Below are 72089 nucleotides of genomic sequence, written 5' to 3'. Positions count from 1 at the left end.
AGTGAAATGGGATCAGTATTAACTTGGAAATGTCGTGGTAAAAAACCAGACTTACACTCTGCTAGTTGGAATTGACTCGACAGTAATGGGTTTGAGCTTGTTTTTTTCCTTTAAGAAATAGAAACAGACTTTTATTGAAGGATAAAACATTTCACAAAACGGGCAAACACACAAGCACCCAGGCAAGAGTTTGTGGTGTGTTCCAAACTGCACAGAGAACGATGAAGTTTTATCAGGTCGATCGAACAAATGACTGCAAATGGTGGAGGTAGGGTATTACATGGCAAGAAATTACAAGGATTTTCTTAAGCTACAGGCTTTTGTAACATTAATTTCTAACCTTCCTAACGTGTTTAACCAAGACATTCTTCTTAACATCAGTAAGTCTATTTGTTACATTCTGTGATTGTTACATCCTGAGGTTTGTTTAACAAGGCACTCTGTGGGAATAATTTTAATTCCGGCTGTATGTCTGCCTTTTCCCTCATTTTAAGGTAACGGGCTTATGATTTTACCTAGTTACGGGTTTACAAAGCGTTGGCAGAAATGGAGCAGAAGATTCCAGTGAATGAAAGGGTAGTTTGATTAAGTCTTGGTTAATTGATGTTTACCTCATCTTGGTTACATAGTTATTAGAAAGTACTCAGTTATTAGAAGGTACTCAGTCAAGGCAAAACTAGGGTTATCAGGCTCATCTCAGCATAACCTGTTGTTGAAAATGAACACAGCTTTAAAGGTTTGGAAGTACAATAACCTTCACTTATGACACAGAATTGCTTTTGAAAAATCATATATGAGTAAATATTGAAAAAGATTTTCAGCAGGTTAAGATTTTTTTCATGTGAATCAATTTTTGTTTCTTAATCGTAAATTTAATTTAATTTCATTAGTTAACTCACTATTGTCTCTGACTTAGTGTCTGAAAATCCACCCCCATGTATACTATGAAGCCTCATGCTGTCTAACTATGTGTAGATATATTTTGCCCACAAGAACGAAGTTTCTTTTGATATTACTTTAATGGTATATTATTGCATCAAACCTTACAAAATAAGAGGTTTCGTTAAGAAAATATTTTTCTACCAAGCTGTCTCTTGAGATCAGCCTTCATCTCATTATTCCTGAGACTGTAGATGAGGGCGTTCAACGTGGGGATCACCACCATGTAGAGCACAGACACCACCTTGTTCTGGTCAGTAGAGTAGCTAGACTTGGGCATCACATAAATGAATGTAATGGTCCCATACTACAGAGTGACTGCAGTGAGGTGGGAGGTGCAGGTGGAGAAGTCCTTGTGGCAGCCCTGGGTGGAGGGCATCTTCAGGATGGTGATGAGGATATAGACATAGGAGGTGGCTATGATAAACTGTGTGACCACAATGATGGAAAATGAGGGGAGACCACTGCAGGGATACTGACATCAGAACAGGAAAGTTCAACTAAAGGAGCAAAATCACAGAAAATATGATTGACTTGATTTGGTCCACAGAAGTATAAAGAAAGGAAATAGTACAACAACAGGTATTGAGAAAACCACATACATAAGCCACAAAGAATAGCTGGACACAGACTTATGTGGACATTTTAGTTGAATAAAGCAGTGGGTTGCAGATTTCTACAAAGCGATCATAGGCCATGGCAGCCAGAAGACAGCACTCAGCTGACCCAAAGAAAACAAACTGAACCAAGCTGGGTGGCCCATCCAAGGTAGGAGATTGTGTATCTCTCCACGAAGAAGTTTACAAGCATATCGGGCATGACAGAAGATGAATAGCCTATGTCAGAAAAAGCCAAGTGGCTCAGCAAAACATACATAGGATGATGGAGCTGAGAAGAGATTCTGGTCAGAATGATTGTGCTGAGATTGCCAGATATGGTCACCAGATAGATGCACAGGATGAGCATGAAGAGGGTGACCCGAAGGGTAGGATCTTCTGTTAAGCCCAATAAAATGAACTCTGTCACTGCAGTGTGGTTCCCATCCACCAGTGAATCCATGAGACAATGTAGCTGCTTTATACACAAAGTTTTCATTCCAGCAGCCAAGTTTTGTTTTTAAAAATTTAGTGTTTACTTAAAGCCCCAGAAAAATGTATATATTTCTATGCAGTAATGAGTCCCTCTCTATGTTTAGATCACTTTTATTAAAAGCATCGGAAAACTTGGTTGAAATAATGTATTGTTTTCTGCCTAATATTATTTTTTACAATAGTGCACTCAAAGTGCCTCTAAATGTAAAGATTAGAAAACATAAGACTTATGCAAATAACAAAAGGATTGGTAAGTTTAAAAAAGAATGTATAAAAAAATTATGTACTTAAAATTAGCATAATCACTAATATTTATTTAATGCTTACTAAACAACAGACACGGGAGTAAGCATTTTATATACATACTTCTGTTTTAATTTCCATGAAATAATATTAAGTATTTTATTATTCCCATTTTACAGATAAGGAAACTGATAGCAGAAAAGTAACTTACCTATTGTTGCATAGGAAGTGGTGGAATCATGATATGAACCCCAGAGTTTGAATCCAGTCCACTTCTTTAGTAACTATAACATAAGTGACATTGAATAATTATATTGATGAAGTTGAGTATACCTGAAAATTAGTTAATAAGAGATTAGCCTTTCTGCTTTCTGATAGCTAATATACAAAAGAGATGTCTAGTTAGTTACATAGTTCACAAAGGCTATCAGTTAAACAAGAATATTTTTAAAGGAGAAATACAATTTTTCTTGATATTAGTACAACATAGGAATTTCAAATCAGGGAATAGTCACCTTTTGTAAATGTATTAAATATTTGTAGTTAAATATTATTGCTCTATGGAGGAGTGTGAAATATCAATCTAATCACCATACAAAGCACTATATGACTGATACGCAGGATGTAATTGAAGTACAGTTATCGAAACAAATCAAATCATCTTCTACTGTAATAATGTTTTCTAATTGGAGTATTGTAGAAAGAAATAATATTATTATTGACATAATATACAGCTGAATAAAGTATAGCCTCACAAGTTAAGAAGTTTAGACAGGATCACCCAGCTAGTTGCTAGGTCGACCCTCATCTGCAAATTTTCTGACTCCTTATCCTGGGCTTTGTCCATTGTGTCTTTGTGACTGTGATCCTAGAGCACTCAGACCCATAAATAAAGTCAATCTTTCTGCAAAGATGTTTAAAATAATATATCTCCAAAGAATCTAGAAGGTAATGAATTCATTAGCATTGCGGCTGAATGTCACGTATAGAGTTTCTGGACTTATGGGTGGATAAGTAAGGAGTCCTAATAATTTGAATTAAGCTCAGGTTTTTATACTAACCTGACTAGGATCTTAAGTGAATTCAAAGTTCCCTGCTAGCTGACTGCTTGATTACATCTGCCTGGTTACCCAACTATGACTTGTGAGCACAGACACGATCTGAGAGAGCAAAGTGTTCTCAGTGGTAAATTATGAACCAGTAGGTCAGTTTCACTCACAGATGCTGAAATCTTACCTCTTGAAATAATTTGTTCATCTTTCAGTGATAAATCCAAAGTCACTGTCTTTATACAGCAACCACTATCCTTCCGTTATTGTTTGCCTTTGGGGACAAACCTCTGAAGATTCAAATGTGAATTCAAAGCACCAAAGATCATTATCACATTCTCCAGTGGAAACTGAACAGTTCAAATCCCACATACACAACTAGTCTTAAGGGTTTTGTCAGTTCTCAAGTGGCCTATTTATTTATTAATTTTTGTTTCTATGTAGGTGTTGGTGCACTTTCATTTGACAATTATTGGGGTGTAATAAAATAAAATAAATTTCTTATAACTAAATGTTAGTTTTTAATTTACTTTGATATTTCATCTTAAGGAATGCTAAAGTTCATATATAAAAGGTAATTCTATCTTCATTCATCCAGCATGTTCATTTTATAAGTATTTGGTAGTTATTGGAAACCCTGGTGGCATAGTGGTTAAGTGCTATGACTGCTAATCGAGAGGTCAACAGTTCGAATCCACCAGATGCTCCTTGAAAACTCTATCGGGCTGTTCTACTCTGTCCTATAGGGTCGCTATGGGTTGGAATTGACTTGATAGCAGTGGATTTAGTTTGGTCTGAGTTTTGGTAGTTACTGAAAGAAACTCCATTCAATACCTTGGGGAATGTGAGGTGGATACCATACAAAGTTGAATTTTTAATAACAAAATTATTTAAGACATGTACATATTGTTCTAGCAAAAGTTATAAAATATCTTAAAAGTTGCATAGATTGAGAATTATGAAATAAAAAATGATTTCCAAATAAGACAGTCTTTCATGCTGCATGCCTCAAACGGATGACTACTGGTTTATGGCTTATGTGACTAGGGGGATAATGGTAGAAGGAAGTATCTTCAACCCAAAGAATATAATTCTGTTGCTAATCCTCAGTTTATAAAGTCCTCCGGATGCTCCCTTTGGTGGAAGTGGGGAAGTGGATCATAAGAAAAATGATGGCCCATGACCCCATCCTACACAAATACTAATAAGCAACTAGACAGCAACTAACAAGGACTAATGACATTGAGCATTTTATCATGTGTTTTTCAGCCATTCGAATGTCCTCTTGAGTGATCCTTTTGCTGTCATATATGATAATCCATCATTAAGAAGTACATCCTACAGCTGTGCCCCTATATTTTCTCGTAAGAATTTTGTAGTTTCATATTTTGGTTCTACATCTATGTAAAATTTTTTTGTATGTCATGAGGAATGGTTTCTGATTCATTTTTCTGCACATGGAAATCCAATTTTTCTAGCACAATTTATTGAAGAGACTTCATTTCCCCCTAAATAGACTTACCACCCTTATCAAAAATCAGTTAATCATACATGCATGATTTTATTTCTGGACTCTCAATGCTGTTCCATTGGAGTATATGTCTATATTATACCAGTCTCAGTCTGTTTTAATTAATGTGGCTTTATAGTATGTTTTGAAATCAGGAAGCCTGAGTCCTCCAACTTCGTTCTTCTTCAGGATTGCTTTAGCTATTTGGGGTTCCTTCTCCTTCCACATAAATTTGAGAATTGGTTTTCCATTTCTGCAAAAAAGCTGTTGGAATTTTGATGGGGATTGCATTGAATTTGTAGATTGCTTTGGGTAGTATTGACATCTTAGCTGTATTAAGCCTTCCAATCCATGAACACAGAGTGTTCTTTCATTTATTTAGGTCTTTTTTTAAGTTCTTTTAGTAATGTCTTCCAGTATTTTATGTACAAGCCTTTCACCTTCTACAGTGAGGTACCAATAGTGTCGGACCTTGTCTCACTTCAGGGAGAATAAGAATCAGCATCAGCATGAAGCTGATTCATATGAGGTTGAGGTCAGACACACTTCCACTCTTCAAACTTTTTACTAATTCTGACACCAGCTGTCCTCCCCACGGCACTCTCTACTTCTCTGCTGGGTTGTATAGTTTGTTGCAACAGCCACACACAACTGACAGACCATACTCATTGTTACCTGTTTCATTAAGGAAGGAACATGGGATCAGGATTAACTTGGAAGCGTCCTGTTAAAACATCAGATTTATACTCTGCTAGTTGGAATCGAATCGTTGGCAAAGGATTTGATTTGACTTTTTAAATTTTTTTGAGGAAAAAAAAAAAAAAGAGCTTTAGTAAAGAATAAAACATTTCACAAAATGGGCAAACACACAAGCACCCAGGCAAGATGCTGTAGCGTGTTCCAAATTGCAGGGAGAACAGTGATCTTATGAGGTGGAACAAAGAAAGGACTGCAGAAGATGGTGGAGGGGGGGTTACAGGGCAAAAAATTGGAATGAGTTTCTTTTTGTTTTCTTTGTTTTAATTTTTATTGTGTTTTAAGTGAAAGTTTACAAATCAAGTCAGTCTCTCATATAAAAATTTATAGACGCCTTGCTATATACTCCTATTTGTTCTCCCCCTAATGAGACAGCACACTCCTTCCCTCCACTCTCTATTTCTGTGTCCATTCAGCCAGCTTTTGTCCCCCTTGCCTTGTCATCTCCCCTCCAGACAGGAGCTGCCCATGTAGTCTCCTGTGCCTACTTGGCTCAAGAAGCTCACTCCTCACCAGTATCATTTTCTGTTTTATATAGTCAAGTCTAATCCCTGTCTGAAGAATTGGCTTTGGGAATGGTTCCCTTCTTGGGCTAACAGAAGCTCTGGGGACCATGACCTCCAGGGTCCTTCTAGTCTCAGTCAGACCATTAAGTCCGGTTCTTTTACGAGAATTTGAGGTCTGCATCCCACTGGTGTCCTCCCCCATCAGGGTAAATAAAAAAAAAATTTTTTTTTTTGAAATTTAGATGAAGGTTTACAGAACAAACTAGCTTCTCATCAAACAGTTAGAACACACATTGTTGTATGACATTGATTAACAACCCCACGACATGTCAACACCCTCCCTCCTCAACCCTGGGTTCCCTATTACCAGCGCTCATGTTCCCTCCTACCTTCCAGTCCCTGTCCCAGGGCTGGTGCGCCACTTTAGTCTTGTGCCATGGGACCGTTCAATCCTTGGCTGAGGGGTTAACCTCAGGACTGGCCTCATTACTGAGCGGAAACGGTGTCCGGGGGCCGTGCTCTCACAGCTTCTGCAATCTCTGTCAGGCCAGCAAGTCTGATGTTTCTTTTTGAGTTAGAAACTTGTTCTACACTTTTCTCCAGCTCTGTCCGGGACTCTCTATTTTGGTCCCTGTCAGAGCAGTCAGTGGTGGCAGCCAGGCACCATCTAGTTGTATTGGACTCACTCTGGTGGAGGCCATTGGACTAAACTTCCCTTGTCTTTAGTTTTCTTCATTCTTCCTGGCTCCCAAAGGAGTGAGACCAGTGGAGTATTGTAGATGGCCACTCACAGGCTTTTAAGACCTCAGACGCTACTCACCAAAGTAGAATGTAGAACATATTCTTTATAAACTCTGTTATGCTAAGTGAGCTAGATGTTCCCTGAGGCCATGGTTCCCACAGCCCTCAGCCCAGCAATTCAGACCCTCAGGGAGATTGGATGTGTCTCTGGAGCTACCATGACCTTGCCTTGTACAGGTTGTGCTGGCTTCCCCAATATTGTGTACTGTCTTACCCTTTACCAGAGTTACCGCTTACCTATTGTCAAGTGTTTTTCCATCCCCACCCCTCCCCTCCCTCGTAACCATCAAATACTGTTTCTTTTTGTATGTAAACCTTTTCATGAGTTTTTATAGTAGTGGTCTCATACACTATTTTTCCTTTTGTGATTGCCTTATTTCACTCAGCATAATGTCCTCCAGATGCATCCAAGTTATGAGATGCTTCACAGATTCATTGTTGTTCTTTAGCATTGCATAATACTCTATCATGTGTACATACCACTGTTTGTTCATCCATTCATCTGTTGATGGGCATCTAGGTTGTTTCCATGTTTTTGTTATTGTGAACAATGCTGCAATGAAATCTATTCGTGTGATGACTCTTATTTCTCTAGGATCTGTTCCTAGGAGTGGGATTACTGGATCCTATGGCCTTTCTATTTCTAGCTTTCTAAGGAAGCGCCGTATCATTTTCTAAAAAGGTTGTATCATTTTGCCTTCCCACCAGCAGTGCATAAGAGTTCCGATCTCCCTGCCACCTCTCCAACATTTGTTATTTTCTGTTTTATTGATTTATGCCAGTAATGCCAGGGTGAGATTGTATCTCATCGTGATTTTGATTTGCATTTCCCTGATGGCTAGAGATCTTGAGCATTCCTCATGTGTCTGTTGGCCACTAGAATGTCTTCTTTGGTGAAGTGTCTGTTCATTTCCTTTGCCTGCTTTTTAATTGGATTATTTGTCTTTTTGTTGTGGAGGTATTGGATTTTCTTGTAGGTTTCAGAGATTAGACCTTTGTCTGATTCGTAATATCCAAAAATTTTTTCCCAGGGTGTAGGTTCTCTTTTTACTCTTTTGGTGAAGTTTTGATGACTTTAAGTTTTAGAAGATCCCAGTTATCTAGGTTATCCTCTGGAGCTTGTGTGTTGTTGGTTGTGTTTTATATCCTGTTAATGCCGGTATTACTGGCTCTAGCATTGATCTTATTTTTTCTTCTATGAATTTCATAGTTTTTGGCTTTATATTTAGGTCTTTGATCCATTTTGACTTAGTTTTTGTATATGGTGTGAGGAATGGGCCCTGTTTCATTTTTTTGCAGATGGACATCCAGCTTTACCAGCACCGTTTGTTAAAAAGACTGTCTTTTCCCCATTTGATGGACTTTGGGCCTTTGTTGAAGACCAGGTGACCATAGGTGATGGATTTACATCTGGGTTCTCAGTTATGTTCTATTGGTCAATGTATCTGTTGTTGTACCAGTACCAGGCTGTTTCGACTACCATAGCTGTATAGTAGGTTCTGAGGTCAGGTAATGCGAGTCCTCTTACTTTATTCTTCTTCTTCAATAGTGCTTTACTTATCTGGGGCTTCTTCCCTTTCCATGTAAAGTTACTGATCAGTTTTCCATCTCTTTAAAGAATGTTCGTATTTGTATCAGTATGGCTTTGTATTTGTAAATTGCTGTGGGTAGAATTGTCATTTTCACAATGTTGAGTCTACCTATCCGTGAGCATGGTATGTTTTTCCATTTACGTAGATCTCTTTTGGTTTCTTGCAGTAGTGTTTTGTAGTTTTCTTTGTATAGGTCTTTTACATCCCTGGTTAGATTTATTCCCAAGTATTGTATTTTTTTAGGGGCTATTATTAATGATATTGTTTTCCTGATTTCCTTTTCACCATTCTGTTTATTGGTATATAGGAATCCAACTGATTTTTGCATGTTTATCTTGTATCCTGCAACTCTACTGAATCTATTAGTTCCAGTAGTTTTCTTTTGGAGTCTTCTGGATTTTCTAAGTACAGTATCATATCATCCACAAATACGGACAGTTTAACTTCTTCATTACCATTTGGATGCCCTTTATTTCTGTTTCTTGCCTTATTGCTCTAGCCAAGACTTCCAACACACTGTTAAATAGGAGTGGTGATAAAGGGCATCCTTGTCTTTTTCCTGTTCTCAGGGGGAATGTTTTCGGCCTCTCTCCATTGAGAACACTGTTGGCCATTGATTTTGCATAGATGCCCTTTATTATATTGAGAAATTTCCCTTCTATACCTATTTTATTGAGAGTATCATGAACGGGTGTTGGACTTTGTCGAATGCCTTTTCTGCATCGACTGGGATGGTCGTATGATTCCTTTCTTTCCTTTTATTTATGTGGTGGATTACGTTTATTCATTTTCTAATGTTGAACTATCCTCGCATATCTGATATGAATCCTACTTGGTTGTGGTGTATTATTTTTTTTGGTATGATGCTGAGTTCTATTGACTAGAATTTTGTTGAGAATTTTTGCATCTATATTTATGAGAAATATTGGTCTGTAATTTTCTTTTTTTGTGGTGTCTTAGCCTGTTTTGGTGTCAGGGTTATGCTGGCTTCATGGAATGAATTTGGAAGTTTTGCTTCCTTTTCTAGGTTCTGAAATAGTTTTAGTTGTACTGGTATAAGGTCTTCTCTGAATGCTTGGTAGAATTCTCCAGTAAAGACATCTGGGCCAGGGCTTTTTTGTGTGTTTGTTTGTTTTAATTGCCTTTTCAATCTCTTCTCTTTTTATAGGACTGTTCAGATTTTCAACATCATTTTGTGTTAGTTTGGGTAAGTAGTGTGTTTTGAGAAATTTGTCTATTTCCTCTAGGTTTTCAAATTGTTGGAGTATAATTTTTCATAATGCTCTGTTATGATCCTTTTTATTTCAGTTGTGTGTGTTGTAATGCCCCCCATTTCATGCCTAATTTGGGTTATTTGCATTCTCTCCTGTTTTTCTTTTGTCAATTTCTCCAGTGGTTTGTCAATTTTGTTGATCCTTTTCAGGAACCAACTTTTAGTTGTGTTATTTCTTTTTATTGTTTTTCTATTCTCTGTTTATTTCTGCTCTGATCTTTATTATTTCCTTTCTTCTAGTGGCTATGGGCTTCTTATTTTGTTCTCTTTCTATTTCTTCAGGCTGGATAGCTAATGTTTGATTTTGTCTCTTTCTTCTTTTTTGATGTGTGCATCTAGTGCTATAAATTGACCTCTGATGACTGCTTTCTCTGTGTCCCTGAGGTTTTGGTATGATGTGTTTTTATTCTTGTTTGATTCTAGGAACTTTTTGATTCCACCTTTGATTTCTTCTATTACCCAGTGGTTTTTAAGCATGGTGTTCTTCAGTTTCCACATAATTGATTTTTTTCCTTAGTCTTCCTGTTGTTAATTTGTGCTTTGATGGCATTGTGGTCAGAGAAGATACTTCGTATTATCTCAGTGTTTTGGATTTTGTTGAGGGTTGATCTGTGGCCTAAGATGTGGTCTATTCTGGAGAATGTTCCATGTGCATTGGAAAAAAAATGTGTACTTTGCAACTGTGGGGTGGAGTGTTCTATATATGACTATGAGATCAAGTTGGCTGATTGAACTCTTTAGCTCTTCTATATCTTTGTTGAGTTTCTTTTTAGATGTTCTCCTTTAGCGAGAGTGGTGTGTTGAAGTCTCCTATTAGTATTTTGGAACTATCTATTTCTGTTTTCATTGTTGTTAGAGTTTGTTTTATGTATTTTGGAGCCCTGTCATTGGGTGTGTAGATGTTTATTTTGGTTAAGTCTTCATGGTGAAGTGTCCCTTTAATCATTATATTGTGACCTTCTTTGTCTGTTATGGCATATTTTGTTTTAAAGTCTATTTTATCTGAGATTAGTACTGCCACTCCTGCTGTTTTTTTGATAGGTTTTTGCTAGATATATTTTTCCATCCTTGGATTTTTTAATAAATTTACATCCTTTGTTTCTAAAGTGTGTCTCGTAGATAGCGTATTGATAGATCCTGCTTTTTTAACCCATTCCGTCACTCTCTGTCTCTTTATGGGTGCATTTAGGCTGTTTGCATTCAGCGTAATTATTGATATGATAGGTGTGAGTTTATTGCTGTCATTTTGTAGTGCTTTTTTTATGGTGCTAACGTTTTCTTTGTTCCTCTTACTCTCTGTGTTGGGTTCCTTTCATTTCTGGATTTCTTTTCAATTTGTTTTGTTTTTGTAGATTTTGTTTTTATTGAGACTTTATGTTTTTCTTCTTTATTTTGATGAGTAGTTTCTTAACTTTCTTTGTGGTTTCTTTGAAATTTACCCTAATCTTCCTAAAGTTGAACCAGTCTATTATTAGTTGGTATTGCCTTTTCATTAATTAGAGAGTTCTATACCTATGCCATTTATTCCCTCTTTCATTGTTCTGACGTTGTCATCATTTACAGATTAACCTCTCTGGTTCCCTGTTGCAATTATTTGGTTTTGGATAGTCCTTGAGAGTTCATTTCCTTGGTTGGTATCTGGCTGGTACAATCTTGCATCCTAGATTCATGCTGTGGCCTGATGTCGTTTGTTCTCAGACCAAAGGACTCCCTTTAATAATTCTTGTAAGTTTGGTTTGGTTTTTACATAACCCCTTATTTTCTGTTTATCTGGGAATGTCCTAATTCTACCATCATATTTGAATGAACGTTTTGCAGAATATATTATTCTTGGTTGGCAACTTTTTTCTTTCGAGGTTTTCTAGATGACATTGCATTGCCTTCTTGGCAATGAATGCATGGTTTATGCCAGATAATCAGAGCTAAGCCTTATTGTTTCTCCTCTGTGACTTTTTGATTTTCTCGAGCTGCTCTCAGGATTTTTCTTTGTCTTTGGTTTTAGTGTGATTATGATATGCATTGGTGTTTTTCTTTTGGAAGTCTATCCTATATGGGGTTGTTGAGCTTCTGGGATGGTCAGCTTTTCATCATTCATGATATGAGGGATGTCTTCTGTCAGCAACTCTTCAATGATCCTCTCTGTGTTTTCCATTTTCTCTCCGTGTTCTGGAACTCTGATTACTCGCAAATTTTTGCCTTTGACTGTATCCCATGTAATTCCTAGGGTTTCTTCATTTTTCTTCACTCTTTTTTCAGCTTTTTTCTGAAATAGAGCTGTATCCAAGTGTTTGTCTTCAATTTATGTGATTCTGTCTTCCTTCTTTTCAAACCTACTCCTCAGCCCTTCTATGACACTTCCATTTCTAAAATCTTGTTGTTTATCTTTTGGATTTCTAATCGTCGGTTTTAAATGACTTCTAGTTGTAAATATATTTTTGCATTTTGTTCCTGTATTACTTTCCTGAATTGTTCCATTTTTTTGGTCTGTATTTTCCATGATTTTCTCTGCATTTTCCAGAAATTTGTCTATTTTTTCCTCATCTTTTTCCTTCAACTCTTGGGTTGCTCTGAATATGGGAGATTTGATTTCTCTGTCAGGTAGTTCTAGTGTCCTTTCTTCTACTGCAAAGTCGTCTGGTGTTTTATTTTGGACACCTACTGGAACCATCTTGTCCTTTTTTGTTATTGTCTGCTGTCTTTGGGACATTCAGTTGTTATTTTTTTCGTTCCTCAATTGTGGATTTTTTTTTCCCTGCTTTTTTGTTTTATTTGGTTACGTCTAAGCACGCGGGCTGTGCATTATTCTTTGTTCTTTGCTTGCCTGTAATCACGATAATTTTCACCTGTTTTTCCAATAGGCTGGGCTAGTCATTCAGCTGTGGTGTAGCAGGGCAGGTCCAGCTGAAGGTGAGGGGCTTAGATGGGTTTCTGGGGCACGTACTCGGGTCAACAAGGCAGGCCAGGAATCAGGTCTGGGCAGGTTCCAGTAGGTTGTGCCTGTGCTGCTCAGGGGTGTGATGCTCAGTGCACAGTGCAGGTAGGCAGGAAAGAGGGGAAAGGTTGTGCTGTGTGGAGCTAATAGGGGCATGGGAAAGAGGAGAAACAGGAGCCAAAAACAAACAAGAAAACAAAGAAAAAAAGTGTGCTAAGTGAGTTTTCCATTGGAGTGGATAGATGAGAAACCGAGAAAAACAAAAAGGAAAATAAAAGAAAAAGGGAAGCAGAAGGAAAAAAAAAAATAGCTAGATAAAAATTTGGAAAAGAAAAAAAAAGTCTCCAGGATTCCCTGAGTCCCACCAGTGGGAATGCTAAGACTGTGGAAATAGCTCCCAGGCTCTGCAGTATAGCCTGGCTAGAAGGGATATACACGTCGTACAGCACCAGGTATTCAGGAGACAGGAAAAGAAGATAAGTGTATAGAGATGAGAACTGACAAATGAAGAAAGACAGTAAGGACAAAAGAAAGAGAAAAGGAAAAAAAAAAAAACACCCCCAGGCATCCCTCTTATGCGGCTGCGCATACTGGGGGAATGACTCCTATGCTGTACAGTGCTAGAAGGGACTCCCAAGCTGTGTAAAGAAAAAGAAAACAAACAAACAGAACAAAGCAAAATGAGGGAAAAAAAAAAAAGCGCCAGGAATCCCACCAGCATGGTGTCATGGGCCAGGGGTGTGGTTTGCCAGTTGAGGATGGCTTCACAGCCTTTCAAGAAGAAGCAAAGATGGCACATGGATCCAGGTGCTCCAGACAAAGGAGGGGGAAGTGATAGGAGGAACAGTAGAAATCAAAAGAGATGGAAAGAACCAACACCAGCACAGGGGACCAGCTAGTGTGGGCAGGGTGAATCCAAGCAGCTTGGGGCCAAAGCAGTTGCCTCCTGGACAAGAGACTGGCTGGTGGGAAGCAGAGGAAGCTGAAGGGAGGGTGAGGAGGGGGAGGGCTTGGAAAGTGTATATTATTCATTACTGGGTGTTCTGTCTGCTGCTGGGAACTTTGTGAAGCTGCTTTCTCGAACTCTCTGTCAGCCTTGTCCAACATGGGTGGAGTGAATCCAAGTGACTCAGATGCTGCACTTCCCGCCACCGCAGCCAGCCAGGAAGCTCAGAGGTAGAGGAATGGGGAGAGAATGAGGGGTGGGAAAGTGCGTATTGCCACTTAACAGGTGTTCTGTGTCCTGCTGGGAGTTCTCTGAAGCTGCTTTCCTTTGGTCCCTGTCTGCCAATCCCCAAAAGGAGTCTAAGATGCCAGATCCAGGCTGTGTTAGCTGATGGGGACATCCACAACTACCTTTCCTGGCTCTCTGTCCTCTGTCAGTTTCTTATTCCATTAGGTGCTTGGCTGAGTTCTATACATCTTCATTTGACACTTCAGGTTCCAGGAATGACCTTTGCCTCTGTTTTACATAGTTTTTTGGGTATTTGTTGTGAAGGGACAGCATGGTGCTTCTGTCTATGGCGCCATGTTGGCCCGAAGTCTGAATAAACATTCTTAATAAACACCTTCAACTAACAATTCCTCATCCATGCCAGAAATTTTGACTCTTGCTCCTTTTGTGTCCCAAGCAGTTAAATTTTGACAAAAAGGCTGAATTTTCTGTTTAGAACAGTAGAAGTGAAGATTACAGTTTAATTCAGAATGGAGTTTTATTTAGGCCTGATGTCATATATTTCAGTTATACCAGTACCTCAGTTTTAAGGTTTAAAGTCCACATAGACAGAAGTGACAGGAATAACTCAGGATATAGTTCTTCAATCAGGATACCTTCTGCTTGGCCGGTGCTACCAGGTCCTCACTCTAGAGTCAGGGCCTGGCCTCTACCTCTGCCTCTGCTGGCCTGGCCTCTGCTTCTCCTAGGCCTGGCCTCTGCTCCTCCTCATGCCTGTCCTGGAGCATATTCTCTCCACCAACAAGTGCCTAGAGGCACCCCACTACAGTAGTAAGCCTCCTACCTGAAGGCCCTCAGTTCTTTTGTTCCATGGGCTGGTAAGTACACTGTAGCCACCTCACTCCATGGGCCAGGAAGCTGACCATGCGTTCTCATACTGCTCTTCAGTATTAAAGCTCTCTCTGTCTTCTAGGTCTACGAGGTTCTCAGCACAGGAACCCCGAGTCCAAAACACACGCTCTACTTCAGGGTCTTCTTGCTGGTAATGAGGTAACCACTCAACCTCTGTCAGGTGGACATTTATATAGGTAAGTGGCTCAATCTTATTGGGCAGATTTTCACACCCTGTTTGCATAACTGACCAATCCCCTCACTGACTAAATTGACTAATCCCCTCTCAAGTGGCTTCATCTATTTGCATAACTGACATTTCTACTGGAAGGACTAGCTTCTTCCCTGGATAACTCTGATAAGGGAATCTGTAATAACTCCTTAGGGCTCAGGAAAAAACCTCCCAAGCTGATTTCTTCCTCTCTCTCTTCCTTTTATACAGAAGCAAGGCACAAGGCTACACAAAGAAACTCATTTCCTTGAAATTCCATTTTGTTTGCTGTTTTTATTCTGAAACGGTGTTGAATTCTGTCAAATTCCTTTTCTGTATTGATTGAGATGAACAAGTGGTCCTTTCCTTTGTTCTATTACTTTGCTCTATTACCGTGATTGATTTTCTAATGTTGAACCACCCGTGCATTCGTGGATAAATCTCACTTGATCATAGAATATAATAGTTTAATATGTTTTTTGATTTGATTTGCTAGTATTTCATTGGCTTGATTGAATTTATTTTAAGTTTCTTTTAATTCTTTAAGCTTAGTGGTATTATAGTCTCTATCTGTTAATTACCTTATCTTAGTCTTAGTGATTCTGTTTCTGTGGTCTGCTGTTCTTACTGGTTCCCATGTTTAGTCTTTTGTTTCCTTTTGCATTGGACATTATTTTTCACTCTTTGATGGTCATAATTCTAGGCAGGAAAAATGAAGACCTTTCTCCAGACAGGATGTTCAAGTCACCTTGTCTTAGACCACCTTAATCCAAGTTCCAGGCTCGAGTTTCCCTAGATTTCCAGGGCTGCAAATCTGTACAAAGGTTTGTTTACTTCATGTTTCTCCGGACCACCATGGTGTGTATGAGGCGCATGAATTAGGCTTCTCACCTGGACATGCCCTAGGCTTTGAGTTCTGCTGCTCTCACTGCAAAAGAGCACTAAATCCACAGCCCCAGTTCTTAGCTTTTTCTTCTACTTGTCAAATCTCCTCATTCTAAAAGCATTTGTGAGTGCTGAGCTCACTTCTCTGGGTAATCAAAGTTTACTTGGGTTCTCACTTATCCTGTAACCTCTAGTATGATTTTATGGAGTATTTAATATTTCATCAAGCTTATTTAGTTGTGTTCATCATGAGAGTTGATTAAAATTCCAAGCCTACCATTGCTGGAGCAGAAGCCTCAAAAGTCAATTGTATGTTTGTTCACAGGCAACAGCTAGCATAAAGTATGTTCACCTACTTTGATCCTTTGCTCAGATATTACCTTCTCAGCAAGGTCTACACTGAAATGCCAGTCTTCTTTGCTTTGCTTTCTCTCTCTCTTTTGCACTCACTAACCCTAGTAGTCTATATCACATACATGTTAGTTTTGTGTTCTGTCTCCTCTGCTAGAATATTAATATCAAGAAGGCTGACACCTTTGTTTATCACTTATACTTCCAAGAGCCCACACACTACCAGAGATATTAAAAGCACTGAGTATAATTTTTGACTGAATGAAATGAATAATGCTCTGTGATGATTAATTTTATGTCAACATGAATAGGCCATGGTGCCCAGTTGTTTGGACAAACACTAGTCTAGATGTTGCTATAAAGATATTTACATGTGATTAACATTTAATCAATTGACCTTAAACTAAACAAATTAACCTCCATAATATGGATGTACTTCATCCAATCCGTTGAAGGCCTTATAAGCAAACTATGGTTTCCTGAAGAAGGATTCAGCTTCAACACTGTAAATAGACCTTGCTGGCATTACCAGCCTTTTAACTGACCTGTGGATTGTGGACTTCCTAGCCTGCCTAATCCTACCAGCCAGTTTCTCAAAACCAATCTTTCTCTCTCTCCCTCTAGTGGCACAGTGGTTAAGCACTCATCTCCTAACCAAATGGTTGGCAATTTGAACTCACCATCAACTCAGTAGGAAAAAAAATGTGGTAGTCCATTCCATAAAGATTACAGTGTTGGAAACTCTATGGGGCAGTCTAGTTGAAATCAACTCGACTACCAATGAGCTTATTTACATATATTCGAGAATATACATATATGGCCCTGGGTGGTACAAACAGTTTCCTTTCAGCTACTGACCTAAAGGTTGATAATTCTAACCCACCCAACAGTGCTGTGGAAGAAACACCTGGCAATCGGCTTCCATAAAGATTACATCCAAGAAAACCATATGGAGCAGTTCTAGTCTATAACACATGGCGTCACCATAGGTCTCAATCAATTGATGGCAAAAGGTTTAGCTCCCATAACCATGTGGGCCAATTCCCTCTCTCCTTTTAGCTGCGCTCACCATAAGAGTTGCTTAAAATGACCAAACCTGCAGTTGCTGGAACAAAAGGCTCAAAAATCTGTTCTCTCTTTTTTTTTTTTCCTCTTTCTACAGGTTCAGTTTCACTAGAGAAACTTGAATAAGACATGTCGTGTGATTCTGTTTACAAAAAGATGCAATTTGTGTCTGAATCGTTAAATGGGGACAGGAAATCGAAATAAATGTAGCAGTCATCAGCATATACAGGTGAATTTAGCCTGTCCAGAGGGGCAGTCACTATTTCTGCTGAGAAACAGCCAGTCCCCTGGAGTTTTATGAGCAGGATGTGGGCCTGATCATAAATTCCTCTAAGAGGTTCTTCCTCACAGACTCAATGTCATCCAGCTTGCTGGATTCTCCTGGAAATCCTTTTTTGCTTTTACTCTGCTCTGTCCCTGATGAGTTTGGGAACCTTATTAATTCCCTCAGAGGAAGTCGTCTCTTCTGATCTGATTGAGCAATTCACAGATTAGTTAGGGTGTTCCCATCCTCTTAGACTGGGGAGCCCTTATATCCAAGGCCAGAGTCAGAATCCAGAAACACAGGCTGGAATTTTAAGAGTCCACAAAGATCAACCCCAGCAGATAAGATTTCTCCAAGCACCAAGTGTTTAGCAATTTTCCTGTGTGGTTCTACTTTGTTATTTCCCCTCAGAAGGTATCCAGTCAAGACAAAACTAGGATTATCTGGCTAATCGCAGGATAACCTGCTGCTGAAAATGAACATATCTTTAAAGGTTTGGCAGTACAATAACCCTAACTTACAACATAGAATTTCTTTGAAAAATAATATATGAATAAAACATAAGAAGGATTTTCAGCAGATTAAGATTTTCTTTATGTGAACCAATTTGTGATTATTAATTCTAAATACAATTTAATTTATTAAAGCTAACTCACTAGTGTCTCGGATTTACTATCTGAAGATCTACACCCGCATATACTATAAACCCCATACTGGCTAATTATATGCAAATATATTTTGCCCACAGGAGCCAAATTTCTTTTAATATTATACTAATGGTATATTATTGCATCAAACTGTAAAAATCAGAGGTTTTGTTAAGAAAATATTTTTCTACCAAGCTGTCTCTTGAGAGCACCCTTAATCTCATTATTCCTGGGACTGTAGATGAGGGGATTCAACATGGGATCACCACCATGTAGAACACAGACACCACCTTGTTCTGGTCAGTTGAGTAGCTGGACTTGGGCATCACATAAATGAATGTAATGGTCCCATAGTACAGAGTGACCGCAATGAGGTGGGAGGTGCAGGTAGAGAAGGCCTTGTGGCGGCCCTCAGTGGAGCGCATCTTCACGATGGTGATGAGGATGTAGATGTAGGCGATGGCTATGACAAACACTGTGACCACAATGATGGAGCCAGCAGAAAATGAGGGGACCACTGCAGGGATACTGACATCAGAACAGGAAAGCTTAACTAAAGGAACAAAGTCACAGAAAAAATGATTGACCTGATTTGGTCCACAGAAGAATAAAGAAAAGAAGGAAATTGTAAAGGAGGAAGCATTGACAAAACTACCTACATAAGCCACAGAGAATAACTGCTCATGCACTTGCATGGACATTTTTAGTTGAATAAAGCAGTGGGTTACAGATTGCTGCAAAGCTATCATAGGCCATGGTAGCCAGAAGAAAGCACTCAACTGTCCCAAAGAAAGCACGTGATCCAAGTTGGATCGCACATCCAAGATAGGAGATTTTATTTGTCTCCACCAGGAAGTTTACAAGCATATTGGGTGTGACAGATGATGAAAAGCCTATGTCAGTCAAAGCCAAGTGGCTCAGAAAAAAATACATAGGATGATGGAGCTGAGGAGAGATTCTGATCAGAATGATTGTGCTGAGATTGCCAGATATGGTCACCAGATAGATGCATAAGATGACCATGAAGAGGGTGACCCGAAGGGTAGGATCTTCTGTTAAGCCCATTAAGATGAACTCTGTCACTGCAGTGTAGTTCCCATCCACAAGGGAATCCGTGAGACAATGTAGCTGGTATCAAAAAAGCTCTGTGATGAAAAAATTCTGTTAAATAAGTTATAAATTTCATGGCTCCAATTTCATTAACACACATATGGAAAGTCATTATAAATAAAGATATCGTTCAAGTGTCATTGCATATTAACATGTAATGATAAATATATATTTGTCTTCGCATGTTGATACACAATTATATATATATACATTTACTGTTTTTGGCAAAAACACCAGAAAATTCAACATATGATGATTTTCCTTGTTATATTATATTTTTCAAAAGTGCATTTAAGGTGGTTTTAAAGCTAAAGAATTAAAAAAAAGAAACTGATTAGAACAACTAAAGGAATGGTGAGTGTAATACTACGCAAAATACAGGTTTCGTAATGAAACCTTCAGAAAAAGCTGTCATTCATTGCAATCTTCTTAAATGATAAGAATAGGGCTTAGAATTATATATACATATCCAAAACCAAAACAACCCCGTTGCTATTGAGTCGACTCTGACTCATAGCGACCCTATAGGACAGAGTAGGCCTGCCCCATTCCGTTTCCAAGGAGCGGGTGGTTGATTTGAACTGCTAACCTTTAGGTTACAGGTGTAGCTATTAACCACTAAACCACAAGACATAGTTCCTTTTTATTTTCTATAAAATCGTAGTAAGTGCTGTCATTATTTTGTAAATGAGGAAACCAAGTTAAAGAGATTATGTAGCTTGCACAAGGTTACATGGCAACACGTAATTGCCAGGAAGTCTGACATTTCTTTAGTAACTATGCTATAAATGAAGTTAAATACTTTCCTTAGTGTCCAATGCACTCGCCAATAGGTGGATATTAGATTATCCTTGAAGTGTTTTGACAGCTAATACATGAGAGAGGAGACTAGTTAGTTATAAATTTTACAAGGTCTATGGCTCCACTATAGAGCCCTGGTGGTGCAGTGGTTAAGAGCTAGGCTGCTGGCCAAAAGGCTGGCAGTTCTAATTCACCAAGTGCTTCTTGGTAATCTTATGGGGCAGTTCTACCCATCCTATAGGGTGGCTATGAGTTAGAATTGACTCGACAGCAATGGGTTTGATTTTTGATTTATTGGTTAAATGAGATATTCTAAAAAGAATAGAAATGCAATTGCTTTTGAAAATAGTACCAAATTAGGGGTGAATGGAGTCACCTTTTGTAAATTTATTCAATTTGTAAATATTTGTAATTAATATGGTATTGTTTTATCAAGTACAGGTAGGCCCCTGGCTTTGACTCACTTCCATTGTGAGAATCTCAGTGTTAATCAGTTCCAATGCAAGTCAAATGCTTCATTTTTTTTTTTTTGTAGTTTTCATAGCTTTCTATACAGCAGTGTTTTGAACAGTAAATCATATCATTGAATGTCTTTGAGTGAACATTTGAGCATGATAACATCAGCTAATTATGCGCTGCATCATTGTATGTAGTACATATCACTAATGGTAAGATACAAAAGAAACTTAGAAACAAAAACAGATATGGATGGTCCTAAGCGTGGTTCATCCATAACTTAACTTGTGGACTACTCTAGTTTGAAATATCAGTCTAATTACTATGCAAAACACTCTATGGTTGATAATCAGGACATTAGTCAAGTGCATTTATTCAAGCAAATAAAATAATTTTCTGTTCTAATAATGTTTTCTAATTGGAGCCTTGTAGAATAAAATTATACTGTTCTTAACATAATACAGATATGCATTGGTCCATGATATGGTCTGTGAAATAGGATGTTAGGTGATTTGTTCATTAGCATAATTAGCGTAACACCATGTTAAAAACCTTTTGGGAGCCAGCTTCCAGTCGTCCTTGTCACTGCTATTGCCAATACTTCTAGTGCTGGAGCTGCAGGCAGAGGCGAGTGGAACAGGTGGTGGTAGGAGCAGAGTCACAGGAGGTAAGGAAGTCAGGTGGGAGAGGGCAGAGTGGGCCCAGCCGGATGGTCTGCCAGGCTGAACTGCAGGAGTACCCACGGCCCCCGCAGCCCCAGCCTCAGCCACCGCCTGAGAAAACCCAAGAGCCGGTGCCCAGAGCCGAGTCCTCTGACTCACCTGCCTATATCCCACTGGTTGTCCAGTGCTAAAGGGGTCTGGGTTTAGGGTCTTTAAAACGATTTTAAAAAAGCAAACACACTAGTTGCGGGCAAGTCAATTCCAACTCGCAGTGACCTATAGGGCAGAGTAGAACTGCCCTATAGGGTTTCCAAGGAGCAGATAGTGGATTTGAACTACTGATGTTTTGGTTAGTAGCCAGCTCTTAACCAATATGCCACCAGAGCTCCATTAAAACCATTAGGGGCAAATACACAAAAGGAGAGCTGCTTTCCATTAAAAAAGAACTTCATGAGACCATGGACTATATGCTGTGCAATGTTGTAAGCCACGCATGCCTGTGTACAGCTGAATAAAGTGTAACCCAAAAATTTTTAAATTTTATTGAGGATCACCCCCCTAGTGACTATGTTGGCTCACAACTTCAAATATTCCAGCTTTACATTCTGAACTTGTCCACTGTTAAAAGCATTCAGACTCATAAGCAAAGTAAGTTTTTCTGCCAAGCTATTTACTAACAATAAATACCCAACGCATCTTGGAATCCACTCCACGGCACTGGTTTTTTTGTTTTTGTTTTTGAACTGGGTAAATATCTTGTTTAGATGGTGTTGAATAATCGTATAAATTTCTGCTCATATGGAATCCTGGTAACTTGGATTATCCCTTTTTATTCACATGAAACTGATTGTGAAAACAGAGTAAATCAGCCAGAGATTCTTACTGGCTGGTTGATTGGTTGATTACGTGTGCCGTTTGCCGTCCTTGACCTGTGAGTACAGACAGCCTTAGAGAGTAATGTCTCTGAGATGGTAAATGAAAATCAATTTTCAGATTCATTAAAAAAAAAAAAAAGAAGAAATTCTTACCTCTTGGAATGAGAACTCAGTCATCTTTAGTAACAAACAGTTCTAAAGGCACCGTGGTTACATGGATTATCATTTACTATTGTTTGCCTTTGGGGATAAATCTCTGAAGACTCTGGAGACCCAGATGTGAATTCCGAAGCCCCACGGAGCGTTATCACAGTCTGGAGGGCACATTGAGCAGCTGCCGGCCACACAGAACCAGAACTAAACCCACTGCCGCCCAGGGTTTTCTGACTCATAACGACCCTGTAGGACAGGGTGGAACTTCCCCACAGAGTTTCCAAGGAGCACCTGGCGGGTTCAAACTCCTGACCCTTTGGTTAGCAGCCATAGCGCTTAACTGCGCCACCAGGCTTTCCGCCCAGGATTCTGTAAATTCTCAAGTGCTCAGTTTATTCTTTTGTTTCTCCATAGATGTTCATGCACAGTTCTATAACTTTCATTTAATAATTATTGAGGAATATAGTGTAAATTGTCTTAGGGACTCTATGAGTTGGAATCGAATCTATGGCAACTGGTTTGCTTTTGGTTTTCTACCTAAATGTTGCTTCCAAGTTCACTTTGGTATTTCTGATTAAGTGCTACTCAGCACTGAACTACAGATATAATAAGGTAGTCTTAGCTTTATCCATTCTGTGTTGTTCACTGATAAATATTTTTTACTGGTATTTACAAGAGAAGTTATTAAGTACCTTGGGGAATATAAGATGGAACTTTATGTAAAGTTGAATTTTAAACAAGAATTATTAAGACTTGTACAATAATTATTACAGCAAAAGTTAGAAAATACACATCTTGAAAATTGTATGTTAGAGAGCTAAAGTATAAAAAGAGGCTTGGAGGAATTCCAGACAAGAAATATTCTTTCACTCACTGTCAATTCCTCAGTGGGTTCCCTCCTGAGGAGTAATTTACAGTATAGAGAGGATAGTCGTGGTAAACATGTGCTGTCAATCTGAAGACAAAAATCTTACCCTAATTCTCTTAGTAATTCTAATTTTAGAAACTCTTATCTCTCTCTCTCAGAAGAATGAGTGAAGTAGGGTTTTCCTCCAACAAAATAAGAACCAGCATAGAGCTTATTTTGTGCCAAGAACTATGCTTAAAATTTTACATAAATTTAATAGTCACAATTACAATAATTTTGTGAGGTTACCTGCTTTTATTATGCTTATTTTTCACATGAGAAAATGGAGAATGAGGAGTTTAAGCAACTTGTGCTAATGGGTGAAATACAATTATGTTTGATGTTAATACAACACAGGAATTTGAAATTAGGGAATAGTCACCTTCTGTAAATGTATTCAATATTTGTAGTTAAAATACTGTTTTATGAAGGAGTGTGTAATATCAATAGAATCACCATACAAAACACCATAAGACTAATATTCAAGATGTAATTAAAGTGCAATTATCCAAACAAATCAAATCATTTTCTACTGTAACAATGTTTTCTAATTGGAGTATTGTAGAATGAAATAACATTCATTTTGGCATAGTATACAGCTGCATAAAGTATAGCCTCACAAATTAAGAAGTTTAGCCAGGATCACCCAGCTAGTGGCCAGGTTGACCCTCATTAGCAAATTTTCTGGCTTTTTATTCTGGGCTTTGTCCATTGTGTCTTGTTGATTGTGATCCTAGAGCACTCAGACCCATAAATAAAGTAAATCTTTCTGCAAAGATGTTTAAAATAATAAATCCGCAAAGAATCTAGATGCTAATGAATTAGTTAGCATTGTGGCGAATGTCGTGTATAGCTAGTTTTAAAGATTATGTGAATTTATGGAATGATGGGTGGATAAATCAGGAGTCCTGGTATTTTGAATTAAGCTCATTTTTTCACACTAATCTGACTAGAATCTTAAAGAATTCAATCAAAGTTACTTGCTAGCTGATGGCCTGATTACATCTGCCTGGTTCCCCAACTATGGCTTCTGAGTACAGACACAATTATAGAGAGCAAAGTGTTCTCAATGGTGAATTATAGTCAATACTTCAGATTCACTCATAGATGCTGAAATCTTACCTCTTGAAATAATTCGTTCATCTTTCAGTGAAAAATCCAAAGTCACTGTGTTTATGTAGCAGCCATGCTATCATTCTATTATTGTTTGCCTTTGGGGATAAAGCTCTTTGAAGATTCAAATGTGAATTCAAAGCACCAAAGATCATTATCACATCCTCCAGTGGAAATTGAACAGTTCAAATCCCACAAACATGACTAGTCTTAAGGGTTCTGTCAATTCTCAAATGGCCTGTTTATTAACTTATTTTCGTTTCTATGTAGGTGTTGGTACACTTTCATTTGACAATTATTGGGATATCATAAAATAAATTTCTCATAACTAAATGTTAGTTTTTAATTTACTTTGATATTTCATTTTAAGGAATACTTAAGTTCATATATAAAAGGTAACGTTATCTTCATTCATTCAGCTTGTTCATTTTGTAAATATTTCTTAGCAAGAGCAAGAAAGTCTGTTTGACACCTTGGGGAATATGAGGTAGAACACCATGTAAAGCTGAATGTTTAATAACAAAATTATTTAAGATATGTACATATTTTTTTCTAGCAAAATTTATAAAATAAGTACCTTAAAAGTTGTATAGATTGAGAACTAGGAAATAAAAAAGTTATCCATGGTTTAATAAGAGAGTCATTCATACGGCATTGCCTGAAAGGGATGATTACTGGTTTGTGGCTTATGTGACTAGAGAGATGATGGTAGAGGCAAGTATCTTCAACCCAAAGACTCAATATAATTGTGTTCCTAATCCTCAATTTTTAAAGTCCTCCCAGTGCTCCCCTTGGTGGATGTTGGAAAGTGGGTCATAAACACAGTGACCGAGCACTCTCTCCTATACAAATACTAATAAGCCACTAGAAAGCAACTACAACAACAATGACTAATGCTTTTGAGCATCTTTCCATGTGTTTTTAAGTCATCTGAATGTCCTCTTCAGTGATCCTGTGGCTGTCATATCTGATAATCCATCATTAAGAAGTACATCCTATAGCTGTGCTCCCATATTTTGTTGTAAGAATCTTATGGTTTCGTATTTTGGTTCTTCATGTATTTAAAAATTTTTTAAATAGTATTAGGTATGGACTCAAAGTAGAATGGACCTTAATGACGTGGATGGAGTAAAACTTTGGGGACCTTCATTTGCTCAATGTGGCATGACTCAAAATGAGAAGAAACAGCTGCCCCTGTTCCCTGAAAACAGCTGCAAACATCCATTAATAATCAGAAACTGGAATGTACAAAGTATGAATCTAGGAAAACTGGAAATCATTCAAAAATGAACTGGAATACATAAACATTGATATCCTAGGTATTAGTGAGCTGAAATGGACTGGTATTGGCCATTTTGAATCAGACAATCATACAGTCTCCTATGCTGAGAATGACAGCTTGAAGAGGAATGGTATTGCATTCATCGGCAAAAAGAACGTTTCACGATCTGTCCTAAAGTACTATGCTGTCAGTGATAGGATAATATCCATACGCCTACAGGGAAGACCAGTTAATACAACTATTATTGAAATTTACCCACCAACCACTAGGGCCAAAGATGAAGAAATAGAAGATTTTTATCAGCTGCTACAGTCTGATATTGATTGAACATGCAATCAAAATGCATTGATAATTACTGGTGATTGGACTGTGAAAGTTAGAAACAAAGAAGAAGGATCAGTAATTGGAAATATGGTCTTGGTGATAGAAATAATGCTGGAGATGGAATGATAGAATTTTGCAAGACTAGCAACTTCTTCATTGCAAATACCTTCTTTCACCAACATAAACGGCAACTGTACACATGGACCTCGCCAGATGGAACACACAGAAATCAAATTGACTACATCTGTGGAAAGAGATAATGGAAAAGCTCGATATCATCAGTTTGTACAAGGCCAGGGCCAACTGTGGAATAGACCATCAATTGCTCATATGCAAGTTCAAGCTGAAACAAGAAAATCAGAGCAAGTCCACGAGGGCCAAAATATGACCTTAAGTACATCCCACCTGAATTTAGAGACCATCTGAAGAATAAATCTGACATATTGAACACTGGTGACCCAAGACCAGACGAGTTGTAGAATGACATCAAGGACATTATACATGAAGAGAGCAAGAGGTCATTGAAAAGACAGGAAAGAAAGAAAAGACCAAGATGGATGTCAGAGGAGACTCTGAAACTTGCTCTTGAGTGTCCAGCAGCTAAAGCAAAAGGAAGAATTGATGAAGTAAAAGAACTGGACAGAAGATTTCAAACGGCGTCTCAAGACGACAAAGTAAAGTATTATAATGACAGGTGCAAAGAGCTGGAGATGGAAAACCAAAAGGCAAGAACACGCTCGGCGTTTCTCAAGCTGAAAGAACCGAAGAAAAAATTCAAGCCTCAAGTCACAATACTGAAGGATTCTATAGGGAAAATATTAAATGACAGAGGAGGCATCAAAAGAAGATGGAAGGAATACACAGAGTCATTATACCAAAAAGAATTAGTCGATGTTCAACCATTTCAAGAGGCGGCATATGATCAGGAACCGATGGTATTGAAGGAAGAAGTCCAAGCTGCTCTGAGGGCATTGGTGAAAAACCAGGCTCCAGGAGTTGATGGAATATCAATTGAGATGTTTCAGCAAACAGATGCAGCACTGGAGGTGCTCACTCATCCATGCCAAGAAATATGGAAGACAGCTTCCTGGCCAACTGACTAGAAAAGATCCATATTTATGCCTATTCCCAAGAAAGGTGATCCAATCGAATGTGGAAATTATAGAACAATACCATTAATATCACATGCAAGCAAAATTTTGCTGAAGATTATTCAAAAATGGCTGCAGCAGTATATTGACAGGGAACTGCCAGAAATTCAGACCAGTTTCAGAAGAGGACATGGAACTAGGGACATCATTGCTGATGTCAGATGGATCCTGGCTGAAACAGAGAATACCAGAAGGATGTCTACCTGTGTTTTATTGACTATGCAAAGGCATTCGACTTTGTGGATCATAACAAACTCAGTCAAATCATTAAGTCTGGTCTTTTTAGAATTTGGGGTCTGCATCCTACTGCTCTCCTGCTTCCTCAGGGGTTCTCTGTTGTGTTCTTTGTCAGAGCAGTCATCGGTTGTAGCTGGGCACTATCTAGTTCTTCTGGTCTCATGCTGACTTAGTCTCTGGTTTATGTGGCCCTGTTCTGTCTCTTGGGCTCGTAATTACCTTGTGACTTTGGTGTTCTTCATTCTCCTTTGTTCCAGGTGGGTTGAGACCAATTGATGCAACTTAGATGGCCACTTGCTAGCATTTAAGTCCCCAGACACCACTCTCCAAAGTGGAATGCCAAATGTTATCTTAATAGGTTTTATTATGCCAATTAACTTAGATGTCCCCTGATACCATGGTCTCCATACCCCTGTCCCTGCTCTGCTGGTGTTTGAAGCGTTTAGTTTATTCAGGAGACTTCTTTGCTTTTGGTTTAGTCCAGTTGTGCTGACCTCTTCTGTATTGTGTGTTTTCTTTTCCTTCACCTAAAATAGTTCTTATCTACTATCTAATTAGTGAAAACTCATTTCCCTCCATCACTCTCTCCCCCCTGTCGTAACCATTAAGGAATATTTTCTTCTCTGTTTAAACTATTTCTCCAGTTCTTAGAATAGTCATCTTATAGAATATTTGTCCTTTTGCAACTGACTAATTTCACTCAGCATAATTCCTTCCAGATTCTCCATGTTATGAAATGTTTCATGGATTCATCATTGTTCTTCATTGATGCATAATATTCTATTGTGTGAATATACCATAATTTATTTATCCATTGTACCATTAGGGGCACCTTAGTTGCTTCCATGTTTTTACTATTGTAAACAGTGCTGCAGTGAACATGGATGTACATATGTCTGTTTGTGTAAAGGCTCTTGTTTCTCTAGGATAGCTTCCAAGGAGTAGGATTGCTGGATCGTATGGTAGATCTATTTCTAGCCTTTTAAGGAAGCGCCAAATCGATTTCCAAAGTGGTTGTACCATTTGACATTCCCACCAGCAATGTACAAGTGTTCCAGTCTCTCCACAACCTCTCCATCATTTATTGTTTTGTGTTTTTTGGTTTAATGCCAGCCTGGTTGGAGTGAGATGGATTTGCATTTCTCTAGTGGCTAATGATCATGAGCATTTTCCTCATGTATCTGTTCGCCACCTGAATGTCTTCTTTAGTGAAGTGCCTGTTCATATCCTTTGCCCATTTTTTAATTGGGTTATTTGCCTTTTCATAGTTGAGTTTTTGCAGTATCATGTAGATTTTAGAGATCAGGCACTGATCGCAAATGTCATAGCTAAAAGCGTTTTCCCAGTCTGTAGGTAACCTTTTTACTCTTTTGGTGAAGTCTTTGAATGAGCATAGGTGTTTGATTTTAAGGAGCTCCCAGTTATCAAGTTTCTGTTCTGTATTGTTAGCAATGTTTTGTATACTGTTTATGCCATGTATTAGGGCTCCTAGCGTTGTCACTATTTTCTCTTCCATGATCTTTATTGTTTTACATTTTATATTTAGCTCTTTGATCCATTTTGAGTTGGCTTTTATGCATGGTGTAAGGTATGGGTCTTGTTTTATTTTTTTTTCAGATGGATATCCAGTTATGCCAGCACCATTTGTTAAAGAGACAGTCTTTTCCCCATTTAACAGATTTTGGGCCTTTGTCAAATATCAGCTGTTCATATGTGGATGGATTTATGTCTGGATTCTTAATTCAGTTCCATTGGTCTATGTATCTGTTGTTGTACCAGTACCAGGCTGTTTTGACTATTGCGGTTCTAAAATCAGGTAGAGTGAGGCCTCCCACGTTCTTCTTTTTCAGGAATGCTTTACTTATTTGGACCCTCTTTTCCTTGCATATGAAGTTGGTGATTTGTTCCTCCGTCTTATTAAAAAATGTCATTGGAATTTGGATCAGAATTGCATTGTGTCTATAGATTGATTTTGGTAGAATAGACATTTTTATAATGTTAATTCTTCCTATCCATGAGCAAGGTATGCTTTTCCACTTATGTAGGTCTCTTTTGGTTTCTTGCAGTAGCATCTTGTGGTTTTCTTTGTATAGGTCTTTTACATCTCTGGTAAGATTTATTTCTAAGTGTTTTATCTTCTTGGGTGTACTGTAAATAGTATCGATTTGGTGATTTCCTCTTCGATGTTCTTTTTGTTGGTGTAGAGGAATCCAACTGATTTTTTTGTGTTTATGTTGTATTCTGATACCCTGCTGAACTCTGCTATTAGTTTCAGTAGTTTTCTTGAGGATTCGCTAGGGTTTTCTGTGTATAAGATCATGTCATCTGCAAATAGAGATACTTTTACTTCTTTCTTACCAGTCTGGATGCCCTTTATTTCTTTATCTAGCCTATCAGCTCTGGCTAGGACCTCCAGTACAATGTTGAATAAGAGTGGTGATAAAGGGCATCCTTGCCTGGTTCCTGGTCTCTAGCAGAATGCTTTCAACTCTGTCCATTTAAGATGAAGTTGGCTGGTGGCTTTGCATAAATGCCCTTTATTATATTGAGGAATTGTCCTATTTCTATTTTACTGCGAGTTTTTTTATCATGACTGGGTGCTGAACTTTGTCAAATGCCTTTTCTGCATCGTTTGATAAAATCATGTGATTCTTGTGTTTTGTTTTATTTATATGATGGATTACATTAATTGTTTTTCTAATGTTTAACCATCCGTGCGTACCTGGTAAAAATCCCACTTGGTCATGGTGAATTGCTTTTTTCATATGTTGTTGAATTCTATTGGCTAGAATTTTGTTGAGGCTTTTTGCGTCTGAGTTCATAAGGGATATAGGTCTGTAATTTTCTTTCTGGTGTTTATACCCGGTTTTGGTATCAGGGATATGCTGGCTTCATAGAATGAGTTTGGGAGTATTCCATCCTTTTCTATGTTCTGAAATACCTTTAGTAATAGTGGTGTTAATTTTTCTTTGAAAGTTTGGTAGAACTCTGTAGTGAAGCCATCCGAGTGAGGACTTTTTTTGTTATGAGTTTTTGGATTACCTTTTCAATCTCTTCTTTTGTTATGGGTCTATTTATTTGATCTACCTCTGTTTGTGTTAGTTTTTGTAGGTAGTGTGTTTCTAGGAATTCATCCATTTCTTCTAGGTTTTCAAATTTTTTAGCGTACAATTTTTCATGGTAATCTGATATGATTCTTTTAATTTCAGTTGGGTCTGTTGTAATATCACCCATCTTATTTCTTATTCTGGTTATTTGCTTCCTGTCCTGTTTTTCTTTTGTCAGTTTGGCCAAAGGTTTATGAATTTTGTTAATTTTTTCAAAGAACCAGCTTTTGGTCTTGTTAACTCTTTCAATTGTTTTTCTGTTTCCTATTTTATTGAGTTCTGCTCTAATTTTTATTTTTTCCTTTCTTCTAGTGCCTAAAGCTTTCTTTTGTTGCTGTCTTTCCATTTGTTCAAGTTTTAGGGATAATTCTTTGATTTGGGCCCTTTCTTCTTTTTGTATGTGTGCATTTATTGATATGAATTGACCTCTGAATACTGCTTTCACTGTGTCCCAAAGGTTCTGATAGGAAGTGTTTTCATTCTTCAGTATAAATTTGTAATGAATGAAATGATTAATGCCCTGTGATGATTATTTTATGTCATCATGAATATGCTGTGGTGCCCAGTTGTTTGGACAAACACTAGTCTAGTTGTTGCTATAGAGCTATTCACATGTGATTAACATTAAATCAATTAATGTTAAACTAAGCAGATTACCCTCCAAAATGTGGATGTGCTTCATCCAAACTGTTGAAGGCCTTATGAGAAAACTATGGTTTCTTGAAGAAGGATTTGGCTTCAACACTGTAAGTTAACATTGCTGGAATTTTCAGCCTTTTACCTGACATATGGATTTTGGACTTTCTTGGCTGCCTAATCCTGTGAGCTACTTTCTCAAAATCGATCTCTCTCTCGGCACACCGGTTAAGCACTTGGCTACTAACCAAATGTTTGGCATTTGGAACTACCAGCCAGTCAGGAGGAGAAAGATGTGGCAGTCTACTTCCCTAAAGATTACACCATTGGAAACTCTATGTGGCAGTTCAGTTGAAATCAACTTGACCGCCATTTACATATATTCCAGAATATACATACACCTCTGGATGATGCAAATGATTTGCTTTGGGCTGCCAACCTAAGGTTGACAGTTCTAAGCCATCCAACTGTGCTATGGATGAAAGACCTGGCAATCTACTTCCATAAAGAGTATAGCCAAGAAAACCATATGGAGCATTCTAGTCTGTAACACATGGTGTCACCATGAGTCTCGATTGATGGCAACAGGTTTAGCTCCCATAATCATGTAAGCTAGTTCCTCTAGAAAAATCCCTCTCTCTCTTTAGCTGTGCTCACCATGAGATTTCCTTAAAATGACCAAACCTGCAGTTGCTGGAACAGAAGGCTCAAAGGTATGTTCTCTGTTTTTCTCTCTCTACTGGTTCTGTTTTTCTAGAGAAACCTGAATAAGACATGCTGTGTGTTTCTGTTTAGAAAAAGATTGAATTTGTGTCTGAATCACCAAGTTGGGACAGAAGACAGAAATAAATGTAGCAGTCATCTGCATATAGAGATTAATTTAGCCTGTCCAGAGGGGCAGTCACTATTTCAGCTGAGAAACAGTCCCGTCCCGTGGAGTTTTATGAGCAGGATGTGGGCCTGATCATAAAATCCTCCAAGATTTTCTTCCTCACAGACTCAATGTCATCCTGTTTGCTGTATTCTCCTGGAAATCCTTTTTTGCTTTTGTTCTGCTTAGTCACTGATGAGTTTGGGAACTGTATTCATTCCCTCAGAGGAAGTCATCTCTTCTGATCTGATAGAGCAATTCACAGGTTAGTCGGGGTGGGCTCGTCCTCTTAGCCTTTGCGGACCCCTTATATCTAAGGCCAGAGTCAGAACCCAGAATCGCAGGCTGGAATTTTTTTTTTTTTTTAATAACATTTATTGAGCTTCAAGTGAACGTTTACAAATCAAGTCAGTCTGTTACATATAAGGTTACATACATCATACTCCGTACTCCCATTTGCTCTCCCCCTAATGAGTCAGCCCTTCCAGTCTCTCCTTTCGTGACAATTTTGCCAGCTTCCCACTCTCTCTATCCTCCCATCCCCCCACCAGACATGAGATGCCAACACAGTCTCAAGTGTCCACCTGATATAATTAGCTCACTCTTCATCAGCATCTCTCCCCCCGCCACACTGTCTAGTTCCTTTCATGTCTGATGAGTTGTCTTCAGGGATGGTTCCTGTCCTGTGCCAACAGAGGGTCTGGGGACCATGGCCGCCAGGACTCCTCTAGTCTCAGGCAGACGATTAAGTATGGTCTTTTTATGAGAATTTGGGGTCTGCATCCCACTGATCTCCTGCTCCCTCAGGGGTTCTCTGTTGTGCTCCCTGTCAGGGCAGTCATCGATTGTGGCCGGGCACCAACTAGTTCTTCTGGTCTCAGGATGATGTAGGTCTCTGGTTCATGTGGCCCTTTCTGTCTCTTAGTTGTCATGTGACCTTGGTGTTCTTCATTCTCCTTTGCTCCAGGTGGGTTGAGACCAATTGATGCATCTTAGATGGCCGCTTGTTAGCATTTAAGACCCCAGATGCCACATTTCAAAGTGGGATGCAGAATGATTTCATAATAGAATTATTTTGCCAATTGACTTAGAAGTCCCCTTAAACCATGGTCCCCAAACCCCCGCCCTTGCTCCGCTGACCTTTGAAGCATTCGCTTTATCCCGGAAACTTCATTGCTTTTGGTCCAGTCCAATTGAGCTTACCTTCCATGTATGGAGTGTTGTCTTTCCCTTCACCTAAAGCAGTTCTTATCTACTAATTAATCAATAAAAAACCCTCTGCCTCCCTCCCTCACTCTCCCCCTCGTAACCACAAAAGTATGTGTTCTTCTCAGTTTATACTATTTCTCAAGATCTTATAATAGTGGTCTTATACAATATTTGTCCTTTTGCCTCTGACTAATTTCACTCAGCATAATGCCTTCCAGGTTCCTCAATGTTATGAAATGTTTCACAGATTCGTCACTGTTCTTTATTGATGCGTAGTATTCCATTGTGTGAATATACCACAATTTATTTAACCATTCATCCGTAGATGGACACCTTGGTTGCTTCCAGCTTTTTGCTATTGTAAACAGAGCTGCAATAAACATGGGTGTGCATATATCTGTTTGTGTGAAGGCTCTTATTTCTCTAGGGTATATTCTGAGGAGTGGGATTTCTGGGTTGCATGGTAGTTCTATTTCTGTTTAAGATAACGCCAGATAGATTTCCAAAGTGGTTGTACCATTTTACATTCCCACCAGCAGTGTATAAGAGTTCCAGTCTCTCTGCAGCCTCTCCAACATTTATTGTTTTGTGTTTTTTTGATTAATGCCAGCCTTGTTGGAGTGAGATGGAATCTCATAGTAGTTTTAATTTCCATTTCTCTAATGGCTAATGATCAAGAGCATTTTCTCATGTATCTGTTAGCTGCCTGAATATCTTCTTTAGTGAAGTGTGTGTTCATATCCTTTGCCCACTTCTTGATTGGGTTGTTTGTCTTTTTGTGGTTGAGTTTTGACAGAATCATGTAGATTTTAGAGATCAGGCGCTGGTCGGAGATGCCATAGCTGAAAATTCTTTCCCAGTCTGTGGGTGGTCTTTTTACTCTTTTGGTGAAGTCTTTAGATGAGCATAGGTGTTTGATTTTTAGCAGCTCGCAGTTATCTGGTTTCTCTTCGTCATTTTTGGTAATGTTTTGTATTCTGTTTATGCCTTGTATTAGGGCTCCTAGTGTTCTCCCTATTTTTTCTTCCATGATCTTTATCGTTTTAGTCTTTATGTTTAGGTCTTTGATCCACTTGGAGTTAGTTTTTGTGCATGGTGTGAGACATGGGTCCTGTTTCATTCTTTTGCAAATGAATATCCAGTTATGCCAGCACCATTTGTTAAAAAGACTGTCTTTTCCCCAATTAACTGACACTGGTCCTTTGTCAAATATGAGCTGCTCATATGTGGATGGATTTATATCTGGGTTCTCAATTCTGTTCCATTGGTCTATGTGCCTGTTGTTGTACCAGTACCAGGCTGTTTTGACTACTGTGGCTGTATAATAGCTTCTAAAGTCAGGTAGAGTGAGGCCTCCCACTTTCTTCTTCTTTATCAGTAATGCATTGCTTATCTGAGGTTTCTTTCCCTTCCATATGCAATTGGTGATTTGTTTCTCTATCACCTTAAAAAATGACATTGGAATTTGGATCGGAAGTGCATTGTATGTATAGATGGCTTTTGGTAGAATAGACATTTTTACTATGTTAAGTCTTCCTATCCATGAGCAAGGTATGTTTTTCCACTTAAGTAGGTCCTTTTGAATTTCTTGTAGTAGAGCTTTGTAGTTTTCTTTGTATAGGTCTTTTACATCCTTGGTAAGATTTATTCCTAAGTGTTTTATCTTCTTGGGGGCTACTGTGAATGGTATTGATTTGGTTATTTCCTCTTCGGTGTTCTTTTTGTTGATGTAGAGGAATCCAAGTGATTTTTGTATGTTTATTTTATAACCTGAGACTCTGCCAAACTCTTCTATTAGTTTCAGTAGTTTTGTAGAGGATTCCTTAGGGTTTTCTGTGTATAAGATCATGTCATCTGCAAATAGAGATAATTTTACTTCCTCCTTGCCAATCCGGATGCCTATTATTTCTATGTCTAGCCTAATTGCCCTGGCTAGGACTTCTAGCACGATGTTGAATAAGAGCGGTGATAAAGGGCATCCTTGTCTGGTTCCCGTTCTCAAGGGAAATGCTTTCAGGTTCTCTCCATTTAGAGTGATATTGGCTGTTGGCTTGGCATAGATGCCCTTTATTATGTTGAGGAATTTTCCTTCAATTCCTATTTTGGTGAGAGTTTTTATCATAAATGGGTGTTGGACTTTGTCAAATGCCTTTTCTGCATCAATTGATAAGATCATGTGGTTTTTGTCTTTTGTTTTATTTATGTGATGGATTACATTAATGGTTTTTCTAATATTAAACCAGCCTTGCACACCTGGTATAAATCCCACTTGATCAGGGTGAATTATTTTTTTGATATGTTGTTGTATTCTATTGGCTAGAATTTTGTTGAGGATTTTTGCATCTATGTTCATGAGGGATATAGGTCTGTAGTTTTCTTTTTTTGTAATGTCTTTACCTGGTTTTGGTATCAGGGAGATAGTGACTTCATAGAATGAGTTGGGTAGTATTCCGTCATTTTCTATGCCTTGGAATACCTTCAGTAGTAGTGGGGTTAACTCTTCTCTGAAAGTTTGGTAGAACTCTGCAGTGAAGCCATCCGGGCCAGGGCTTTTTTTTGTTGGAAGTTTTTTGATTACCGTTTCAATCTCTTTTTTTTGTTATGGGTCTATTTAGTTGTTCTACTTCTGAATGTGTTAGTTTAGGTAGGTAGTGTTTTTCCAGGAATTCATCCATTTCTTCTAGGTTTGCAAATTTGTTAGAGTACAATTTTTCGTGATAATCTGATATGATTCTTTTAATTTCAGTTGGTTCTGTTGTGATGTGGTCCTTTTCGTTTCTTATTTGGGTTATTTGTTTCCTTTCCTGTATTTCTTTAGTCAGTCTAGCCAATGGTTTATCAATTTTGTTAATTTTTTCAAAGAACCAGCTTTTGGCTTTGTTAATTCTTTCAATTGTTTTTCTGTTCTCTAATTCATTTAGTTCAGCTCTAATTTTTATTATTTGTTTTCTTCTGGTGCCTGATGGATTCTTTTGTTGCTCACTTTCTATTTGTTCAAGTTGTAAGGACAGTTCTCTGATTTTGGCTCTTTCTTCGTTTTGTATGTGTGCATCTATCCATATAAATTGGCCTCTGAGCACTGCTTTTGCTGTGTCCCAGAGGTTTTGATAGGAAGTATTTTCATTCTCGTTGCATTCTATGAATTTCCTTATTCCCTCCTTGATGTCTTCTATAACCCAGTCTTTTTTCAGGAGGGTATTGTTCAGTTTCCAAGTATTTGATTTCTTTTCCCTAGTTTTTCTGTTATTGATTTCTAGTTTTATTGCCTTGTGGTCTGAGAAGATGCTTTGTAATATTTCGATGTTTTGGACTCTGCAAAGGTTTGTTTTATGACCTAATATGTGGTCTATTCTAGAGAATGTTCCATGTGCGCTAGAAAAAAAAGTATACTTTGCAGCAGTTGGGTGGAGAGTTCTGTATAAGTCAATGAGGTCAAGTTGGTTGATTGTTGTAATTAGGTCTTCCGCGTCTCTATTGAGCTTCTTACTGGATGTCCTGTCCTTCTCCGAAAGTGGTGTGTTGAAGTCTCCTACTATAATTGTGGAGGTATCTATCTCGCTTTTCAATTCTGTTAAAATTTGATTTATGTATCTTGCAGGCCTGTCATTGGGTGCATAAATATTTAATATGGTTATGTCTTCCCGATCAATTGTCCCTTTTATCATTATATAGTGTCCTTCTTTATCCTTTGTGGTAGATTTAAGTCTAAAGTCTATTTTGTCAGAAATTAATATTGCTACTCCTCTTCTTTTTTGCTTATTGTTTGCTTGATATATTTTTTTTCCATCCTTTGAGTTTTAGTTTGTTTGTGTCTCTAAGTCTAAGGTGTGTCTCTTGTAGGCAGCATATAGACGGATCATGTTTCTTTATCCAGTCCGAGACTTTCTGTCTCTTTATTGCTGCATTTAGTCTATTTATATTCAGCGTAATTATAGATAAATAAGCCTTTAGTGTTTTCATTTTGATGCCTTTTTATGTGTGTTGTTGACAATTTCATTTTTCCATATACTTTTTTGTGCTGAGACGTTTTTCTTAGTAAATTGTGAAATCCTCATTTTCGTAGTGTTTGCCTTTATGTTAGTTGAGTCGTTACGTTTTTCTTGGCTTTTATCTTGAGTTATGGAGTTGTTATACCTTTTTGTGGTTACCTTATTATTTACCCCTATTTTTCTAACTAAAAACCTAACTTGTATCATTCTATATCGCCTTGTATCACTCTCCATCTGGCAGTTCAATGCCTCCTGTATTTAGTCCCTCTTTTTGATTATTTTGATTTTTAATATATTGACTTCTGTGATTCCCTGTTATGAGTATTTTTGTTTTTTAATTAATCTTAATTTGTTTTTGTGATTTCCCTATTTGAGTTGATATCAGGATGTTCTGTTCTGTGACCTTGTGTTGTGCTGGTATCTGATATTATTGGTTTTCTGACCAAACAATTCCCTTTAGTATTTCTTGTAGCTTTGGTTTAGTTTTTGCAAATTCTCTAAACTTGTGTTTATCTGTAAATATCTTAATTTCGCCTTCATATTTCACAGAGAGTTTTGCTGGATATACCATCCTTGGCTGGCAGTTTTTCTCCTTCAGTGCTCTGTATATGTCGTCCCATTGCCTTCTTGCCTGCATGGTTTCTGCTGAGTAGTCTGAACTTATTCTTATTGATTCTCCCTTGAAGGAAACCTTTCTTTTCTCCCTGGCTGCTTTTAAAATTTTCTGTTTATCTTTGGTTTTGGCGAGTTCGATGATAATATGTCTTGGTGTTTTTCTTTGTGGATCAATCTTAAATGGGGTTCGATGAGCATCTTGGATAGATATCCTTTCATCTTTCATGATGTCAGGGAAGTTTTGTGTCAGGAGTTCTTCTACTATTTTCTCTGTGTTTTCTGTCCTCCCTCCCTGTTCTGGGACTCCAATCACACGCAAGTTATCCTTCTTGATAGAGTCCCACATGATTCTTAGAGTTTCTTCATTTTTTTTAATTCTTTTATCTGATTTTTTTTCAGGTATGTTGGTGTGGATTCCCTGGTCCTCCAGATTTCCCAGTCTGCATTCTAATTGCTTGAGTCTGCTCCTCTGACTTCCTATTGTGTTGTCTAATTCTGTAATTTTATTGTTAATCTTTTGGATTTCTGAATGCTGTCTCTCTATGGATTCTTGCAACTTATTAATTTTTCCAGTATGTTCTTGAATAATCTTTTTGAGTTCTTCAACAGTTTTATCAGTGTGTTCCTTGGCTTTTTCTGCAGTTTGCCTTATTTCGTTTGTGATGTCTTGAAGCATTCTGTAAATTAGTTTTTTATATTCTGTATCTGCTAATTCCAGGATTGTATCTTCATTTGGGAAAGATTTTGATTCTTTTGTTTGGGGGGTTGGAGAAGCTGTCATGGTCTGCTTCTTTATGTGGTTTGTTATCGACTGCTGTCTCCGAGCCATCACTGGGAAACTAGTTTTTCCAGAAAATCCGCTAAAAAAAATGCAGTCAGGTCCCTATCACAATTGCCTTTGGGTTGGTTTTAACTGCCACCTTGTTCCCTGTAAGGATGAAGTCTGAGATTTGGATTATATATGCTTGGCTGTAGCTGGTTCTGTGTTTTTAGTCCAATTAGGGGTGGATTTTTGGTCCCTGGGGTTTTTTTTTTGTTGTTCCTTCTCTCAGGCCAAAAGAGTGGGTTAGGAAAAGACCAAAAGAAAAAGAAAATGGGGTGGGGGGGAAGCAAAGCCGCCACTGAGCCCTTCTCCCTCTGGTTCAGGCAATTCCAATGTTAATGAAGCCACCTGGGAAGGGTGGGGGAGGGATCAGAGAGATAGGAGAGTAGCACCTCAGAATATAGCCAGAGTTGCTTGTCTTGCTTGGAATGACTATTATATCTGAGATTCCCGTGGGGCGTGTCACCTATGTGTGCTGGCTGTGTGGAGATTGCCCCCGGGAGTCTGGCCCTCTGAATCCACCCGCTGCCAGTCTAAATCCTAGCGTGAAGGTTCCCCTGCAGGGACGCTTTACTCCCAGCTCCAAAATCAGTCACTGCCTCCTGGGGACTTCTCGTCCTGCCAGCCGTCACCGCGCTGCCCCCGTGGACCAGCTGGGCCCCCTCCCAGGGTTAGTTCAAGGGAGTGGGGCAGCTCTCCATGCTTGTGCCGTGCCAGCGCCCAGTCAAAATCCCGGTGGGACGGTTCCCCTGCTGGGATGCAAGCTCTCCCAGCTCCAAGACCAGTCACTGCCTCCCGGGGAATTCTCCCACCGGCTGCGTCGTCACGCCACCTGCGCAAACCGGCTGGGCCCCTTCCCGGAGTGAGTTCAGGGGGGTAGGGCTGGGCCCCTTGTTTGCGCCGTCAGCTCCCCTGGGCTCTGCCCTAAATCAGGCACCAAAGGTTACCTAACTGGGACGCTGGCTCCAGGCTCCGAAAACAATCGCTGCTTCCCCTTATTTGTTCGTTTTCTGTCTCTAAATCTGTGTTTGTTGTCAGGGTTCGTATATTGTTATGTACTTGATCGATTCACTTGTTTTTCCGAGTATTTGTTGCAAGAGGGATCTGAGGTAGCGTCTCCCTAGTCCGCCATATTGGCCCCGCCTCCATCGCAGGCTGGAATTTTAAGAGTCTACAGAGACCAACCCTAGCAGATAAGCTTCCCTCAAGCACCATGTCTGTAGCAGTTTTACTGTCAGGTTCCACTTTGTTATTTCCCCTCAGGAGGTACTCAGTCAAGACAAAACCAGGATTATCCGGCTCATCTCAGCATAATCTGCTGTTGAAAATGAACATGGCCTTAAAGGTTTGTAGGTACAATAACCGTGACTTATGACATAGAATTGCTTTTGAAAAATCATATATGAATACAACTTAAAAAGGATTTTCAGTAGATTAATATTTTTTTTATGTGAGCCAGTTTGTGTTTCTTAAATTTAAATTCAATTTAATTTATTAAAGTTAACTCACTCTTGTCTAAGATTTACTGTCTGAAGATTCACCCCCACGTATACTATGAAGCCTCATATGGCTAATTATTTGCAGATATATTTTGCGCACAGGAACCAAATTTCTTTTAATAGTACATTAATGGAATATTACTGCATCAAACCCTACAAAATAAGAGGAATTTCTAAGAAAATATTTTCCTACCCAGCTGTCTCCTGAGAGCAGCCTTAATCTCATTATTCCTGAGACTGTAGATGAGGGGTTTCAACATGGGGATCACCACCATGTAAAACTCAGACACCACCTTCTTCTGGTCAGTAGAGTAGCCGGACTTGGGCATCACATAAATGAATGTAACTGTCCCATAGTACAGAGTGACTGCAGTGAGGTGGGAGGTGCAGGTGGAGAAGGCCTTGTGGCGGCCCTGGGTGGAGGGCATCTTCAGGATGGTGATGAGGATGTAGATGTAGGAGGTGGCTATGATTAACAGTGTGACCATAATAATGGAGCCAGCAGAAAATGAGGGGACCACTGCAGGGATACTGACATCAGAACAGGAAAGTTCAACTAAAGGAGCAAAATCACAGAAAAAATGGTTGACTCGATTAGGTCCACAAAAGAACAAAGAAAAGAAGGAATGGTAAAAGAGGAAGCATTGAGAAAACCACCTACATAAGCCACAGAGAATAACTGATCACAGACTTGCGTGGACATTTTCATTGAATAAAGCAGTGGGTTGCAGATTGCTACAAAGCGATCATAGGCCATGGCAGCCAGAAGAAAGAACTCAACTGTCCCGAAGAAAGCAGCTGATCCATGTTGGATCCCACATCCAAGACAGGTGATTGTATTTGTCTCCACCAGGAAGTTTATAAGCATATTGGGTGTGACAGAGGATGAAAGCCCTATGTCAGTCAAAGCCAAGTGGCTCAGGAAAAAATACATAGGATGATGGAGCTGAGAAGAGATTCTGATCAGAATGATTGTGCTGAGATTGCCATATATGGTCACAAGATAGATACAAAGGATGACCATGAAGAGGACGACCCGAAGAGTAGGATCTTCTGTTAAGGCCAATAAAATGAACCCTGTCACTGCAGTGTGGTTCCCATCCACCAGGTAATCCATGAGACGATGTATCTGGTTTCAAAAAAGATCTGTGATGAAAAAATTGCATTAAAGAAGTTATAAATTTCATGGCTCCATTTTCATTAACACACATATGGAAAGTCATTATAAATAAAGATATTCAAGTCTCATTGCATATTAACATGTAGTGACAAATATATATTTTTCTTTACCTGTTCATATGCAATTATATATATATACACACACACACACACGTATTTTTGTTATTGGCAAAAACACCAGAAAATTCAACATATGATGATTTTCTTTTTTATATTTTTTCCAAAAATGTGTTTAAAGTGGTTTTAAAGCTAAAGAATAAAAAAATAGAAACTGATTAGGATAACAAAAAGAATGGTGGATATAATTCCAAACAAAATACAGGATTGTAATGAAAACTTAAGAAAAAGCTTTGATTAATCACAAGCTTAATAAATGATAAGAAGAGGGCTAAGATTTATATATATATATATATATCTGTATGTATATATATGTGTGTGTGAATATATATATATATATACACATATCCAAAATCAGAACAACGCTTTTGCTATTGAGTCAATTCTGACTCATAGTAACCCTACAGGACAGAGTAAAACTACCTCATGGGGTTTTCAAGCAGTGAGTTTTAGATTTGAACTGCCAACGTTTTGGTTAGCAGCTGCAGCTCTTAACCATTGCACCACCATACATAGTTCCATTTTCTATAAAGTAATAGTAAGTCCTGTCATTATTATTTTGTAGATGAGGAGACCGAGTGAAAGAGATTATGTAACTTGTGCAAGGGTATATAGCAAGTGGGGAGTCAAATTGTGAATGCCAGCGAGTCTGACATTTCTTTAGTAACTATTCTATAAATGAAGTTAAAAAATACTTACCTCAAAATCCAATACAGTTGCCAATAGATGGATATTAGACTATCCTTTAAGGATTTTCACAGCTCATATATAAGAGATTAGTTAGTTAATATATTTTACAATGTCCGTGGGTCACCATGGAGCTTTGGTGGTGCAGTGGCTAAAAGCTAGGCTGCTAACCAAAAGGTTGGCAGCTCAAATATACTGACTGCTTCTCGGTAACCCTATGGGGCAGTTCTACCCTGTCCTATAGGGTCGCCATGAGTCAGAATCACCTCCACAGCAATGGGTTTGCTTTTTGGTTTATTGGTTGAATAAGATCATCTAAAAAGAATAGAGATGCAACTGCTTTTGATACTAGCACCTGAAGGGAATTTCAAATTAGGGATGAATGGAGTCAGCTTTTTTAAATGTATTCAATTTATAAATATTTATAATTAAAATATTATTGTTTTATCAAGTACAGATAGCTCCTGACTTTGACCAGTTTCCTTTCTGAGAAACCCTGTGTAAATTGGTTCTGAGGCAAGTCAAATACTTCCTTTGTTTGTTTTTAGTTTTCATAGCTCTCAACACAGCAGTTTTTTTTTTTTTTTTTTAAATTTTTATTAAGCTTCAAGTGAACATTTACCATTCCAATCAGTCTGTCACATGTAGGTTTACATACTTCTTACTCCCTTCTCCCACTTGCTCTCCCCCTATTGAGTCAGCCCTTACAGTCTCTCGTTTCGTGCCAATTTTACCTTCTTCCCTCTCTCTCTATCTTCCCATCCCCCCTCCAGTCAAGAGTTGCCAACACACTCTCCCGTGTCCACCTGATTTAATTAGCTCACTCTTCATCAGTATCTCTCTCCCCCCCACTGACCAGTCCTTTTCATGCCTGATGATTTGTCTTCGGGGTTGGTTCCTGTCCTGTGCCATCAGAAGTTCTGGGGAGCATTGTCTCTGGGATTCCTCTAGTCGCAATCATACCATTAAGTGTGGTCTTTTAATGAGAATTTGGGGTCTGTATCCCATTGGTCTCCTGCTCCCTCAGGAGTTGTCTCTTGTGCTCCCTGGCAGGGCAGACATCGATTGTGGCCGGGCACCAACTTGTTCTTCTGGTCTCAGGATATTGTAGGTCTCTGGTTCAAGTGGCCCTTTCTGTCTCTTGGGTTCTTAGTTGTCGTGTGACCTTGGTGTTCTTCCTTTGCCTTTGCTCCCGGTGGGTTGAGACCAATTAATGTATTTTAGATGGCTGCTTGTTGGCATTTAGGACCCCAGGTGCCACAATTCAAAGTGGGATGCAGAGTGTTTTCATAATAGAATTGTTTTGCCCATTGATTTAGAAGTCCTCTCAAACCAAGTTCCCCAGACCCCAGCCCCTGCTTCGCTATCCTTTGAAGCTTTCATTGTATCTTGGAAACCTCTTTACTTTTAATCCTGTCCAATTAGGCTGACCTTCCTTGTTTTGAGTGTTGTCTTTCCCTTCACCCAAAGCAGTTCCCATCTACAGATTGATCAATAAAAAGCCCTCTCCCTCCCTCCCTCCCTCCCTCCCTCCCCCCTTTGTAACCACAAAAGTATGTGTTCTTTTCCGTTTTTTCTATTTCTCAAGATCTTATAATAGTGGTCTTATACAATATTTGTCCTTTTGCAACTGACTCATTTCGCTCAGCATAATGCCTTCCAGATTCCTCCATGTTATGAAATGTTTCAGAGATTCGTCACTGTTCTTTATCGATGCGTAGTATTCCATTGTGTGAATATACCACAATTTATTTACCCATTCGTCCGTTGATGGACATCTTGGTTGCTTCCAGCTTTTTGCTATTGTAAACAGAGCTGCAATAAACATGGGTGTGCATATATCTGTTTGTGTGAAGGGTCTTGTATTTTTAGGGTATATTCCGAGGAGTGGGATTTCTGGGTTGTATGGTAGTTCTATTTCTAACTGTTTAAGATAACGCCAGATGGATTTCCAAAGTGGTTGTACCATTTTACAATCCCACCAGCAGTGTATGAGAGTTCCAGTCTCTCCGCAGCCTCTCCAACATTTATTATTTTGTGATTTTTGAATTAATGCCAGTCTAGTTGGTGTCAGATGGAATCTCATCGTAGTTTTAATTTGCATTTCTCTAATGACTAATGATCGAGAGCATTTTCTCATGTATCTGTTGGCTGCCTGAATATCTTCTTTAGTGAAATGTGTGTTCATATCCTTTGCCCACTTCTTGATTGGGTTGTTTGTCTTTTTGTGGTTGAGTTTTGACAGAATCATGTAGATTTTAGAGATCAGGCGCTGGTCTGAGATGTCATAGCTGAATATTCTTTCCCAGTCTGTAGGTGGTCTTTTTACTCTTTTGGTGAAGTCTTTAGATGAGCATAGGTGTTTGATTTTTAGGAGCTCCCAGTTATCGGGTTTCTCTTCATCATTTTTGGTAATGTTTTGTATTCTGTTTATGCCCTGTATTAGCGCTCCTAGGTTAGATCCTATTTTTTCTTCCAAGATTTTTATCGTTTTAGTCTTTATGTTTAGGTCTTTGATCCACTTGGAGTTAGTTTTTGTGCATGGTGTGAGGTATGGGTCCTGTTTCATTCTTTTGCAAATGGATATCCAGGTATGCCAGCACCATTTGTTAAAAAGACTATTATTTCCCCAATTGACTGACACTGGTCCTTTGTCAAATATCAGCTGCTCATACGTGGATGGATTTATATCTGGATTCTCAATTCTGTTCCATTGGTCTATGTGCCTGTTGTTGTACCAGTACCAGGCTGTTTTGACTACTGTAGCTATATAATAGGTTCTGAAATCAGGTAGGGTGAGGCCTCCCACTTTCTTCTTCTTTTTCAGTAATGTTTTGCTTATCCGGGGATTCTTTCCTTTCCATATGAAATTAGTGATTTGTTTCTCTATTCCCTTAAAGTATGACATTGGTATTTGGATTGGAAGTGCGTTGTATGTATAAATGGCTTTTGGTAGAATAGACATTTTTACTATGTTGAGTCTTCCTATCCATGAGCAGGGTATGTTTTTCCATTTAAGCGTGTCCTTTTGAATTTCTTGTAGCAGAGTTTTATAGTTTTCTTTGTATAGGTCTTTTACATCCTTGGTAAGATTTATTCCTAAGTATTTTATCTTCTTGGGGGCTACTGTGAATGGTATTGATTTGGTTATTTCCTCTTCGGTGTTCTTTTTGTTGATGTAGAGGAATCCAAGTGATTTTTGTATGTTTATTTTATATCCTGAGACTCTTCCAAACTCTTCTATTAGTTTCAGTAGTTTTCTGGAGGATTTCTTAGGGTTTTCCATGTATACGATCATGTCATCTGCAAATAGTGATAGCTTTACTTCCTCCTTACCAATCTGAATACCCTTTATTTCTTTGTCTAGCCTAATTGCCCTGGCTAGGACTTCAAGTACGATGTTGAATAAGAGCGGTGATAAAGGGCATCCTTGTCTGGTTCCCGTTCTCAAGGGAAATGCTTTCAGGTTCTCTCCATTTAGAGTGATATTGGCCGTTGGCTTTGCATATATGCCCTTTATTATGTTGAGGAATTTTCCTTCAATTCCTATTTTGGTGAGAGTTTTTATCATAAATGGGTGTTGGACTTTGTCAAATGCCTTTTCTGCATCAATTGATAAGATCATGTGGTTTTTGTCTTTTGTTTTATTTATGTGATGGATTACATTAATGGTTTTTCTGATATTAAACCAGCCTTGCATACCTGGTATAAATCCCACTTGATCAGGGTGAATTATTTTTTTGATGTGTTGTTGGATTCTATTGGCTAGAATTTTATTAAGGATTTTTGCATCTATGTTCATGAGGGATATAGGTCTAAAATTTTCTTTTTTTGTAATGTCTTTACCTGGTTTTGGTATCAGGGAGATGGTAGCTTCATAGAATGAGTTGGGTAGTATTCCGTCTTTTTCTATACTTTGAAATACCTTCAATAGTAATGGTGTTAAGTCTTCTCTGAAGGTTTGGTAGAACTCTGCAGTGAAGCCATCTGGGCCAGGACTTTTTTTTGTTGGGAGTTTTTTGATTACCATTTCAATCTCTTTTTTTGTTATGGGTCTATTTAGTTGTTCTACTTCTGTATGTGTTAGTTTAGGTAAGTAGTGTTGTTCCAAGAATTTATCCATTTCTTCTAGGTTGTCAAATTTGTTAGAGTACAATTTTATGTAGTAATCTGATATGATTCTTTTGATTTCATTTGGTTCTGTTGTGATGTGGTCCTTCTCGTTTCTTATTCGGGTTATTTGTTTCCTTTCCTGTTTTTCTTTAGTCAGTCTAGCCAATGGTTTATCAATTTTGTTAATTTTTTCAAAGAACCAGCTTTTGGCTTTGTTAATCCTTTCAATTGTTTTTCTGTTCTCTAATTCATTTAGTTCAGCTCTAATTTTTATTATTTGTTTTCTTCGGGTGCCTGATGGATTCTTTTGTTGCTCACTTTCTACTTGCTCAAGTTGTCGGGACAGTTCTCTCATTTTGGCTCTTTCTTCTTTTTGTATGTGTGCATTTATCGATATAAATTGGCCTCTGAGCACTGCTTTTGCTGTGTCCCAGAGGTTTTGATAGGAAGTATTTTCATTCTCGTTGCATTCTATGAATTTCCTTATTCCCTCCTTGATGTCTTCTATCACCCAGTCTTTTTTCAGGAGGGTATTGTTCATTTTCCAAGTATTTGATTTCTTTTCCCTAGTTTTTCTGTTATTGATTTCTAGCTTCATTGCCTTGTGGTCTGAGAAGATGCTTTGTAATATTTCGATGTTTTGGATTCTGCAAAGATTTGTTTTATGCCCTAATATGTGGTCTATTCTAGAGAATGTTCCATGTGCGCTAGAAAAAAAAGTATATTTTGCAGCAGTTGGGTGGAGAGTTCTGTATAAGTCAATGAGGTCAAGTTGGTTGATTGTTGTAAGTAGGTCTTCCGTGTCTCTATTGAGCTTCTTACTGGATGTCCTGTCCTTCTCTGAAAGTGGTGTGTTGAAGTCTCCTACTATATATGTGGAGGTGTCTATCTCACTTTTCAATTCTGTTAAAATTTGATTTATGTATCTTGCAGCCCTGTCATTAGGTGCGTAAATATTTAATATGGTTATGTCTTCCTGATCAATTGTCCCTTTTATCATTATATAGTGTCCTTCTTTATCCTTTGTGGCGGATTTAAGTCTAAAGTCTATTTTGTCAGAAATTAATATTGCTACTCCTCTTCTTTTTTGCTTATTGTTTGCTTGATATATTTTTTTCCATCCTTTGAGTTTTAGTTTGTTTGTGTCTCTAAGTCTAAGGTGTGTCTCTTGTAGGCAGCATATAGATGGATCGTGTTTTTTTATCCAGTCCGTGACTCTCTGTCTCTTTATTGGTGCATTTAGTCCATTTACATTCAGCGTAATTATAGATAAGTAAGTTTTTAGTGCTGTCATTTTGATGCCTTTTTATGTGTGTTGTTGGCCATTTCATTTTTCCACATGCTTTTTTGTGCTGAGACGTTTTTCTTAGTAGCTTGTGAGATCCTCATTTTCATAATGTTTAACTTTGTGTTTATTGAGTCGTTACGTTTTTCTTGGCTTTTTTCTTGAGTTATGGAATTGATATTCCTTTTTGTGGTTACCTTTTTATTTACCCCTATTTTTCTAAGTAAAAACCTAACTTGTATCCTTCTATTTCGCCTTGTATCACTCTCCATCTGGCAGTTCAATGCCTCCTATATTTAGTCCCTCTTTTTGATTATTTTGATCGTTTAGCTATTGATTTCCATGATTTCCTGTTGTGTGTATTATTTTGTTTATTTATTTATTTTTTAGAATTAGTCTTAATTTGTTTGTTTTTGTGCTTTCCCTGTTTGAGTTGCGTTGATATCAGGACGTTCTGTTTTGTGACCTTGTATTGTGCTGGTACCTGATATTATTGGTCATCAGGCCAAACAATCTCCTTTAGCATTTCTTGCAGTCTTGGTTTAGTTTTTGCAAATTCTCTAAACTTGTGTTTATCTGTAAATATCTTAATTTCTCCTTCATATTTCAGAGAGAGTTTTGCTGGATATATGATCCTTGGTTGGCAGTTTTTCTCGTTTAGTGCTCTGTATATGTCGTCCCATTCCCTTCTTGCCTGCATGGTTTCTGCTGAGTAGTCTGAACTTATTCTTATTGATTCTCCCTTGAAGGAAACCTTTCTTTTCTCCCTGGCTGCTTTTAAAATTTTCTGTTTGTCTTTGGTTTTGGCAAGTTTGATGATGATATGTCTTGGTGTTTTTCTTTTTGGATCAATCTTAAATGGGGTTCGATGAGCATCTTGGATAGATATCCTTTCTTCTTTCATGATGTCAGGGAAGTTTTGTGTCAGGAGTTCTTCAACTATTTTCTCTGTGTTTTCTGTCCCCCCTCCCTGTTCTGGGACTCCAATCACTCGCAAGTTATCCTTCTTGATAGAGTCCCACATGATTCTTAGGGTTTCTTCATTTTTTTTAATTCTTTTATCTGATTTTTTTCCAGCTATGTTGGTGTTGTTTCCCTGGTCCTCCAGAAGTCCCAGTCTACATTCTAATTGCTCGAGTCTGCTCCTCTGACTTTCTATTGCATTGTCAAATTCTGTAATTTTATTGTTAATCTTTTGGATTTCTACATGCTGTCTCTCTATGGATTCTTGCAACTTGTTAATTTTTCCACTATGTTCTTGAATAATCTTTTTGAGTTCTTCAACAGTTTTATCAGTGTGTTCCTTGGCTTTTTCTGCAGTTATCCTAATTTCATTTGTGATATCTTTAAGCATTCTGTAAATTAGTTTTTTATATTCTGTATCTGATAATTCCAGGATTGTATCTTCATTTGGGAAAGATTTTGATTCTTTTGTTTGGGGTGTTGGAGAAGCTGTCATGGTCTGTTTCTTTATGTGGTTTGATATGGACTGCTGTCTCCGAGCCATCACTGGGAAACTAGATTTTCCAAGTAGTCAGCTAAAAAAAAATGCAGTCAGATCCCTATCTGAATTCTCTCTCTGGCTCCGGGTATTCGGATGTTAATGGGGTCGCCTGGGGAGGGTGGGGGAGGGATCTGAGAGCTAGGAGTGTAGCACCACAGAATATAGAGCTGAACACCACGTTCACGCTCCGCCCCCGTTCGCCAAAATCCGGGCTGGACGGGTCCCTGGCTAGGACACTGCTTTCCTTGATCGGAAACCAGTCCCTTCCTCCTGGGGACTTCCTCCAGTGCGCGGCACCGCTCGTGGGCACTGGGTTGGCGTTTCCCGCACGAACGGGTGGGCCCGCCCCCAGGGTCTATTCAGGCGATTATAATTAGATCCCGCGGTCACGCCCCGCCTGTGCGCGCGCCCAAATCCCAGCGGGATGACTTCCGGGTTGAGACGCTGCTTTCCCTGTTCGGGAACCAGTCACTTCCTCCCCGGGACTTCTCCTTCCGGAGCGCCACACCTCTCGCGCGAACTGGGTTGGCGTCACCTGCACGGCCAGGTGGGCCCGCCCCCTGGGTCAATTCAGGGCGATAAAAATGGACTCCGCGCTCACGCCCCGCCTGCGCGCGCCCAAGCCCCAGCAGGGCGGCACTCTGACTGGGACGCTACTTTCTGCGCTTTGGGACCAATCACTTCCTCCGCACGGCCAGGTGGGCCCGCCCCCTGAGTCAATTCAGGGCAATAAAAATGGACTCCGCGCTCACGGCCCGCTCGTGCGCGCGCCCAAGCCCCAGCAGGGCGGCACTCTGGGACGCTACTTTCTGCGCTTTGGGACCAATCAGTTCCTCCCAGGGACTTCTCCTTCCAGTGTGCCACACCTCTCGCGCAAACTGGGAGGGCGTCACTCGCACGACCAGGTGGTCCCGCCCTCTGGGTCAATTCAGGGTAATAAAAATGGACCCGGCGCTCATGCCCCGCCCGCGCGCGCGCGCGCGCGTGCCCAGATCGCAGCGGAATGGCTCCCCGTCTGGGATGCTGCTTTCCCTGTTTTGAGACCAGACACCTCCGGGGATTTCTCCCTCTGGTGTGCCGTGCCACACGCGCGGACTGGGTGTGCGTCCTCCCGCACGAACGCGTGGGCCCCGCCCTGGGGTCACTCCAGGGAAACACAGCTGACCCCCCCCCCCGCGCGCGCCCCGTCGGCTTCTCGCCTAACTCCCGGCGGACGGAACGGCACCCCCGCTGGGACGCTGTTCTCCCCCCTCTCAGATCAGTCACTGCCTCCCGGGTGTTTCTCCCTCCGGCTGCGCCCCTACGCCGCCCGCGCCAACCTGCTAGGCTTCCTCCCGGGATGGGTTCGGGGGGGAAGGGGTGGGCCCCCTTTCTGTGCCGTCTGCCCCCCTGGGCTCTGCCCCAGATCGAGCTCCGAAGGTCACCTGCCTGGTGCGCTGGCTCCTAGTTCTGAAAACAGTCGCTGTCTGCCCGTATTTGTTCGTCCTCCGTCTCTAAGTCTGTGCTTGTTGTTCAGAGTTCATAGATTGTTATGTATGTGATCGATTCCCTTGTTTTTCCGAGTCTTTGTTGCAAGAGGGATCCGCGGGAGCGTCCACCTAGTCCGCCATCTTGGCCCCCCCTCACAGCAGTGTTTTAAACAGTAAATCATAACATTGAACATCTTTGAGTGAACTTTTGAGAATGATAACATCAGCAAATTATGCAACGTTGTATGTAGTACATGTTATTAACAGTAAGATAAAGAAAAAACAAAAACAGTCCTAAGTGTGGTTCATCTGTAACTCATAAATCGGGGACTACTTATTGTTTGAAATATGCAAAACACTATATGATTGATAATCAGGACATTAGTAAAGTGCATTTATTCACACAAATAATCATTTCCTATGGTAATAATGTTTCCTAATCAGAGCATTGTAGAATAAAATTTTGTTGTCTTCAACATAATACAAATATGCATTGGTCCATGATAATAAAAACCAAAAATCCAAAACCAGTGCCATCAAGTCAATTTCAACTCATAGCGACCCCATAAAACAGAGTAGAACTGCCCCGCAGAGTTTCCAAGGATCGTGTGGCAGATTTGAACTGCCAACCCTTTCGTTAGCAGTCTTAGCACTTAACCATTACACCACCAGTTTTCCTATGATACGTTCTGCGAAATAGGATGTTATGTGATTTGGACGTTATGCTAACGCCATATTAAAAACCTTATGGGAGCCAGCTTCCAGTCATCCTCATCAAAGCTATGGTCACTGCTGTTGCTCCTGGAACTGCAGGCAGAGAGCAATGGAACCGGTGGTGGTAGGATCCAATCCAGGGGAAGTGAGGGAATGAAGAGGGGAGAGGGCAGAGGCGCCCAGCCCCACCCTCTGTTCTGCAAGCCTGAATAGTAGAAGCAACTCAGACCCCCCGCAGCCCCAGCCTCAGCCACTGTATGACAATACTCAAGAGCCCAGCCCAGAGCCATGTCCTCTGATTCACCTTCCTGTATCCCACTTGTTGTCCAGTGCTGCAAGAGTCTGGGTTTGGGATCTTTAAAGCCGTTAAAAAAACAATAATAAAACTCATTTCAGGCAAGTCAATTCCTACTCATAGCAACCCTGTGGAACAGAGTAGAACTGCCCTATTGGTTTTCCAAGGAGCAGCTGGTAGATTTGAACTGCTGATGTTTTGGTTAGCAGTCAGCTCTTAACTACTGGTCCACCAGAGCTCCATTAAAACGATTAAGGGGAAGTAAACGAAAGGAGAGCTGCTTTCTGTTAAAAAAAAAAAAAAAAGGAAACATCGTGGGACCGTGGACTATTTGCTGTCCAATGTTTTAAGCCACACATGCTGTGTATAGCTGAAGAAAGTGTAGCCTAAAAATTTTAAAAGTTTACCCACAATCACCCAGCTAGTGGCTCGGTTTGTTCACATCTCCAAATTTTCTGGCTTTACATTCTGAGCTTTGTCCGCTGTTAAAAGCATTCAGACCCACAAGCAGAGTATGTTTATCTGCCAAGCTATTTACTAACAATAAATACCCAATGCATCTCAGAATCCACTCCATGGCAGTGGGTTTTTTTGTTTTTTTAATGCCTAAATATCTTGTTTAGTTAGTGTCGAATGATCCTATGAGTTTCTGGTCGTATGGAATCCTGGTAACTTGGATTATCCCTTTTTACTTACATGAAACTGACTGTGGAAACAGGAATTCAGCCAAAGATTCTTACTAGCTGGTTGATTGCTTGATTACATTTGCCCTGTTTCCCACCCTTGGCTTGTGAGTACAGACTGCCTTATAAAGTGATGTGTTCTCAGATGGTAAATGAAAATCAGCAGTTCAGATTCATTCACACACACACACACACACAAAAGAACTCACTCATCTTTAGTAACAATTCTGAAGCCACTATGGTTACATTATCATTTATTATTCTTTTCCTTTAGAATAAATCTCTGAAGATTCTAGAGATTCAGCTGTGAATTCAGAAGTGCCATGGAGCATTACCACGTCCTGGAGCGTACACTGAGCACTTGCGGTCCTCACAGGATTCTGCAAATTCTCACGTGGTCAATGTATTCTTTTGCTTCTCCATAGATGTTCATGCACAGGTCTATAAATTTGTTTAATAATTATTGAGGAGTATAATATAAATTGTCTCAGGGTTTCTATGAGTCTGAATCGACTCTATGGGAACTGGTTTGGTTTTGGTTTTCTACCTAAATATTGGTTCCATGTTTACTTTGATATTTCTGATTAAGGGATAAAACCAAAAACCCAAACCCAGTGCTGTTGAGTTGATTCTGACTCATAGCAGCCAGCCCTATAGGACAGAGCAGAACTGCCCCATAGAGTTTCCAAGGAGCACCTGGCAGATTCACACTGCCGACCCTTTGGTTAGCAGCCGTAGCACTTAACCACTACACCACCAGGGTTTCTGATTAAGGGATACTCAGTGCTAAACCTCAGATATAAAAATGTAAGCTTAGCTTTTTCTGTTCTGTGTTGTCCATTGATGAAAATTTGTCCTGATATTTATAAGACAAGTCATTGAAGTACCTTGGGGAACATGAGGTGGAACTTTATGCAAAGTTGAATTTTAAATAACAAGAACTTTTAAGACATGTACGATAATTATTATACCAAAAGTTAGAAAATACACATCTTGAAAATTGTATAGATAGGTAACTTGTAAAAAGAGGTTTGGAGGAATTCCAGATAAGAAATAGTCTTTCAGTCGCTGTCAATGCCTCAAAGGGTTGCCTTCTGAGGAGTAATTTACAGTATAGGAAAGATAAAGAAAAAAAAAAACAAAAAACAGTTACTATCGAGTCAATTCTGACTCACACCAAACATATAGGACAGAGTGGAACTGACCCATGGAGTTTCCAAGGAGCAACTGGTGGATTTGAACTGCTGACCTTTATGGTTAACAGCCATAGCACTTAACCACTACACCACCAGGGTTTCCATAGGAAGGGTAGTCATGGTAAACAGGTATTGTCGATCTGAAGATAAAAATCTTAATTCTCTTGCTAATCCTAATTTTAGAAAGTCTTATTTCCCTCCCGAAAGAATGAGTGGAGTAGGGTTTTCCTCCAACAAAGTAAGAACCAACATTCATTCAGAGCTTATTTTGTGCTAAGAACTATGCTTAACATTTTACATAAGTTCAAATTCTCACAAGAATTTCGTGAGGTTACCTACTTCTATTATCCTTATTTTTCACATGAGATGCCTGAGAATGAGGAGTTTAAGCAACTTGTGCTAATGGGAGAAATACGTTTATTCTTGATATTAATACAACACAGGAATTTCAAATTAGGGAATAGTCACCTTTTGTAAATTTATTAAATATTTGTAGTTAAAATATTACTTTATGAAGGAGTGTGAAATATCAATCTAATCACCATACAAAATACTATATGACTGATACCAAGATGTAATTAAAGTACAATTATTCAAAAAATAAAATCCTTTTCTACTGTAACAATGTTTCTAATTGGAGTATTATAGAATGATATATTATTTTTGACATAATATACTGTTGAATCAAGTATAACCTCACAAATTAAGAAGTTTAGTGAGGATCACTCACCTAATGGCCAGGTTGACCCCCATTTGCAAATTTTCTGGCTTTTTATCCCGGGCTTTGTCCATTATGTCTCCTTTACTGTGATCCTAGAGCACTGAGACCCACAAATAAAGTAAATCTTTCTGCAAAGATGTTTAAAATAAATCCCCAAAGAATATAGAAGCTAATGAATATATTAGCATTGTGAATGTCACGTGTAGATAGTGTTAAAGATTATATGAGTTTCTAGAGTTACGTACGGGTGGATAAATAAGGAGTCCTGGTCATTTGAATTAAGCTCATTTTTTCACTCTAGCCTGACTGGAAACCTAAGTGAATTCAAACTTACTTGCTAGCTGACTGCTTGATTACATCTGCCAGGTTACCCAACTATGGCCTGTGAGCACAGACACAATCTTAGAGAGCAAAGTGTTCTCAACGGTAAACTATAAACAATGTGTCAGTTTCACTCCAAAACCACACACCCAGTGCCATCGAGTCGATCCCAACTCGTAGCGACCCTATAGGACAGAGTGGAACTTCCCCATAGAGTTTCCAAGGAGCCCCGGGTGGATTTGAACTGCCAGCCCTTTGGTTAGCAGCCGTAGCACCTAACCACAATGCCACCAGGGTTTCCCCTCAGTTTCACTCACAGATGCTGAAATCTTACCTCTTGAAATCATTCATTCATCTTTCGGTAATAAATCCAAAGTCACTGTATTTATACAGCAGCCACGCTATCTTTCTAGCTCTGTATTATTGTTTGCCTTTGGGGATCAATCTCTGAAGATTCAAATGTGAATTCAAAAGCGGCAAAGATCATCATCACGTTCTCCAGGGGAAACTGAGCAGTTCGAATGCCGCAGGCCAACCAGCCTTAGGGTTCTGTCGGTTCCCAAGCGGCCTGTTTATGTTTTTATTTTTGTTTCTATGTAGGTGTTGGTGCACTTTCATTTGTCAATTATTGGTATATAATAAGATAAATTTCTCATAACTAAATATTAGTTTTTAATTTACTTTGATGTTTAATCTTAAGGCAGACTAAAGTTCACATATAAAAAAGGTAACGTTATGTTCATTCATTCAGCTTGTTCAATTTGTAAGTATTTGGAACTGAGAATAAGAAAGTCTGTTTGATACCTTGGGGAATATGAGGTAGAACACCATGTGAAGTTGAATTTTTTATAACAAAATTATTTAAGACATGTACGTATTTTTCCTAGAAAAAGTTTTTAAAATAAGTACCTTAAAAATTGTATAGATTGAGAACTCTGAAGTAAAAAAGTTATGCATGATTTCCAAATAAGACAGTCTCTTACTCTACATGCCTCAAAGAGATGACTACTAGTTTCTGGCTTATGTGACCAGGGAGAAGAAGGTAGAAGCTAGTATCTTCAACCCAAAGACTCAATGTAATTCTCTAGCAAATCCTCAATTTATAAAGTCCACCTGATGCTCCCCAAGGCGGAAGTGGGAAAGTGGCTCATAAGAAGAATAATGGCCCAGCACCCCATTCTACACAAATACTAATAAGCAAGTAGACAGCAACTAACAACAAGGACTAATGACTTTGAGCATCTTTTCGTGTATTTTTAAGCCATTTGAAAGTCCTCTTCAGTGATCCTTTTGCTGTCAAAATGGTAATCCATCATTAAGAAGTACATGCTGGAGCTGTGCCCCTATATTTTCTTGTAAGAATTTTATGGTTTCATATTTTGGTTCTTCATCTATTTTATTTTATTTTTTATATACTATGAGGCGTGGACTCTGATTCATCTCCTGCACATGGAAATCCAATTTTTACAGCACAATTCATTGAAGAGACTTCTTTCCCTACTAAATAGGTTAACCCCCTTGTCAAAAATCAGTTGATCACAGATGTATGATTTTATTTCTGGTCTCTCAATGATATTCCGTTGGTCTATTTGTCTATTATTTTACCAGTCCCAGGTTGTTTTAATTACTGTGGCTTTATAGTATGTTTTGAAATCAGGAAGCCCGAGTCCTCCAACTTCATTCTTCTTCAAGATTGCTTTAGCTATTTGGGGTTCCTTCTCCTTCCGTATAAATTTGAGAATTGGTTTTCCATTTCTGCAAAAAAAAAAAAAAAAAGGCTGTTAGAATTTTGATGGGGATTGCATTGAATTTGTAGAAATTTGGGGTATTACTGACAGCTATGTTAAGCCTTCCAATTCATGAACATAGAATGTCCTTTCATTTATTAAGGTCTTCTTTAATTTCTTTTAGTAATGTCTTACAGGATTTTATGTACAAGTCTTTCACCTTCTGCAATGACATAGCAATGGTGTCGGACCTTGTCCAAATTCAGGGAGAATGAGAATCACCATCAGAACAAAGCTGATTCATATGAGGCTGAGGTTAGACGTACTTCCACTCTTCAAAGTTTTTACTAATTCTGACAGCAGCTCTCCTCCCCACTGCACTCTGTACTTCTTTGCTGGGTTCGATAATTTGTTGCAACAGCCACACACAACTCACAGGCCATACTCACAGTTACATGGTTTATTAAGGAAGTAACATGGGATCAGGATGAACTTGGAAGTGTCGTGGTAAAGCACCAGATTTATACTCTGCTAGTGGAATTGATTAGTGGAATTGACTCAATAGCAATGGGTTTTTTTTTTTTTTTAAGAAATCAAAACAGAGCTTTATTGAAGGAAAAATCATTTCACGGAACAGGCAGAATCACAAGCACCCAGGCAAGATTGTGTGGTGTGTTCCAAACTGTAGGGAGAATGGTGAGGTTTTATCAAGTGGAGCAAACAAATGACTGCAGATGGGGATGGGGGAGATTACATGACAAAAAATTACAAGGAGTTTCTTAAGCTACAAGCTTTCCTAACATTAATCTCTAACATCTCTAACATATCTGACCAAGACATTCTTCTTATAATTATTAAGTCTATTTGTTACATTCTGAGATTGTTACATCCTTAGGTTTGTTTAACAAGGCATTCTGTGGGAATAATTTTAGTTACAGCTGTATGCCTGTCTTTTCCCCCATATTAAGGTAACAGGCTTATGACTTTACCTAGTTATGGGTTTAAAAAGAGCAGAAGATTCCAGTGAGTGACTATGTAGTTTAAGACTTGGTTAAATGACATTTACCTCATCTTGGTTACACAGTTATAAGACAGTTACGTTTTAACATTATCAAGTCTAATCCTATTTCCTAATCTCCATGGACATGCTTGCGATAGGCATTGTTTTAAGAACAAGCTGAATATAAAAAAAAAAAAAAGTTCCTAATAAACACCTTCAACAAACAATTCCTCGTCTGAGCCAGAAATCCTGCCATTGCTCCCTTTGTGTTCCAAGCAGTTAAATTTTGACAAAAAGGCTGAATTTTCTCTTTAGATCAGTAGAAGTGAAGATTTTAATTTAATTAATATTGGAGTTTAAATTTAGGCTTGAAGTCGTCCGTTTCAGTTATGCCCGTACGTTAGTTTTAAGGTTTAAAGTCCACATACAGAGAAGTAACAGAAATAACTCAGGATATAGCTCTTTAATCAGGACAGTTTCTGCTCAGCTGCTGATGCCAGGCCCCTACTGTCAGGGCTTGGGTCTGGCCTCTATCTCTGCCCTGCTGGCTGGCCTCTGTCCGCACACCCCCACCTCCACTCCCCCGGGCCTGGACTGTGCCTCTGCTTAGGCCTGTCCTGGAACTTATTAACTCCACCAATAAGTGCCTGGATGCACCCCACAACAGCAGCAAGCCTCCTACCTGAAGGCCCTCATTTCCCTTGTTCCATAGGTCAGCAAGTGCACTGTAGCCACCTCACTCCTTGAGCCAGGAAGCCCACCATGCCGTCTCATGCTGCTCTTCAGTGTTATAGCTCTTTCTGGCTCCCGAGTCTAGGAGGTTCTCAGCACAGGAACCCCAGGTCCAAAAGACACACTCTAGGCTCTTCTTGATGGTAGTGAGGTATCCCTGCAACCTCTATGGGATGGATGTTTATATAGGCAAGTGGCTCAATCTTATTGGACACATTTTATACACCCTCTTTGCATAAAAACTGACCAATCCCCTCACCGGACTAAACTGACCAATCCCCTCTCAAGTGACTCTATCTATTTGCATAACTGATATTTTCTACTGGCAGCGACTCGCTTCTTCCTTGGGTAACTATAACAACTCCTTAGGGCCCAGGAAAAAAATCTCCCAAGCTGATTTCTTCCTTTCTCTCTCTTTTATACAGAAGCAAGGCAAAAGACTACACAAAGAAACTCATTTCCCTTACATTCCTTATCTTGTTTGGTGTTTTTATCATGAAAGGGTGTTGAATTTTGTGGAATGCCTTTTTTTATATTGATTGAGGTGAACAAGTGGTCCTTTCCTTTGTTCTATTAGTTTGCTGTATTACATTGGTTGATTTTCTAATGTTGAACCACTCTTGCATTCCTGGGATAAATCTCAGTTGATCACGGTGTATAATCCTTTAATATCTTTTTTTAATTTGGTTTGCTAATATTTAGTTGAGTTGATTGTATTTATTTTTAAGTTTCTTTTATTTCTTGAAACTTAGCAGTATTATACTCTGTTAATTCCCTTATCTTAGTGATTCCGTTTCTGTGGTCTGTTCTTCCTTCTGGTTCCCATGTTTAGTCTCCTGTTTTCTTTTGTGCTGGGCATTAGTTTTCACTCTTTGATGGTCGTAATTATTGGCAGGCAAAATAAAGACTTGGAATGAAGACCTTTCTCCAGATAGGATGTTCATGTCTTTATTAGAGTCACCTTGTCTGAGAACAACTTAACCCAAGTTCTAGGCTTCACTTTCCCTAGATTTCCGGGCATGCTAATCTGTACAACGGCTTGTTTACTTCAGGTTTCTCCTGACCATTATGGTGTATATAAAAAATAAGTTGTATGAATTAGACTTCTCACCTGGAGATGCCCTAGGCTTTGACTTCTGCCTCTTTCACTCCAAAAGAACACTAAATCCACAGTCCCAGTTCTTAGATTTTTCTTCTACTTGTCAAATCTCCTCATTGAAAAAGCATTTTTGAGTGCTGAGGTCACGTCTCTGTGTATTCACAGTTTATCTGGGTTCTCAGTTATTATCCTGTAAGCTCTAATGTGATTTTATGATGTATTTAATATTTCATCAAGCTTTACTTAGTTTGTGTTTATCACGAGTGTTGATTAAAATTACGAACTCTGCCCTTGTTGGAACAGAAGCCTCAAAGGTCAATTGTATGTCTCTACGGAGGCAGCAACACATCTGGCATGAAGTGTCTTCACCTATTTCGGTCCTTTGTTCAGATGTTACCTACTCAGCGAGGTCTACACTGATATGTCAGTCTCCCTTACTCTGATTTGCTTTTTCTTTCTCCCCAGCACTCTCCAACTTCTAACGGTCCATATCACATATTTGTTAATTTTGTGGTGTGTCTCCACTGCAAGAAGATTATTTCTAGGAAGTCAGACACCTTTGTTTGTTACTTATACTTCCAATAGCCTACATAGTACCAGGTACATTAGAAGCACTCAGTATAAATTTGTTGAATGAATGAAATGATTAATGCCCGGTGATGATTAGTTTTATGTCAACATGAACAGGCTGTGGCGCCCCGTTTTTGGGACAAACACTAGTCCAGATGTTGCTATAAAGCTATTCACATGTGATTACCATTAAATCAATTAACCTGAAATTAAGCAGATTACCCTCCATACTGTGGATGCATTTCATCCAAACTGTTGGAAGCCTTACGAGTAAACTATGGTTTTCTGAAGCAGAAGGATTCAGCTTTAACACTGTAAATAGACATTGCTGGAATTTCCAGCCTTTTACCTGACATTTTGGACTTCCTAGCCTGCTTAATCCTCTGAGCCAATTTCTCAAAATCAATCTCTCTTTCCAAGGTGGTGCAGTGGTTAAGCACTTGTTACTAATCAAAAGGCTGGCAGTTCAAGGTCACCAGCCAGCAAGCAGGAGAAAGATGTGGCAGTCCGGTTCAATAAAGATTACTGCCCTTGGAAAGTATGGGGCTCTTCAGTTGAAATTGACTGGACTACAAAAAGGTTATTTACATATATTTCTGGCCCTAGGTGGTGCAAACAGTTTGCTTTTGGCTACTAACCTAAAGGTTGACAGCTGTAACCCACCCAACAGTGCTGTGGATGAAAGACCTGGCAATCTGCTTCCATAAAGATTACAGCCAAGAAAATCATATGGAGCACTTGTAGTCTATAACACATGGCATCACCATGTGTCTCAATCGACTGAGAGCAACAGCTTTAGCTCCCATAATCGTGTGAGCCAATTACTTTAGAAAAATCCGCCTCTTTTTTTTTTTTTTTTTCTCTATTTAGCTGGGTTCACGACAAGAGCTGCTTAAAATGACCAAACCTGCAATTGCTGGAACAGAAGACTCAAAGTTCTGTTCTCTCATTTTCTCTCTCTACTGGTTCTGTTTCTCTAGAGAACCCTGAATAAGACAGGCCCTGTGTTTCTGTTTAAAAAAGAGGAAATTTGTATCTGAATCCTTAAGTGGGAACAGGAAACACAAATAAAGGTAGCAGTCATCAGCATATAGAGGTGAATTTAGCCTGTCCAGAGGTCACTATTTCCTCTGAGAAACAGTCTAGTCCCATGCAGTTTTATGAGCAGGATGTGGGCCTGATCATAAATTCCTCCAAGAGTTTCTTCCTCATAGATTCAATGTCACCAGTTTGCCGGATTCTCCTAGAAATCCTTTTTTGCTTTTGCTCTGCTCAGTCCCTAATGAGTTTGGGAACAGTATTTATTCCCTCAGAGGAAGTCATCTCTTCTGATCTGATTGAGCAATTCACAGGTTACTCAGGGTGGTCTCATCCTCTTAGTCTCTGGGGAACTCTTATATCCAAGGCCAGAGTCAGAACCCAGAAACACAGGCTGGAATTTTAAGAATCCATATCGACCAACCCCAGCAGATAAGCTTCCTCCAAGCACCATGCCTATAGGAATTTTACTGTCTGGTTCACTGTGTTATTTCCCCTCAAAAGGTACTCAGTCAAGGCAAAGGTAGTATTATCAGGCTTATCTCAGCATAATCTGCTGTTGAAAATGAACACAGCCTTAAAGGTTTAGACGTAGAATAACCTTTACTTCTGACATAGAATTGCTTTTGAAAGATGATATAAGAATAAAATTAAAAAGGATTTTCAGCACATTAAGATTTTGTTCATGTGGACCAATTTGTGTTTCTTAAGTCTAAATTTAATTAATTAAAGTTAACTTATTATTGTCTCTGATGTACTATCTGAAGATCCAGCCCTACATATACTATGAAGTTCCATACAGGCTAATTATGTACAGATATATTTTGCTCTTCGGAACAAAATTTCTTTTAATATTATGTTAATGGTATATTATTGCATCAAACCTTCCAAAAAAGAGGATTGTTAAGAAATTATTTTTCTACCAAGCTGTCTCTTGAGAGCAGCCTTCATCTCATTATTCCTGAGACTGTAGATGAGGGGGTTCAACACGGGGATCACCACCATGTAGAACACAGACACCACCTTGTTCTGGTCAGTAGAGTAGCTGGATTTGGGCATGACATAAATGAATGTAATGGTTCCATAGTACAGAGTGACTGCAGTGAGGTGCGAGGTACATGTGGAAAAGGCCTTGTGGCGGCCCTCAGTGGAGTGCATCTTCAGGATGGTGATGAGGATGTAGACGTAGGAGATGGCTATGACAAACACTGTGACCACAATGATAGATCCAGCAGAAAATGAGAGGACCACTGCAGGAATACTGACATCAGAACAGGAAAGTTTAACTAAAGGAGCAAAATCACAGAAAAAATGATTGACTTGATTTGGTCCACAGAAGAATAAAGAAAAGAAGAAAATGGTAAAGGAGGAAGCATTAAGAAAACCACCTAAATAAGACACAGATCATAACTGATCACAGACAAGTGTGGACATTTTAGTTGAATAAAGCAGTGGGTTGCAGATTGCTACAAAGCGATCACAGGCCATGGCAGCCAGAAGAAAGCACTCAATTGGCCCAAAGAAAGCACCTGATCCAAGTTGGATCGCACATCCAAGATAGGAGATTGTATTTGTCTCCACCAGGAAGTTTACAAGCATATTGGGTGTGACGGAGGATGAAAGCCCTATGTCAGCCAAAGCCAAGTGGCTCAGGAAAACATACATAGGATGATGGAGCTGAGAAGAGATTCTGATAAGGATGATTGTGCTGAGATTGCCAGATATGGTCACCAGATAGATGCACAGGATGACCATGAAGAGGGTGACCCGAAGGGTAGGATCTTCTGTTAAGCCCAATAAAATGAACCCTGTCACTGCAGTGTGGTTTCCAACCACCAGGGAATCCATGAGACAATGTAGCTGGCATAAAAAAGATCTGTGATGAAAAAATTGCATTCAAAAAGTTAAAAATTTCATGGCTTCATTTTGATTAATACACATATGGAAAGTCATCATAAATAAAGATATCGTTCAAGTGTTCATTGCATATTAGCATGTAATGACAAATATATATTTGTCATCATATGTCGATATTCAATTATATATATATATTTATCAACAAAAACATCAGAAAATTCAACATATGATTTTCCTTTTTATATTCTATTTTTCCAAAGATGCAGTTAAAGTGGTTTTAAAGCTGGAGAATAAAAAAAGAAACTGATTAGAATAACAAAAAGGAATGCTGAGTGTAATACCAAGAAAAATATACATTTTTAATGAAAATTTGAGAAAAAGCTATAATTTATTATAATCTTAGTAAATTATAAGAATAGGGCTAAAAATATATTTATATCTGAAAACAACTCCTTTGCTATTGAGTCGATTCTGCCTCATAGTGACCCTATAGGACGGAGTAGAACTGCCCCATAGGGTTTTCAAGGAGCGGTTGGTGGATTTGATGTGCCAACCTCTTGGTTACCAGCTGTAGCTCTTAACCACTGCACCACCATACAGACTTCCATTTTATTTTCTATAAAATAATAGTAAGTGCTCATATTATTATTTTGTAGATGAGGAAACCGAGTGAAAGAGAGTATATAAACTTGCACAAAGTTACACAGCAAGTGTGGAATCAAAATGTGAATGCCAGAAGTCTGACATTTCTTTAGTCACTATGCTGTAAATGCGGTTAAATAATAATAATACCCCAGAGTCCAATCCACTTGCCAACAGGTGGATATTAGATTATTCTTTAAGCTTTTGAAAGCTAATAGATAAGGGAGGAGACAAGTTAATTATATATCTTACAATGTCTATGGGTCACTATGGAGCCCTGGTTGTGTAGTGGTTAAGAGCTAGGCGCTAACCAAAAGATTGGCAGTTTAAATCCACCAGCTGCTTCTCGGTAACCATATGGGGCAGTTCTACTCTGTCCTGTAGGGTCACTATGAGCCAAATTGACTCGATGGCAATGGGTTTGATTTTTGGTTTATTGGTTAAATAAGATCATGTAAAAAGAATAGAAATGCGATTGCTTTTGATAATAGTTCCAGAAGGGAATTTCAAATTAGGGATGAATGGAGTCACCCTATATAAATTTATTCAATTTGTAAACATTTGTAATTAAAGTCTTATTGTTTTATGAGGTACAGGTACCTCCCGGCTTTGAAGACTTTCCATTCTGAGAAACCCTGTGTAAACTGGTTCTGATGCACGTCAAATACTTCGTTTTTTTTTTTTTTTTTTTTAAGTTTTCTTCACCTGCTATACAGCAGTATTTTGAAGAGAAAATCATAACATTGAACATCTTTGAGTGAAATTTTGAGAATAATAAATCAGCAAATTATGCCCTGCAATATTGTATATAGTGCATATTACTAAAGCTAAGATAAAACAAAAATGGGCGGTCCTAAGTGTGGTTCATCCGTAACTCATAAATCGGGGACTACCTCTAGTTTGAGATATCAATCTAACTACTATGCAGAACACTATATGAGTGATAATCAGGACATTAGCAAAGTGCATTTATTCAAGCAAATAAAATCATTTCCTGCTGTAACAACAATGTTTACTAAATAGAGCATTGTAGAATAAAATTACATTGGTTTTAAGATAATACGGATATGCATTTGTCCATGATATGTTCTGTGAAATAGGATGTTACGCGATTGGGACATTATGCTAACACCATATTAAAAAAATTATGGGAGCCACCTTCCAGTCATCCTTGTCGCTGCTATTGCCACTGCTGCTGCTGCTGGAGCTGCAGGTGGAGGCCAGTGGAACAGGTTGTGGTAGGAGCTGAGTCAGAGGAAGTGAGGACGTCGGGCTGAAGGCCGATGGTCTGCCAGCCTGAACTGCAGGAGCAGCCAGGGCCCCCACATTCCCGCCTCAGCCACCGCCTGACAAAACCCGAGAGCCCATGCCCAGAGCCATGTCCTCTGACTCACCTGCCTGTATCCAACTCGTTGTCCAGTGCTGCAAAAGTCTGAGTTTGGGGTCTTTAAAATGGTTAGAAAGAAAGTTAGGGGCAAGTCATTTCCAACTCACAGCGACCCTATGGGACACAGTAGAACCACCCTGTAGGGTTTCCAGGGAGCAGCTGGTAGATTATGAACTAAAGATGTTTTGGTCAGCAGCTGAGCTCTTAACCACTATTCCACGGGGGTTTCCACACATGATTCTGTAAATTCTCAAGTGGTCAATTTATTCTTTTGTTTCCCCATAGATGTTCATGCATAGTTCTATAACTTTCGTTTAATAATTGTTGAGGAATATAATATAAATTGTCTTCGGGTCTCTATGAGTCAGAATCGTCTCTATGGCAAGTGGTTTGGCTTTGATTTTCTACCTAAATATTCGTTCCACGTTTAATTTTGATATTTCTGATTAAGGGATATTCATTGCTAAACTACAGATGTAAAAAGGTAAGCTTAGCTTTATCCATTCGTATTGTTCACTGAGAAACATTTTTTACTGATATTTATAAGACAAGCCATTAAGTATCTTAGGGAATTTGAGGTGGAATTTTATGTAAAGTTGAATTTTAAAAAACCAGAATTATAAAGACATGTACATTAATAACTATAGCAAAATTTAGAAAATACACATCTTGAAAATAGTATAAGACAGAGAGCTAAAGCATAAAAAGAGGCTTGGAGGAATTCCAGGCAAGAAATAGTCTTTCACTCACCGTCAATGCCTCAAAATATTGCCCCTGAGGAGCAATTTACGGTATAGGAAGGATAGTAGTGGTAAACAGGCGTTGTCAATCTGAAGACAAAAACCTTAGTCTAATTCTCTTGCTAATCCTAATTTTAGAAACTCTTATCTCCCTCCCTGAAGAAGGAGTGAAGTAGGGCTTTCCTTCAACAAACTAAGAACCAAACTCACTCAGAGCTTATTTTGTGCCAAGAACTATGCTTAATATTTTACATAAATTTAATCCTCACAGTTACAGTATCATGAGGTTACCTGCTTTTATTATGCTTATTTTTCACATGAGAAAAAGGAGGAGTTTAAGCAACTTGTGCAAATGGGTGAAATACAATTGTTCTTGATGTTAATATAACACAGGAATTTCAAATAGGGAACAGTCCCCTTTTGTAAATGTATTAAATATTTGTAGTTAAATATTAAGTAATATTAATTAGTTAAATATTAACTGATATTAATTAAATATTATTGTTTTATGAAGAAGTGTGAAATATCAATCTAATCACCATACAAACACCATAGGATTGATACTCAAGATGTAATTAAAGTACAATTACCCAAACAAATCAAATCATTTTCTATTGTAATGATGGTTTCTAATTGGAGTATTTTAGAATGAAATAATATTATTTTTGACAGAGTATACAGGTGAATAAAGTATAGCCTCACAAGTTAGGAAGTTTAGCCAGGATCACCCACCTAGTGGCCAGGGTGACCTTCATCTGCACTTTTTCTGGCTTTTTATCCTGGGCTTTGTCCATTGTGTCTTATTGACTGTGATGTAGAGCACTCAGACCCATAAATGAAGGAAATCTTTCTGCAAAGATGTTCAAAATAATAAACCCCCAAAGAATCTAGACGCTTATGAATTAATTAGCATTGTGATGAATGTCATGTGTAGATAGTGTTGAAGATTATATGAGTTTCTGGATTTATGGGTAGATAAATAAGGAGTCCTGGTAATTTGAATTAAGCTCATCTTTTCATACTAATCTGAATAGAATCTTAAGAATTCAATCAAACTTACTTGCTAGCTGATGGTCTGATTACATCTGCCTGGGTCCCCAGCTATGGCTTGTGAGTACAGACACAATCTTAGGAAAGTGACCTCAACGGTGAATTATAGTCAATACGTCTGGTTTACTCATAGATGCTGAAATCTTACCTCCTGAAATAATTTGTTCATCTTTCAGTAATAAATGCAAAGTCACTGTGTTCATATAGCAGTCATGCTGTCTTTCTATTATTGTTTGCCTTTGGGGATAAATCTCTTTGAAGATTCAAATGTGAATTCAAAACACCAAAGATCATTATCACATTCTCCAATGGAAATTGAACAGTTCAAATCACACATACATGACTAGTCTTAAGGGTTCTGTCAATTCTCAAGTGGCCAATTTATTTATTAATTTTTGTTTCTACAAAAATTTGGTACACTTTCATTTGACAATTATTGGGTTATAATAAAATAAATTTCTTGTAACTAAATATTAGTTTTTAATTGATATTTCATCTTAAGGAATACATATATGAAAGGTAACATTATCTTTGTTCATTCAGCTTGTTCATTTTGTAAATATTTGGTAGCGAGAATAAGAAAGTCTGTTTGATACAGCTGTATGTCTGCCTCTTCGCTCATTTTAAGGTAAAAGGCTTATGACTTTACCTAGTTATGGGTTTAAAAAGGATTAGCAGAAATGGGGCGGAACATTCCAGTGAGTGAAAATGTAGTTTAAGACGTGGTTAATTGACGTTTATCTCATCTTGGTTACAGAGCTATGAGACAGTTATAAGCCTCATCTTGACATTATCAATTTTAATCCTATTTCCTAACCTCCATGGACGTGCTTGAGATAGGCATTCTTTTAACAACAAGCTGAATAAACATTCTTAATAAATACCTTCAACAAACAATTCCTCATCCGAGCCAGAAATCCTGACTCTTGCTCCCTTTGTGTTCCAAGCAGTTAAATTTTGACAAAAAAAAGCTGAATAGTCTCTTTAAAACAGTAGAAGTGAAGATTTCAGTTTAATTCAGAACTGAGTTTAAATTTAGGCCTGCAGTCTTCCATTCAGTTATGCCAGTACCTTAGTTTTAAGGTGTAAATTCCACATACAGAGAAGTAACAGGAATAACTAAGGATACAATTCTTCAATCAGGAAACCTTTTGTTTGGCCGAGGCTGCCAGGCCCTCACTCTGAGGGCTTGGGCCTGGCCTCTACCTCTGCCCCTGCTAGCCTGGCCTCTGTCTCCCCCTGGGCCTGGCCTTTGACCCTGCTCATGCCTGGTCTGGAGCTTATTAGCTCCACCAACAAGTACCTGGAGGCACCCCACAACAGCAGCAAGCCTCCTACCTGAAGGCCCTCAGTTCAATTGTTCCATGGGTCCTCAAGTGCACAGTAGCCATGTCACTCCACGGGCCAGGAAGCCCACCATGCCATCTCATGGTGGTCTTCAGTGCTACAACTCTCTCTGTCTCCCGGATCTAGGAGGTTCTCAGCACAGGAACCCCAGGTCCAAAAGACACACTCCACTTCAGGCTCTTCTTGATATTAGTGAGTACCCTCTCAACCTCTGTGGGATGATTGCTTATATAGGCACTGACTCAATCTTACTGGACAGATTTTACACACCTTCTTTCCATAATAACTGACCAATCCCCTCACTGGACTAAACTGACCAATCCCCTCTCAAGTGGCTGCATCTCTTTGCATAATAACTGACATTTTCTACTGGCAGGGACTGGCTTCTTCCCTGGGTAACTGCAACAAGGGAAACTGTAACAACTCCTTAGGGCCCAGGAGAAAGATCTCACAAGCTGGATTCTTCCTCTCTCTCTCTCTCTATCTCTTATGCAGATGCAAGGCAAAAGGCTACACAAGGAAACTCATTTCTCTTATATTCCTATCTTGTTTGTTTTTACCATGAAGGTATGTTGAATTTTGTCAAATGCCTTTTCTGTATTGATTGAGATGAACAAGTGGTCCTTTCCTTTGTTCTCTTAATTTGGTGTATTACATTGGTTCTAACATTGAACCCCCCTTGCATTCCTGGGATAAATCTCACTTCATCATGGTGTATAATCCTTTAATATGTTCTTTGATTTGGCTTTTGATTTTTTTGAGTTGATTGTATTTATTTTTAAGTTTCTTTTAGTTCCTTAAGTTTAACGGTATTACAGTCTCTGTCTGTTAATTCCCATACCTTAGTGATTCATTTCCTGTGGTCTGTTGTTCCTACTGTTTCCCATGTTTGGTCTCTTGTTTCCTTTTGTGTTGGACATTATTTTTCACTCTTCGATGGTCGTAATTACTAACAGGAGAAATAAAGTCTTGGAATGAAGACCTTGCTCCACATAGGATGTTCATGTATTTATTCAAGTATTTATTATATTGTCTTAGACCACCTAAAACCGATTTCCAGGCTTGACTTTCCCTAGATTTCTAGGGCTGCAAATCTGTACAAAGGCTTGTTTACTTCATGTTTCCCCCGACCATCATGGTGTATATGAGTTGTATGAATTAGACTTCTCACCTGGACATGCCCTAGGCTTTGACTCCTGCCTCTCTCTCTCAAAAGAATACTAAATTCACAGCTCCAGTGCTTAGCTTTTTCTTTTACTTCTCAAATCTCCTCACTGAAAAAGCATTTTCGAGTGCTGAGCTCACTTTTCTGGGTAATCACAGTTTATTTGGGTTCTCAGTTATTATCCTGTAAGCTCTAATGTGATTTTATGATGTATTTAATATTTCATCATGCTTTATTTACTTGTGTTCATCATGAGAGTTGATTAAAATTACCAAGCCTGACATTGCTGGAACAGAAGCATCAAAGGTCAACTGTATGTGTGTACAGAGGCAGCACCACAGCTGGCGTGAGGTGTCTTCACCTCCTTTGATCCTTGGTTTACATGTTACCTTCTCAGCGAGGTCTACTCTGACATTTCAGTCTCCTTTACTTTGCTTTGCTTTTTCTTTCTCCACAGCACTCACCAACTTCTAATAGTCTATATCGTGTACTTTTTAGTTTTGTTGTCAGCCTCCTCTGCTAGAAGATTAATTCCAGGAAGGCAGACACCTTTCTCTGTCAGTTATATTTCCAATAGGCTATACAGTACTAGAGATATTGGAAGCACTCTGTATAAATTTTGAATGAATGGAATGAATAATGCCCTGTGATGATTAATTTTATGTGAACATGAGTAGACTCTGGTGCCCAGTTGTTTGCACATACACTAGTCTAGATATTGCTATAAAGATACTCACATGTGATTAACATTGAATCAGGTAACCTTGAACTAAGCAGATTACCCTCCATAATGTGGATGTGCTTCATCCAAACTGTTGAAGGCCTTACAAGCAAACTATGGTTTCCTGAAGAAGAAGGATTCAGCTTCAACACTGTAAATAGACATTGCTGGAATTTCCAGTCTTTTACCTGACATGGAATTTGGTTGTCGTAGCCTGCCTAATCTTGTAAGTCAACGTCTCAAAATCAATCTCTCTCTCTCTCACTCTGGTGGCGCAGTGGTTGAGCAGTTGGCTACTAGCCAAGTGGTTGGAATTTGAAACTACCAGCCACTCAGCAGGAGAAATATGTGGCAGTCTACTTCCCTAAAGATGACAGCCTTGGAATCTCTATGGGGCAGTTCAGTTGAAATCAACTTGACCACTGTGAGGCCATTTACATATGTTCCAGAATATATATAGGGCCCTGGGTGGTGCAAATGGTTTGCTTTCAGCTACTAACCTAAAGGTTAACAGTTTTAACTCACCCAATGCTGCTGTGGATGAAAGACCAGGGAATCTGCTTCCTTAAAGATTATAGCCAAGAAAATCATACGGAGCAGTCTAGTCTGTAAGTCATGGCGTCACCATGAGTCTCAGCCAATTGACAGCAACAGGTTTAGCTCCCATAATCATGTGAGCCAGTTCCTCTAGAAAAACCCCTCTCTCTCTTTAGCTGTGTTCACCATGAGAGTTGCTTATAATGACCAAACCTGCAACTGCTGTATCAGAAGACTCGAAGGTCTGCTATCTCTTTTTCTTTCTCTACTGGTTCTGTTTCTATAGAGAACCCTGACTAAGACATGCCCTGTGTTTCTGTTTAAAAAAGATGCAATTTGTGTAGGAATCATTAAGTAGGGACGGGATACAGAAATAAATGTAGCAGTCATCAGCATATAGAGGTGAATTTAGCCTGTCCTTTTTTAGTGGAGCAGGCACTATTTCAACTGAGAAACAGTCTAGCCTCCTGGCGTTTTATGAGCAGGATGTGGGCCTGATCATAAATTCCTCCAAGAGTTTCTTCCTCAGAAACTCAATGTCATCCAGCTTGCCGGATTCGCCTGGAAATCCTTTTTTGCTTTTGCTTTGCTTAGTCCCTGATGAGTTTGGGAACCCCATTTATTCCCTTAGAGGAAGTCATCTCTTCTGATCTGATTGAGCAATTTACAGGTTAGTCAGGTTGGTCTCATCCTCTTAGACTCTGGGGACCCCTTATATCCAAGGCCACAATCAAAAGCCAGAAATACAGGCTGGAATTTTCTGAGTCCACAAATACTAACCCCCAGCAGATATGCTTTCTCAAAGCACCATGTCTATAGCAGTTTTACTGTCTGGTTTCATTTTGTTATTTCCCCTCAGAAGGTACTCAGGGAAGGCAAAACTAGGATTATGAAGCTCATCTCAGCATAATCTGCTGTTGGAAATGAACACAGCCTTAAAGGTTTGAAGGTACAATAACCTTGACTTATGACAGAGAATTTCTTTTGAAATATAAGATATGAATAAAACTTAAAAAGGATTTTCAGCAGATTAAGATTTTTTATGTGAACTAATTTGTTTCTTAAATCTGAATTTCATTTAATTTATTAATTTTAACTCACTATTGTCCCTGATTTACTGTCTAAAGATCCACCCCCTCATCTACTATGAAACCCCATACTGACTAATTATATGCAGATGTATTTTGCTTACAGGAAGCAAGTTTCTTTTGGTATTAAATTAATGGTATATTATTGCATCAAACCTAATAAAATAAGAGGCTTGCTAAGAAAAGACTTTTCTATGAAGCTGTCTCTTGAGAGCAGCTTTAATCTCGTTATTCCTGAGACTGTAGATAAGGGGGTTCAACACGGGGATTGCCACCACATAGAACACAGACACCACCTTGTTCTGGTCAGTAGAGTAGCTGGACTTGGGCATCACATAAATGAATGTAATGGTTCCATAGTACAGAGTGACTGCAGTGAGGTGGGAGGTACAGGGAATCCATGAGACAATGTAGCTGGCATCAAAAAAGATCTGTGATGAAAAAATTGCATTAAAAAAAAGAAGTTATAAATTTCATGGCTCCATATTCATTAACACACATATGGAAAGTCACCATAAACAAAGATATCATTCAAGTGTCGTTGCATATTAATATGTAATGATTAGTATATATTTTTCTTTGCATGTTGTTATACAATTATATGTATTTATATTTATTTTTATTGGCAAAAATAGCAGAAAATTCAACATATGATTATTTTCCTCTTTATATTATATTTTTCCAAAAATGCTTTTGAGGTGGTTTTAAAACTAAAGAATAAAAAATAGGACCTGATTAGAATAACAAAAGAAATGGTGAGTATAATATCAAGAAAAATACAGGTTTGTAATGAAAGCTTAAGAAAAAGCTATCATTTATTAGAAACTTAGTAAATGATAAGAATAGGGCTAAGAATTATATATATATATTCAAAACCAAAACAACTCCGTTGCTGTTGTGTCAATTCTGACTCATAGTGACCCTATAGGACAGAGTAGATCAGCCCCATAGGGTTTCCAAGGAGCAGCTGGTGGATTTGAACTGCCTGCGTTTTGATTATCAGCCAGCTCTTAACCAATGGGTCACCAGAGCTGCATTAAAGCTATGAAGGGGAAATAAACAAAAGGAGAGCTGCTTTCCATTAAAAAAAAAAAAAAAAAAATT

At 38.8% G+C, this 72089-nt stretch overlaps 1 protein-coding gene and 2 pseudogenes across 1 annotated transcript; all 3 read right to left on the bottom strand.

Annotated features, from left to right (window-relative positions):
- Positions 1-18352: 18352 nt before the first annotated feature.
- On the bottom strand, positions 18353-19114 carry LOC135231961 (olfactory receptor 5P76-like; annotated as a pseudogene).
- Positions 19115-40174: 21060 nt separating this feature from the next.
- Positions 40175-41118, bottom strand: LOC100676866 (olfactory receptor 5P76-like). Its single transcript, XM_064289474.1, has 2 exons — positions 40659-41118; positions 40175-40557 (listed from the first exon to the last, which is right to left on the bottom strand). Exons 1-2 carry the CDS (start codon positions 41116-41118, stop codon positions 40175-40177), a joined length of 843 nt encoding a protein of 280 aa, XP_064145544.1.
- A 20236-nt stretch (positions 41119-61354) lies between these two features.
- LOC100674240 (olfactory receptor 5P76-like) lies at positions 61355-62300 on the bottom strand (annotated as a pseudogene).
- Between the last annotated feature and the right edge of the window lie 9789 nt (positions 62301-72089).

The sequence above is a fragment of the Loxodonta africana genome, chromosome 7 (assembly GCF_030014295.1).
Source record: "Loxodonta africana isolate mLoxAfr1 chromosome 7, mLoxAfr1.hap2, whole genome shotgun sequence".
NCBI classification, from domain to species: domain Eukaryota; kingdom Metazoa; phylum Chordata; class Mammalia; order Proboscidea; family Elephantidae; genus Loxodonta; species Loxodonta africana.
This window is presented reverse-complemented; position numbering and strand designations above follow the sequence as displayed.

Coding starts and splice junctions, on each gene's coding strand:
- LOC100676866 (XM_064289474.1), bottom strand. CDS start 41,118: ATGGATTACCTGGTGGATGGGAACCACACTGCAGTGACAGGGTTCATT. Junction 40,558..40,658: donor ATTCTCTGTGGCTTATGTAG/GTGGTTTTCTCA, acceptor TTGCTCCTTTAG/TTGAACTTTCCTGTTCTGAT.